Source organism: Copadichromis virginalis, linkage group LG15 (assembly GCF_057382275.1).
Source record: "Copadichromis virginalis isolate Kocher_CV1m ecotype Utaka linkage group LG15, C_Virginalis_male_GT1.1, whole genome shotgun sequence".
NCBI lineage: Eukaryota > Metazoa > Chordata > Actinopteri > Cichliformes > Cichlidae > Copadichromis > Copadichromis virginalis.
This window is the reverse complement of record NC_140632.1, coordinates 27,699,473-27,760,420: the sequence shown is the minus strand read 5'-3', so window position 1 is coordinate 27,760,420 and position 60,948 is coordinate 27,699,473. Positions and strand designations below refer to the sequence as shown.

The 60,948-nt window shown below is 45.3% G+C and overlaps 1 protein-coding gene and 1 long non-coding RNA gene across 3 annotated transcripts; one reads left to right on the top strand and one right to left on the bottom strand.

The window, feature by feature from the left end:
• Positions 1–2,780: 2,780 nt before the first annotated feature.
• On the bottom strand, positions 2,781–29,531 carry cdc42bpb (CDC42 binding protein kinase beta (DMPK-like)). 2 transcript variants are annotated; one of them, XM_085432798.1, is made up of 39 exons: positions 28,856–29,531; positions 25,118–25,209; positions 22,951–23,034; positions 22,764–22,859; positions 22,532–22,680; positions 21,864–21,957; positions 21,449–21,649; positions 20,895–21,143; positions 20,265–20,496; positions 20,031–20,138; positions 19,557–19,690; positions 18,776–19,018; positions 17,156–17,266; positions 16,774–17,018; positions 16,582–16,687; positions 16,370–16,494; positions 16,186–16,291; positions 15,820–15,882; positions 14,266–14,414; positions 14,087–14,184; positions 13,899–13,978; positions 13,313–13,387; positions 13,168–13,233; positions 12,957–13,062; positions 12,749–12,885; positions 12,533–12,672; positions 7,897–7,978; positions 7,594–7,810; positions 5,954–6,016; positions 5,636–5,877; positions 5,194–5,548; positions 5,022–5,119; positions 4,852–4,936; positions 4,644–4,761; positions 4,444–4,561; positions 4,055–4,279; positions 3,696–3,804; positions 3,556–3,614; positions 2,781–3,456 (listed from the first exon to the last, which is right to left on the bottom strand). In XM_085432798.1, exons 1-39 carry the CDS (start codon positions 29,022–29,024, stop codon positions 3,334–3,336), a joined length of 5,352 nt encoding a protein of 1,783 aa, XP_085288924.1. In that variant the 5' UTR covers positions 29,025–29,531; the 3' UTR covers positions 2,781–3,333. The 2 variants fall into 2 exon arrangements, with proteins under 2 accessions (XP_085288924.1, XP_085288925.1); XM_085432799.1 differs by lacking the exon at positions 15,820–15,882.
• A 17,315-nt stretch (positions 29,532–46,846) lies between these two features.
• On the top strand, positions 46,847–47,794 carry LOC146692648 (uncharacterized). Its single transcript, XR_014915020.1, has 2 exons — positions 46,847–47,156; positions 47,635–47,794. It is a non-coding gene; the product is annotated as an uncharacterized LOC146692648 (long non-coding RNA).
• The last annotated feature ends 13,154 nt before the right edge of the window (positions 47,795–60,948 follow it).

The following is a 60,948-nucleotide window of genomic DNA, read 5'->3' as shown; positions in this document are numbered from 1 at the left end:
TAGTGCAGAAGGACTCAAAATCCCTGAAATGTTTCTGTCAATGCATTTCGGGCAGTTTGTCCAAGTAGAGTTACCTTCGCACATGCGCAAATGGGCAGTAGATCTAGTAGTGACAGGTAGCTGAACCAATCAACTCAATTTGGAAGATGATAAATGCACATTGGCCCTCTTGATGGGAAATTTGAGTATTAAAATAATAACAAGAGTTGACCGGCAAAGTATTATGCACATTGTGCAAGAAGGAATTTTCTTTTCACCGAGCTTAAAATATCACATTGATGTGAAGCATACGTTAGCCGGGCATGCTGCTAAGATTTTGGCTAATGCGTCACCCAGCTTGCGACAAATCACTCACGGAGCATCAGGGGGCTCAGTAAGTCTACCTCGGAAATAATGACTGACACAATTGCCAAGTAGATTGCAACAAACTGCAGACCTATTAATATCATTGAGAACATGCGTTTTACATAGCTTTGGTTCCTCATCTCAAGAATGACAGAGAGAGAGTGGATAAATGTTTACAGTTTTTTGTTAAGATAAATGCTCAATAAACATGTTAAGTGCGTATATTTCCCCCCAGCACTTAAAAAAATAAAAATATATTCAATCAAATATTAGTGTATACTTACCTATTATTATTAAAATATAGGTTTTTAAAAAAAACTTGCATTTCACATGTGTTACAAGAAAACTATTCAATTTCTCTTTGATATAAATGTCTGTTACAAGCTTAAATATAAAGTTGAAAAAGTGTAATTGCAGCCAGGCTATTGATCAAATAATTGCTATTAATTACAGAAAATTGTGAGATTAATAAATTTATTTTTTTTAAAATCTATTGACACACTAGTTTGTATGCATGCGTGTGAATGAGACATGTAGTATACAGTGCTCAATAACAACAATTTACCTGGAGCTTTGGTTCAGTTTTTCCTATGGTCGGAAAAAATTACAGTTTTCCACCATCTACTGCAGAAATTTCAGGGTTTTACTGTAAGAAAAAAAAAAAAAAAAAAAAAAAAACTTCCTATGAAGTCACAGACACTTCCTGCATAGCTCATTCTGTGCACATTTCTCGAGCTGACAGGTTTATAGGTTTGTAAGTGAAGGAAGCACACGTGGACGGATTAAACACGCAGCTCGACTGCACTCAGCTTATTTCAGTGAACTTCAAGCTTAAAGGCTTCAGTGGGTGTCCTCAAGATGTCCCCAGAAACACCACAGAAGAAGCAGCTGTCTTTGTCCTGTTTTTAATAAAACAGATTAACCTTTAATGAGTGACAGGAAAGGTGGGATGACCTCCGACCTCCTGCTTCAGAAAAACCTGAGTTTATTTTACTCAGCCCTGAAAATCTTGGAAATAATGTATCTAACCAGATGTCTTGATGCTCGATCATCTAAGGCTACGTTCACACTGCAGGCGAAAGCGCATCAAATCCGATTTTTTTGACCCTATGCGACCCATATCCGATCATGGTATGACAGTGTGAACGGCACAAATCCGATATTTTCAAATCAAATCTGGGTCACTTTTGCATGTGGTACTGAATCCGATACATATCCGATGTTTTAGAAAGCGACTGCTGTTTGAATGGTCAGGTCGCATTAAATCTGTCTTTTACATCACTGACACAAGACAGACGCCAATTATCGGCTCCGGAGAAGCGCCCGATAAGACATTGCGAACGCTTCCTGGCCATCCATGTTAGTGAAACTGTTGGGAAGACAACGTTGGAGAAATGTGAACATTTTATTTGTACTGTATAATCTGCAGATTCTGACAGAAATCTGCAACTATCCTTTGAAGCACCGCTCCTCTAAAACAGCAATAAGGATAATTATTAGGTTATTTACATTATTATGTAAATAACAAAATAACTTCAAGCAAAAATTGGGAAACGTAAAGTCCGAAGTCTTTATATTAAGGGCCATCAGTCAAACAATATTGTTTGCTCTGGGTCTAAACAGAGCGCGTTGTGTGTGACATCTTCTTTTGCGAATGCGGGCCGCTTTGAGGGTTCACACTAGAGCGCGTTTGCGGTTGCATTTTATTTGTAGTGTGAACAAGCAGACAAAAAAAAAAAAAAAAAAAAAAAAAAAAAAATTGGATTTGATCAAAAAATCGGAATTGAGCATTAAGAGTAGTGTGAACGTAGCCCAAGTAAGGAAATCCCAAAAGGTCGATTCTGTTCATCTGGATGTTTTCAGTCATCATCAGGTGACTTCTTCAGTCTCAGCTGACTGTAGGTTTCCAGCTTTATAAAGAGTACATTTGCACAGTGACTGAAACTAGCACCACTGAATGAACAATGGGCTGTGAGGTCAGTTTATGGTCTTCAATCAATGATCATGAGTACCATTCACAGAGATTTGAACAATGGCTGCAGTCAGGTGAGACTGAAGAAGACACCTGATGATGACTGAAAACATCCAGATGAACAGAATCAACCCTTTGGGATATCTAACCAGATTCTTACTCTGGATGGTATTACGTTGGGCTCCAGTAACACCGTCAGGAACCTTGGAGTAATTTGAGACCAGGATATGTCCTTCAGTGTGCATATTAAACAAATATATCGGACTGCTTTGCTTCATTTGTGCAATATCTCTACAATTAGAAATATCCTGACTCAGAGTGATGCTGAAAAACTAGTTCATGCATTTAATACTTCTAGGCTGGACTACTGTAATTTGTTATTATCAGGATGACAGGGACTCTGCTTGTCCTGATTGGTTGCCTGCCGGGCTCACCTGTGCAGGTGTGACTCAGACTCAAAGACTGAATTCAGGTTCGTTTATTGTTTTTGGCCACTAACAGTTTATCGTTACAAAGATCCTTTAAATGTGATTTTGGAAGAAACAAAGCAGTAGTGTTCAGGTGTGACCCTGCCCCCTCTCCTGTCTCCAACTGAGCAGAGGGCGGGGCCAGAGGAAAGATCATAACTGACACAAATTAAAGATTATTTTACCCTAAGCGACAACAAAGATGAAGGTGATGACGATGTGCAACTTCAACAAAATTAATTCAGTGTTTTCGTCAGAGCGAGACCTCCGCCCGCTCCCCGTGTCAGCTTGCACGCCAACAGGAAGTCATTACACATGCACGACAACAGCAGGCGCTGGTCCCATAGAGCCAATCAGAGTAAAGGTCAAAGGTCACACAGCAGCTCTCAGCAGGGAGGGGTTAAAACCAAGGGGTGGGGCTTCCAGCAGGTAAAATCCAACAAAATAAAAACAGTAGGAAGCGCAAACACACCCCGCCACAATAAAATCCTGGAAGTAAATGCTAAGCTCTCAGTCCACAGCCCGACTTGTTCAGGTGGGGGCGGGGCTTCAGGCTTCGGAGTCCAGGCCGTCGAGGGTGAGCTGGCTGCGGTGGGGGGAGTTGGGGCTGGGGGGGCTGCTGGGGTTGGAGCTGTTTGAGGGCGTCGAGTGTTTGGTGGAGTCAGAGTCAGGCTGAGGGATCAATACACAAGCATGATTACTGATCAAGACTGATGAGATATATATGTGAGTGAGTGAGTGAGTGAGTGAGTGAGTGAGTATGTGTGGTACCTCTCGGTCCACCTCCTCCGGGTCACAGATGCTGCGGGACGAAGCGCCTCCCCCAAAATCTAAGCCAATGAAATCACAGAGACAGGTGAGTTAGTGACAGTTCGTGTCGAGACTAGCGACATGAACACTCATGTGTTTACCTGAAGCTGTGCGTGTGATGTGCGTCTTGCTCCTCTGTTGCCGTGAGATACTGGAGAGGGGGCGGGGCTTATCTTTAATGCAGTCGTCCTGAGAAGAGGGCAGCACACTCTGCGGGCACACACACACACACACACACACACACACACACACAGATGAATAGAGTTTATTGATCCTTCTGGCATCCTCAGACTGATCGATCAGCTGGCAGAGGTACACAGCATGACCTGATGACATCATCGCTGACCATTCAGCTGATGAGCGAGTGTGAGGTCATCAAATCAATCAAGTGATTGCTGCATTCAGGTCATGTGACCTGGGCGCAGCCTGAGTGGAGGGGGGGAGACAGAAGCTGGCCTACCCTTCCCACAGAGGAGGTGGAGGGAGAGGAGGAGGAGGAAGGCTGAAGGAGGCTCTGCTGGGAGGAGGAAGAGGAGGCGTCTTTCTGCAAGAAGGCGCCAGCCGATGCCGACGTCATGTGATACACGTGCTCAAAGTTGGAGGGGGGAGAGATGAGGGTGTGACGGGAAGAAGAGGAGGAAGGGGAGGGAGACGGGGAGGAGGAGAGGGAGGCAACATCACCAACCTGAACACCAAGATGCAGACAAAGATGAGAAGGAGCAGGATGAAGTTGAAACAGGGGGAAGAGAGAAGAGAGGAGTCAGTGTGATGAAGGCAGGAGTCAGAGGAGTGGGGGGAGGAGACGGAGGAGAACATGCCGGCAGCAGAAGGAGGAGCAGGAGGAGTTACCAGAGGAAGGTCCATGAGGACCTGCATGCCGTCTCCTGGTCCCATGTGAGCCACGTGGTTAAAGTTGGTGGGGTTAGAAATCATCTTAGAGCGAAGCTCCGGATCCCTCAGCATCTCCCTGAGGAGACAACGACACCAGCACACAAGTGAGCACGCAGGTAAACATAACATGGGAAAACACCAGAAGTGACTAAAATCACCTCCTCTGCTGGAGTCGCTCCTCCTCGGGAACCTTGAAGAGGAACTTTCTCTTGCTGCGAGTTCGAACCATCAACTTCCTGCTGTGATCGGACGTCTCCGGGATGGTGAGATCGCCCTCTGAAAAGACATGGGTACAGAGACAGGTATGCACAGGTTAGCTTCAGCTGTGGGAGCGTTAGCGTCCACGTGATTCAGGTGTGCTCCTACCTGAGGAGGTGTTGCTAAAGTAAATCAGACGAGGAGGTTCTGAGCTCAGCAGGTTTAACGTTCCTTCAGCATTCAGAGGTCGAATCTGTAGATAGGTGCGCACACAGTCTTTCAGCCATCACTGCATTCTGAATGGGTGGTCTGACCTTCACTGAACTGTGATTGGTTACCTTGCGCAGGGAGATGGTTTGGACCCACTCAGTGGTGTGAATATCAAAGACATCAACCCCATACTCGCTGTAGACCGTCAGGTGAGATGAGTTAGAGCCTGTCACACAGAGAGACAGGTGAGAGACTATCCACTGCACCCGTTTCTACAATTACAAGAATCGTGCAACGTACAGAAAGCAAGAGGTGTGGCGGGCCACATGAGCTCCTGGGTCCGGGACCGACGTCCCTGTCCATCCACATAGACACCGAGCTGGCTGAAGCACAGCAGCAGATCGCTGGATCCGACCTCCAGTGCATGTAGAGCGTCCAGTTGCTGTTGCGCCAGGAAGGCCAGCGATGGGTCTGCCGGGCTCACCAGGCTTATAGGGGACGACTCCCCCTGCAAGGCCAGCAGAGCGAAGCCTGACGGGTAACCGATGCACAGCCGGTCCCTGAGCATCCCCAACCACTGAACCACACCTGGGGCCTGCACCTCCCACAGCTTCTTGTGGTGGGGCTTTGTCGGAGTGATCTCGTAGCACTGAACCTGGAAGCGGGACATAGAAACCGCAGCATTAGGATGGGCACCGGAGCAGAACCACAGGTCGCCTCCAGGTGAGCCCATACCACTGACCTGACGTTTGATGGCAGCCAGCAGGCAGGGGGGGCCTCCTGGGCGGAGAACACCGGCGGCCATAGCCTGGCAGCCTTTGGTGTCTGCCAGCTTGGCATCGAAGCTGGACTCCGCTCCCTCCAACACCCCCCAGGGGTGAAGGTGAACTTGACGGTTGCGACCGCAGAGGAGCGCAATGATCTTCTCCTTTGGGATCAATTCAATCTGAGAGATCTTCTTACTGTCTGCGGCTCTCACAATCACTGTAGAAAGAAAGGGAGGAGTTAAAGGAGGTTAGCACAATCAGTCACGTGGACAAAGTCTGTTCACTGGGCTCACCGTCTCTCGTGATTTCAACCACAAACAGTCCGTCTTCTGTTCCCAGGGCGATCCTCTCACGATCTGCACAGATGGGAAATGTTCTTATTAGAGCTGGGCGATAGAACGATAACAATGTATCGCGATATAACTTTTACTCGATAGAGAAATTAAGCTATCGCGATAGACCTCGCCGCTCTTGTCCTCTTAAAAAAAAAAAAAAAAAAAAAAAAAAAAAAGGTCAGCCAATCCAAATTAAGTAGCGCAGAGCCGAACCAATGACAGCCGCAGCGTCATGTCGCGTGACTTGTAACGTACAGCACAAGTGCCAAGCCGCACGTGTGTTTGTTTGGGAAGCAGCCAGCGGGTAATGGAGGAAATGAGTGTGCCGACTAGAAAAATCAACCGAGCGTGGCCGAAGAGAAAACAGATGATGGTTCCAACGCCGGAGAGATTGTCGAACGGAAGAGCCATAGAAGTTCCGTAGTGTGAAGGTATTTCGGCTATTTCAAGTCTGACAAAAAACAGAGTAGCGTGCACTGTAAATTGTGCCGAAAGCAAGTCTGGAAATACAATAAACTGGTGCATGCGTCACACTGTGCGCCACGTTATTGTTTCGGTGAAATGAATTTCTACAATACTGTTAATTCTACTCTCTGCAGTGTTTAAATGCTTACATATACACACAGTTACTGTCCGTCCACACATATGACTCGGTTCTGCTTCTATGCCCCAGCTTTGTTTACTTTTTCCCACCGAGGCTTCTAGACTTCTGATTGGCCAATATTTCTGCACGGTTAGGAATCTAGCGCCACCTGCTGCTTTGGCATGTTCATAGCAGCGTTTTCCTTCATTTCTGCCTTTATGTGTGGACGGGATTATTTTTTAAAACGAAAACGGAAAATCTCAGTTTTCAAAAATACCCGTGTACGTGTGGACGTAGCCTCAGTCTCTGACTGGAAGCGCTAATTCGTCATTCGGCTTTTGTCAGACTAAAGTAACCGTTAAAACTGTTTGAAAAGCTAAGCTATACAACAAGGAGAGATTGAGAATTTCCTTTTAGTTCTCAGTTTATTTGATATTGACAAAAGTTAGTCAGTTTTATCTGTTCTTCTGTAAAACAAACTAAGATTTGTTTTTAGAATTAATATTTTGTTTCTAAGTGGAATTGACAATTTAGTCTGTTTCGTTTGTTCTATTTTGAAACTTAAACGCTTTAGCGGCTGCCTTTTGTGTAGTGTGCAATATTTGCCTTTATTTATCTGAAAAAGTCTCATGTTCCTTAAGTACATCTACCCTGTTGAACTTATTATGGGAAATAAATATTTAAATAAAAACAAGCTGCTGATTATTTCACATTTTACTTGTGAGCAACGGCACATTTAAATCTTACAAATATAGTTATTTGGCTTATATCGTGATAGATATCGTTATCGCCTGAAATGAAAAAAACATATCGTGATATGAAAAAATCTCATATCGCCCAGCTCTAGTTCTTATTAACAAAATAATAAGAGAGATTAAATGGATACAAATCAAGTAATCAATAAGACTGAACATCGACAGGAAACTCAGCACAATCCATCAGTAGACCCTGAAAAAATTTCAGCCTACCATGGTCAACTGTCCTACACTTTTTCAGCAGAGCACTCGTTACTGACCGAGTACAGCGGCGGACAGCGTGGTCTTGATGATGGGTAGTGAGGCATCATAGGCCTCGTGCAGGACGTGGACCTGCTGGCTCTTCAGCAGGTTCTTGGTCAGGATGCTCTGCATACCTTCCAGGATCCGGACCCATTTTCTCTTCTCTACCTCGCTCTCTGCCAGGACAAGCAGAGACACTGAAGACAGCTGCGAGATCAGCTGCGATGATGTCACCTGACCACGACAACAAAAACAATCAGAACAGGACACGCACTGGTGCTCAGACACCAAATGTTTTAACAGTGATGGGGTCCTCCTACTCTGAAGATGCAGGGGATGTCCTTCCTGGTTGCGTGGATCACATCGGAAGCCAAAACCGAACTAACGGACAAATCCTCATCCCTGAAAAAGTGAGATGCAAGAGATAATTGCATATACAAAAATAATACTTGTCAGAAACTCCACACACAAAAAACCCCCCGCCAGCTTCACGCGACTGCCTAAATCTTCTCTAAACCAGCTAAATCTTTTCATTCTATTACAGTCTTCACAAAGGTATCAGAGTCGTCTCTGAACTACATGAACCTTATCAGGACTCACAAGCTGTCCTAACACTTAGGGCTACACAAACTTTCTTCAGACTTCGTCTCAGGACCTGGATTAACATGCCCACACGAACCTTCTCAGAAGTGTTCGCTCTCTGCGGTGTCACTTCCTGTTCCAACACAGTGATGTTTTTGTGTAGCCAATTTAATTAAAAACATATTCTTGTTTCACAGTGCACTTTCACTGCTATGCAGATGACACAGAGCTTTATCTATCCATGAAGCCAGATAATCCACACCAATTAGTTAAACTGCAGGAATGTCTTAAAGACAAAGACCTGGATGACCTCTAATTTTCTGCTTCTAAATTCAGATAAAATTGAGGTTATTGTACTTGGCCATCAAAATCTTAGAAATATGGTATCTAACCAGATTCTTACTCTGGATGACATTACCTTTGCCTCCAGTAATCCCGCCCCTGAGATAGTCAGGGGCGGGACCTCTCTGATTGGCCGTGGTCCAGTTGAAAGTGCAGGTGGAAGTGGGAGGTGAGTAGCTTGAATAAAGCGATATCAATTCATTAAATCCTGAATCGACTTTAAATATAACTGTGTTTTGCCAGAAAAGCCAGATTCTCAGATTAAAGCTCACAAAACCATTTCAACAACAACCAAACAGCAGATGAGAGCAGGTACACGGATTCCACACAAAGACGTAAACACAGAACGGACCGACGCATCAGAATCAACTTTGTCTTTCTCGGCTTTCTCACCCGACGGCCCGTAGACGGACACGCTGTCGGAGCTTAGCGGTTCTGATGCGTCCGGTCCGCGCTGTGATTACGTCTTTTTGCGCTGATTCTGAGCTGCAGGTTTTGTCTCTCTCCAAACAAAATTCACCGAGCCAGCAGCAAAAGAAGCAGCAAACTGCGCTTCACATTTGATCAATGTCGTCGTGAATTTTGCTGTTTTGCTTCCACGACTATTAAAATCAGACTTCATGCACAGCTAGCTCTCTCTCTCTCTCTCTCTGTACTTCAAGAACAGTTTCCCGTCTCCAATCTCTGTTTTCTGTATTATTCATTCACTTATTACCCACCAGTCTACCGTTGTTTACAGCGCTGTCAGCTGCTGTCTTTTTCTTTTCTTTTTTTCACTTAAATGACCTCGGAAAAGAAAGCCTATTTTTTCTGTTGTTCAATACTGAAGAAATTGAAACTTTATATGCAGAACATTGTAGAATATTTTTAAGGTTATCTGCTCTAAAAAGCCAGACCAGGAAAATCTCCTTCATGTTTTTCTGTGTTTTATTCTCAGTTACTTTCACACAAAGGCATCTGCTGTGATGTTCACAATTCTGATGAAGTCAGTACTGATAAATGATCAGAATTATAATATTTCTGACTGTCTGAGGCTAAGTTGAATCGAATCGGGACTTTGAAAACCGGAATCGAATGGATTATAGAAATCAGTGATGATACCCAGCCCTAGTGAGCAGCCTAGGCGCGACAGAAGTGGATGTAGCTGTAATAGGAAAAGAACTATTGCTGACTTTTCTGTTAAGTTAAGGCCTGATCCTTTTGCTTCTGAAATTCATATCCAGTGCTCTGACACGGTGTCAACAATCTTTGAATGCTGAAAAAGCACAGTGTATCCAGAAAAACACATTATATTATATCAATTATTATAAAATTTGTGTGCGCCTAACTTTTGTGCTGGTACGCCTAACTTTTTAAAGTTCGGCGTACCGGTACGCCCATGGCAAAAAGTTAGTCTAGAGCCCTGAGGACATGTCCTTCAATGCACATATTAAACAAAAATGTCAGACTGCTTTCTTCCATTTGCACAATATCTCTAAAATTAGAAATATCCTGTCTCAAGAGTGACACAAAAAAACTAGTTCATAGATTTATCATTTCTAGCATACTTGCTGTTCCTAGATAATTTAAAAGTAGAATGGGAGTCTTCAGTTTTCAGGCCTCTTTTCTGTGGAACCAGCTTCCAGTTTGGATTCGGAAGACAGATACTATCTGTACTTTTAAGATTAGGCTTCAAATTTTCCTTTTTGCTAAAGTTATAGTTAGGGCTGGACCAGGTGACCCTAAACCCTCCCTTAGTTAAGCTGCAATAGGTGTAGGCTGCTGGGGGATTCCCATGATGCACTGGGTGTTTTTTCTTGTCTCACTATGTGTTAATAGACCTCTCTGCACTGAATCATACTTGCTATTAATTTCTGGCTCTCTTCCACAGCATGTCTTGGTCCTGTCTTCCTCCCCTCGGTCAGGGAGGAGCAGGGAGAGGATTTCTTCCTGTTAAAAGGGAGTTTTTCCTTTCCCACTGTTGCCCAACCACTTGTACATACAGTGGGGCAAAAAAGTATTTAGTCAGCCACCGATTGTGCAAGTTCCCCCACTTAAAATGATGACAGAGGTCAGTAATTTGCACCAGAGGTACACTTCAACTGTGAGAGACAGAATGAAAAAAAAATCCATGAATTCACATGGTAGGATTTGTAAAGAATTTATTCATAAATCAGGGTGGAAAATAAGTATTTGGTCACCTCAAACAAGGAAAATCTCTGGCTCTCACAGACCTGTAACGTCTTCTGTAAGAAGCTTTTCTGTCCCCCACTCGTTACCTGTATGAATGGCACCTGTTTGAACTCATCATCTGTATAAAAGACACCTGTCCACAGCCTCAAACAGTCAGACTCCAAACTCCGCCATGGCCAAGACCAAAGAGCTTTCGAAGGACACCAGGAAAAGTATTGTAGACCTGCACCAGACTGGGAAGAGTGAATCTACAACAGGCAAGCAGCTTGGTGTGAAAAAATCAACTGTGGGAGCAATCATCAGAAAATGGAAGATATACAAGACCACTGATAATCTCCCTCAATCTGGGGCTCCACGCAAGATCTCATCCCGTGGGGTCAAAATGATCATGAGAACGGTGAGCAAAGATCCCAGAACCACACGGGGGGACCTGGTGAATGACCTGCAGAGAGCTGGGACCAAAGTAACAAAGGTCACCATCAGTAACACACTACAACGGCAGGGAATCAAATCCTGCAGTGCCAGACGTGTTCCGCTGCTGAAGCCAGTGCATGTCCAGGCCCGTCTGAAGTTTTCCAGAGAGCACATGGATGATACAGCAGAGGATTGTCATGTGGTCAGATGAAACCAAAGTAGAACTTTTTGGTATAAACTCAATTCGTCGTGTTTGGAGGAAGAAGAATACTGAGTTGCATCCCAAGAACACCATACCTACTGTGAAGCATGGGGGAAACATCATGCTATGGGGCTGTTTTTCTGCCAAGGGGACAGGACGACTGATCCGTGTTAAGGACAGAATGAATGGGGCCATGTATCGTGAGATTTTGAGCCAAAACCTCCTTCCATCAGTGAGAACTTTGAAGATGAAACGAGGCTGGGTCTTCCAACATGACAATGATCCAAAACACACCGCCCGGGCAACAAAGGAGTGGCTCCGTAAGAAGCATTTGAAAGTCCTGGAGTGGCCTAGCCAGTCTCCAGACCTCAACCCCATAGAAAATCTGTGGCGGGAGTTGAAAGTCCGTGTTGCTCGGCGACAGCCCCAAAACATCACTGCTCTCGAGAAGATCTGCATGGAGGAATGGGCCAAAATACCAGCTACTGTGTGTGCAAACCTGGTAAAGACCTATAGTAAACGTTTGACCTCTGTTATTGCCAACAAAGGTTATGTTACAAAGTATTGAGTTGTATTTTTGTTATTGACCAAATACTTATTTTCCACCCTGATTTACGAATAAATTCTTTACAAATCCTACCATGTGGATTCATGGATTTTTTTTTTTTTTTTTTCACATTCTGTCTCTCACAGTTGAAGTGTACCTCTGGTGCAAATTACTGACCTCTGTCATCATTTTAAGTGGGGGAACTTGCACAATCGGTGGCTGACTAAATACTTTTTTGCCCCACTGTAGGTGGTCATATGACTGTTGGGGTTTTCACTTATTATTGTAGGGTCTACCTTATAATATAAAGCACCATGAGGCGACCGTTGCTGTGATTTGGCACTGTATAAATAAAACTGAATTGAATTAGAAGAAACAAATTGTCACTAGGTGTGAATGTGCGAATGAAAGTGAGTGCGAATGGTTGTCTGTCCCTGTATGTTGGCCCTGCGACAGACTGGCGACCTGTCCAGGGTGTACCCCGCCTCTCGCCCTATGACAGCTGGGATAGGCTCCAGCGCCCCCCGCGACCCTGAAAAAGGATAAGCGGAAGCGAATGGATGGATGGATGGATGGATGAATTAGAAGAGCTGGAACTTGCTCCAGAGTCCAGGGATTTTTGTCAAAACAAGCAGACTCTTCAAAAGACCTCAAGTAGTGTTTTCATGTCCTGACAGAAGGTGACCAAACCGAATACCTGAGGTCGAGGACGAGACCGGCTGCCACCCCAGGCTGCGTGGACTTTCCCTCTGGGATGTCGTAGAGAAAGAGTTTACAGTCAGAGACCACGGCGAATGCTCGCTGCCAGCCCTTTTTCACCCCACTGGGCTTTGGAATCTGACGGAAACAAACTAGCTTGAGTATGTGGAGCTGCTACACAGTTACATCGTCAGTACCGTGTCAATGGACTCACCCTGACATAGCCCTTATATGCAGTGCCGATTCCCCTCTGGACGTCAATGCCCTGTGGCCTCTTGGCCTGCTCTGCTGGGATCGGGCAGACAAGAGGGGCGTGGTCTTTACAGGAAACGTGACAGATGAAGGAGCACACTGCAGAGACAGAGAGTCAGTCAGACACCTGTGACTGAACCAGAAGCAAAGGTGCTGTTAGCGCTGCGTACCTTCGCAGGCGTATCCCTGCCGGATTAGTCCCACCATCAGGGAGGTGCAGTGTGTGCACTGAGGCGGGCTGGAGAACGTCTTGATGCTCAGCTGGTGAGCTTTGGGCTGAAACACACACACACACACACACACACACAAAAATCTATTACAATTACTACAATCTGAGTGGCCCTGTGGAGTCATAGGACACCTGCGAGAACCTCAGGGTACCTTTGGTGTGGTCAGCGCTGTGCTCTGATAGATAGGCGAGGGGCTCGAAGGGACTGCTTTAATTTCCTGTGGACGCAAACGGGTCAATCAGTTAAACAAACCATAACATACAGGACACCTGTGCAAAGACTCATCTGTGACCAACCTCGTGTTCGGAGCTTGTGGAGGGTGATGGGGGCGTAGTGTCTGATTTTGCAGGGGTGGCATCTATGTCTGAAGGCTGCAGGTAAAAACCGTGACACAAAGATTATCAACACCTGATCAGATGAACTGTGACAACTACAAATGCACTATTGCAGTATTCATACAGCAGACACATGAAGTAGTACTGCAGTAATATGAGATTAAGAGGACTGATACTAAGCGATGCTTTTTTTTGTGTGTCGGCGGAGTTTATTCTGTGGATGGAGGTTTTTATAGTCAGTCGGATCAGCTGTGCAGGGCATTAATTTGACCCGAGTGGTTGTTGATGTCATTAGTACAAAGCTAGCAGCTATACTCGAGGTTGAAGGTGGCAGGTCACTGTCTGAAGAGGGGAGGGTAAACTTACTTCTTCCCAGAGAGCATACAGCAAGGAGGCAGAGCAAGCTGACATCTCAAAGTTACAAAGAGAAAGAAGCAAGATGAAGTTGAGTAAGTCAGCACTACACCTGAATGGCATCACTGTCCTGTGAGCTGCTGTGTGTGGGCTTGTTACTATGAATGGTAGGAAAGTCAGACAGGTAACTCACTCTGAAGGTGAGGTCTGGAGCTAGAGGAGACGTGTTGAAGTATTCAAAGATAGGGTCCTGGAAGTCCGGGAGCTTCAGACCTGCACAGACATATATGGTGAAGACACGCCCACAGACACCACTGGAACCTACCTGTCCTCTCAGACCCTAAAAATCATACACACATGGTCTGAGTAGTTTTGCCTAACCTTTGTCGGAACGTGAACGGGTCTCCTCCATCTCCTTTTTTAGGGTCTCCATCTGCTCCACCATTTCCTTGCTCCTTTCCTCCGTCTCCTTAAGCTTACTGTAGGCAGAGAGACATGGGTCAGATAGGTGAACACAGTACACAGATAAGATGACAGTCTGCCTTGGTATGACCTCTGACCTCTCCAGGTTGATGTTTGAGGCTTTGACTTTGCGCAGCTCCTCCTGGACCAGCTGTTTGGCTCTGATTTCAGCGTCCAGAGCCGACTGCAGCTCGAGGCGAGCAGACATGTCCAACTTCTGACTGCGGCGCACCTTCCACAGGGGGTCCTGGAGGGGGTGGAATCAGAGGGATAGGCACCTGTTTATTGTCACTGTACATCAAAGCTCAGAAAGCAAGAAATGGTGCAGTCGGACGATCAGAGCAGCCAATGAGGCTGTCCCCCAATTCAGGGTCTGCACACTTGAAGTACGCATTTTAAGTGCGGTTACGTCACCGCCACGCGACGGCGGCTGTCCCAATTCGAAGTGTACTTCAAATGCATACTCCAAATGCGCCGTCAATTTCCCCAAATATCAAGCGTGGTCCGGTGCACGCTTCGTGGTCCTATATATCCCACAATTCATAGCGCGACACACACGCACACACACGCACACACGCCATAATAATCTGACAATACTATAATATTGGCCATATTACATTTATATTGCCAGAGTGAGATGATGTTAGTCTCATGAACAACATTAACTAATTGTTATTTACTAACTAATCTTAAATGACTGTTCAGCACAGAAATGAAGCCCAACAATCATGCTTTACAGTCCTGTGGTCTCAGCCTCAGATACTCAACTAATCAGTGATGTCATGACAAAAATGAATGACCAACAAAACATTTTCTCCTTCACTTCTGTCAAACAATGCCGTTTGTAACGTTTCTCGCGGTTAGTATCATGGTTGCTAGGCAACCTGAACAGTGCAACGAAGGCTAGACCGTCCCATTTCACAAGCCTCTCACTTCCACACTTCTCGTACTTATAGTACGCACCGTACGTAGTACGCGTAGTGCGCGTACTTCAAGCATGCAGACCCTGAATTGGGACACAGCCAATGAGTGTTCAATCAGGTGAGGTGATGTCCAGACATGTGATACCACCGATGTAGCTGCTGGAAAATGTGACATTATCATATGACATCAAGATTTGACCATTTAAAGCCCTAAAGGATGCACTGCTTAAATTCCAGATGACTCTAAACCTTCAAAGATAACAGAAGAGTACCTGAAGTGTAGTACCTGACCCCCCAGGTGCCTACTCGAGGTACTCAGTGAGTAAAAACTAATGTGTAGACCGAGTACTGACTCAAGTACAGAGTAAACTACTCCCTGAAGTACAGACTGTGACACCACCTTAGACTAAAGCTTCGTCTCCACTCTGTCCCCACCAGACCTTGAACCCTCACCCTGTCCTGACCCTGGATTCATCTCGAGAGGTCACTGTAGACACCAACTCTCTTTGTAACCTCCTCATCTATGCTTCTGCTTGACCTCTGACCTCTCCAGGCTTCTGTGTGATCCACTCTATGACTTCGTCACAGCTGTCAGGAACCCGCACTGGGAAAGCCTCACTGCGTTCTAATATCAATGGTACACATGCAAGCCAATAGCCATGCAAGCATCTTTAAGCTCGCCCAGAAAGTGATTTTTGACTGGCTGGAAATCGTGACCAGCTCACTCACCCTCCTGTCTCCACCAATGGGAGGCCAGGGCTTCTTAGGGGGAGTGGCCACTCCTGATTCCGTCTAAGACAGCAGGTTTGAAAGGAAAAAAAACCCCCAAACAAAATCAACACACAGATACAGACAGTACTACAGTCTGAAGAAGGTGGAGGACATTCCTGGATTTCTTTCACAATAAAAGCCACTAAGTTAAAACATAACTGAAGGGATAAAACATTTCTGAGTATTTGTAACATAAATTTTAAAAAAAATTTCTGCTATGACTGAGTGATGTCTGAACACACCTGTGACAGGCGGAGGCTTCAACAGGTCGCTTCAGGTGAAGTCCCGTGTGTGTGTGTGTGTTTGTGTGTGTGTTAGTGTTACCAGAGGTCTGGTTCCCAAGCTGGAGCTGCGTAGAGTTTCCAGCTCCTCCGTCATCTTGGTGGCTAGAGCCTGCAGATAACCTCGAGCATCCTTCTCGTCGCTGACCCTGAACACAGTGTACCACATGTCCTTAAAAATGTGTCGCTGAACCCGCGGCGGTGTCCAAGCAGCTCACGTGACTCACCACTGGATGATCTCTGCGATCTGAGCCTCCCAGTGAGCCACGCTCTCCTTCTTGGACGCCAGGTCCTGCAGCTCGTCTTCTAGTTGCCTATTCTGAGCCGTCAGGTTATCCACGAACGAGCACAGCTGGACACAACCACAACGAGAGCAGTATTACACAGCGGTGCTCCTAGTACTACAAAGTGTGCAGTAACAGTACTACAGGAGTATCACCTTGTCGGTCTCTGTCGTCAGTTTTCGGTTTTCTTCTGTCAGCAGGTTCTTCTCTCGCTCATGTTTCTTCTTGAGAGCAGTGAGAGCTTCTTCCATCTCGACTTGCCTGAGAGGGCACACACACACACTGGGTCAGCATGGATCTGGCCATGACTCACCTGTACCTGCCAGTAAACCCAGTTCAGGACTCACCTGTCCCTCTTGGCCTTGTCTAGCTTGTCTCGGAGCTGCAGCAACTCCTTGTTGGCGGTGAGCTGCGCCCCCTCAGACTCCTGCAAGTCTTTGCAGAGGTTTTTTATCTCAGAGGAGTGGGCCGAGTCCCTCCTCAGGAGCTCCTCCTCGTAGAACAGCACCTTCTTGTCCAGCTCTGCCTTTAGATGGGATAGTTCCTGCTGAAACTCCGCCCCTCCTGCTGCTACTCCACGGCCCTGCTGAGACTAGGATCAGAACAACTTCTGCATGACTGTGAGGACCGGTTCAGCCAGGGTTTGGCTTAACCCAGGCTCAAATTGGGATTGTGTGGTCATGATGGGTGTAAAGGGGTGTGTGTGTGTGTGTGTGTGTGACCTCTGACCTTTAGACTCTGCAGCTCCGCCTCCAGCTGTTTGGAGTAAACCTCGCTGTGCTCCCTCAGCTTCCTCTCCTTTGATGCCTCTGTCTGCGCCTCATCCAGCTGAGCCTCCAGCTAACACACAAACAAAAGGCTTTTTGCGGGTCGGTGGAGCTTACTGAGACTCAGACCTACTGAGATGGAAGCTCTGCGGGGGACCTAACATGGTGTGCACGTGGAGTGCACAGCAGAGCTGCGTTACAGCACATAAACATGAACATGTGTCTGCAGTGACGAAGACGCCACACCTCACAGTCCCGTCATAAACATTGAATATCAGAGACATCAATCACTGCTCAGGCTGAGCTGATGGGTGATGATGTCGGACTAGTGCTGCTCAAAATGAGTCTTATTTTCCTGCTTTTGCATTAAATTCTTATCATCCTCATGAGGTTCTTCATAACCACACCTGCAACACAGGTGTGCATGCTGTGGAACCAGCTGTCGACCCACCATCACCTCCCCCTCCACTCAGTGTCAGCAGATGGTTGGTGAATAGGGAAGTCACACAGCTTTTAGGTTTATATGACTTTTACACCCTGCTAACAAGAAGTGATGTCATTAGCAGTGGTTAGTGATTCATTCGCCTCCTTTCCTGTAACCCTGATTCACTCTCTGCAGATTAATTCCTTTGAGCTCATTCGGGTGTTTCCCACGTCACTGAATCTTTCCTGCCATTTTACTGAAGTCTGCACTTTATATGACATGTTTGGCCAATCAGAGCACAGCACCATCACTCAGGGTTGATCTGAACTGTGTATGTATGCTGCCTATGGAATCTGACATTAATATGACCTGAAATAATTTCTGAAAACCCCAAAGCTTCCAGTTCCTGCTGCTCAAGAGAACAAAGAGGAACAGCCTCCAACAGTCAGCGCGAACAGAAGGTGTGGTCAGAACACACCTTCAGACAGCGAGAGCGTCCCTCCATTAACCCAGAACCCGAACACTTTATGAAGGAGCCGTCGTAATTCATCTTATGATCTGACCAAACCTTTTAGACCTGTCTTGTCTCTGACATGTGCTCACGGCGCTTTAAACGCTTGGTTCCTTCTCGTTTTACATAAAAGTGTTCTTTGATTGACCAACGGCTTCCTGCTTATTACAGGAGTCTGTCTCCCTCTGCTGGTGAGCACGAGGAGGTGCACCTCAGGACTGATGGTGCACCTCCCGTTCTTTTCAGTTTGACTCTGGAATTCAACTTAGAAAGTCAGAAAACAAACTCTTAATCTGTAGAGCTGTACTGCTAACCACATAAGAGAACAGTATCATGCTGCACTGTTGGCGATACCCAGACGGCTCTACCTCACTTGTGAACCAAAAACAAATCCTCTTTTTCCTGCTTTGTCTGTCTCTCTCAGGCTCATCTTCAGACCTCTTACACTTCTGTTCCTGACTCCCTGTCATCAGGACATGTGCCCAATCATCATCACTGACAAATTACTTAAAGCGACCAACTGAAAACCCGACAGACGCTCCCTAACCCTCCATAACGAGGGTGAATGCTAACAGAGGAGACTTTCGTCTCTAAGGTTTTAATCACAAAATGGTCATTGCTGATGCTCTGCAGCCATCCTCACTCACCTCCTTACGGCTCTTCTCCATCTTACGGATCTCCTGCCTCGTGCCGTCCATCTTCTGCAGCAGCGCCTCCATCTCCTCTTCCTTGTCACGGAGCTGGCGGGTCAGGCGCTGCTTTGAGGAGCGCAGCTCAGCCATCCTCTCTGACAACTCAGAGAACTCCTGCAGCGCCAGCTTCCTCTGCGAGTGCGCCTCCTTCAACTCCTTCGTCTGACTCCTCAGGCGTTCCAGGGCGTCAGCCAACTGCTGCTCAGAGGGTGTGGGGTTTATTAGCTTGGGAATACATGACTATTAAGCCCCTTTTCATTAGTAACTACTCGGATTGACTTGCCACAGTTTAAAGGGTTTTCTGTAAGGTACCGTTTTAGTACCTGCTCACCCAGGGTTCCAAGCCATTTGAGCAGGTACTAAAATGTGACGTCGTCACACTGCATGCCACTGATTGGCTGGTCGGTAGCGTCACTCGATGAATCATAAGAGCATCTTGTTCACAAAAATCAAAACTGCCATTTTTGAAACCATGGCAATGAGGGAAATGGCTACAAAAACAGTCCGACGAGTTTGACGAAAAGCCACAGGTATGTTGTCACTTGGATGTCCACCTTTGTTGTAGCGTTCTGCATAGCAATTAAGTCGCGGGACGCTCAAACATGTTGCTATGACAACAACCACTCACATCAGTTAGTGCTGGATTGTAATGGAAAACGAGTTGATCAGAGTAGGTACTAATGGAAAAGGGGCTTTATTCTGAAAAACAGCTCCACCTGCGGCCAGATCCGCGTACCTTGTGAACCTCATCCTTCTCCTGTCGCAGGCTTTTCACCTGCTTCTCCATGCTCCTCAGTTTGGAGGCGGAGCTTTCATAGTCCTGTCTGAGAGAGACCGCCTCTTCCAGCTGGTGCTCCAGCCTGTCAGAGTCTGAGATTACAGGGGCAGGGTTTATTTTAATAAATAAAAAGTGTGACATTACTTTAATAACTTTATTTAAACTGATTTTTCTGCAGTACTGTCTCATTGGCTCCAACGTATTAATAAACATGTGTCTGTATGACATTAAACACGAGCTCGGGCGGAGCACAGAAACTTGAAATATTTAAGGTTTTCTGCGAGTGGCGCTGTTAAACAAACCTAACAGGAAATAAAGTTTCAGATGTCATTATTCAGTTCTTTTATTGATGAACTCCGTGCCTGCAGACTGCAGACCATATCAGGTGCTACCACCCCAACTGTGTCTGTTACCACGGAAACATCCTCTGACCTGCCAGCTTCTTCTTGAGTCGTTCAATCTCCTCATTGAGCTTCTTGATCTCTTTGTCTCGACTCAGAGTTCCTCCTCGAGCTGGAGCCTGCAGGGCCTGAGTCGACTCTGTGGGAGGACAGACGCAGTGAGGTCACAGCGAGTACTGCAGGAATACTGATCGAGTCCTACAGAGTACTGCTGGAGTCCAGCAGTGTACTGTGGGAGTACTGCTGGAGTCCGCCTCCTCCTTACCCTGCAGTTTGCGGTTCAGTTCCTGTTTCTCCTGCTCCAGTCGACGAATCCTCTTCTCAAAAACCTCCACCTCCTCCCCTCCTGTTCCACCATCTGTTTCGATCTGGACACGCAACCACGCCCTGCTGACAGAGCTGCGGTCGGAGAAGCAGCTGTCGGTGGTGTAGGTGAAGCCAACGAAGGGGAGGTGCTGCCCTGTAAAACCAGTGTGAGACACTGGAGGTCCAATGTCCTGTAGAGAGAAGACCTGTCAGCATGAAGGACTGTGCGGACAAGAAGGGCCACTGGAAAACCTGTGGTCTCAGAGTCACCTGGAGTCTCGGGGACTCTCAGAGACTCTTAGGCCCCAGACTCAGTCTGACTGCCTTGTGACTCCAGGTGACTCTGAGACTGATGGAGTCTCAGAGCAGTCAAATTGATGGAAGGCCATTTCACACAGGGAGCAGCACATACTGTACTGCCCTCTGCAAAGCACAGTGAAAGCACTCTGGCGGGGAGAAGTCCCACATGCCACGGTCAAAGTTCAACTGGGTTGAATAAAATTTACGTAACTCGCTCCAGCTAGTGGTGATCCCACTACATGCTGCTTCCTATGTAAAACGGTCTTGAGGATAGAAAGACGGTCCTCACCGGGTTCTTCAGGACATCATCATCTACGTCAAAGTTTGAGGTGTCGGTGGGTGAGGACACCTCGGGGATGTAGGGGGCCCCGGTGGACCGGATGTTGTCCCAGTCGATGCCGTTGAAGAAAGGGTGGCTTTTAAAATCAGAGATCCCATTAAGTCCAAGGCGACGATCCCTGGAACAGAGCAAGCCCTGGATCAGATCCTTGGCATCTTCAGACACATCGGTCACATGGGAAGGGAACTGGAAACGCTCCTGGAAACAGCAAAAGAAAAGACAAGGATACGTTCAGAGGAAGAGTCAGGAAACTGGACAAAAAGGCGAGCGTGCGCTGAGGGACGAGCTCTGATTCAAAACAGGAAGTGGGACGAGAGCCTGGAGACAGACTTGTAACCTGGAAACAGCAGCACAGCACGGGCAGGACAAGAGTAATCCAATTACAGAGCACAGTATCATTACCCTGACAGAGTGTAATCTGATTACTGTAACAGCTAGTGTCTTTATTTATTCTGAAAGACAGTCCAAATACTCTGGCAGATAGAACAGTCCATGGTTCTGACCTCATGATTCATGATCTTGCCATAGGTTTCAACCAGCGACTCAGCGTAGAACGGTGTCTCGCCATACAGCATCTCATACATGCACACACCCAGCGACCACCAGTCACACTCTGGGCCGTAGCGGCCCATCCCGTCCTCCATCGCCTGCAGGATCTCTGGGGAGATGTAGTCTGGCGTGCCAACTGCCACCGAGGACTGAACCTATAGTGAAACATTGGGATGGACCGAGGTTACAAAAGGTCATCCAGAAAAGGTCAAAGGTGAACTTAAGCTCAAGTAACAGAACTAAACAAGCTTAATTAAGCTATTGAAGTTCCTGAATTAAGACCAGCACTAAGATTACCAGGGTTAACCTTAAACTAGACTAACGAGAGCACTGTTAGCTTCAAAGAGGCGATGGGAGCGTGACAGTTACCGTGCCGTCCTCCATCATGCGGAGACAGGATCCGAAGTCTGCGAGGCGAATATGGCCGTTGACGTCGAGCAGGACGTTGTCGGGTTTGATGTCTCTGAAAGACGAAAAACATATTCAGCTAGTCATCGTCACCTTCATCCCAGACAGGTAACATGGTCAGCTGATGCCGCAGCAGGATCTGATTAACCACACACAGTATAAAGATGGGTGGCGCTACTGTGCTGTGAACCCATTGGTCCTTTTCAGATGAGTGTTTTTGCTGTCACCATTTTGAGTTTTGAAGCTGGCGGTGACGAGGGGCTGTCTCTGAAATCACACACTCACTGTGACAACCTCCACATGGTCATTTCTAAAACATATGACCAGGCGTACCAAACGGGATGTGCGTCCATGTTTTATCTGACTCCGATCACGTGATGCACCTTAAAGCGCCATCGTTTCACTGTGTGTGAATAAAGATGTGTGAGACTGAACAGCAGCAGGTTAAAGTTCAGCCATCTCAGGAAGGAAAAGACCAGCTGAGCAGGAAGGAACTACATTTCCCAGAGGACACTGCAGCAGGAAAAGCACACTTCCTGGATACAGAGGCACATACCTTTGGTAGGGCCAGTACAACTTAAGAGTACAGTGTGAAGTACAGGCAGTGCAGTTTGCAGTACTCCGAGTACCTGTGTATGTAGTGCTGCTGATGGATGGAGTGGATGGCGAGTACCATCTCAGCCACGTAGAACTTGGCCATATCCTCAGGAAGTCGATCCTCAAACTTACTGAGCAGCGTCAGCAGGTCACCACCCACGTAGTAATCCATCACCAAGTACTGCAGTACAGGTACACACAGAGGAGTTAAAGATAGTACCAGTACCAGTCCCAGTCCCACAGGGGACAGCAGCTAGTACTCACCAAATAGTTGTCATCCTGGAAGGCGTAGTGCAGGTTGGTGATCCACTGACTGTCTCCTTTCACCAGGACGTCACGCTCTTCACGGAAACATGCCGTCTGCACTCACAGCATACCAACACGTCAATAACATGCCCACAGCACACTAAGGTCACAACAGCCCATTACATGATCATGAAGAGGAGCCCACCTCTGCTCGTTTTAGCATCTCCCACTTATTGAGGATCTTCATAGCATAAACTTGCTCCGTGTGCTTCATCTTCACCACGGCAACCTGACAGAGAGAGAGGGGGCGAGAAACATGAACACACAGGTAAACACAAACACCTGCAGCACTATGCGCCAAGGGTCCAGAATGATGCCATGTCAAATTTGTGTGCCTCCCACAGGTGTATCACCTGTGCAGTGTTGCTGCTATGGTCTCCATGGTGACCGGGTGTGTATCTTTAACATCACTTGCTGAGCTGGTCTGAGCACATGACATAGAACCCCACCCACACAGCTCACCTGGACTTACCTGAGGACAGGTGTGTCACAACCATGCCTGCCCGGTGCTTTGGGACATACCTGAGGACAGGTGTGTGTTTATGTCCCGAGGCAGCAGGCAGGTGTGGTAGTGTCACACCTGTCCTCTGGTATGAGAAGAACGCACACACAGAAACAGACACACGCTGACAGCGGCTGCTGAGGACACTCGCTCTGCTTTACACATTACCCAAAAGATCCTAGAGAGGACGCTTAGTGCAGATCTCAAACACCAAAGGACTACAAATACCACAGTACTGTGTGGGTTCTGATATGTGTGCACGTCTTCACTGCATGTCTCATGGGAAACTGCATCCATGCTGTAAAGAACTGAATTGCTCTGTCCCCTCGTACCACGATTATGTCAAACTTCTTGTCTTCATAACAAATAAGACCCCACCAACCCGTCTCTGTTCACATTAAACAGAACTTAAATATTTCAGCCAATTAGGGCTGTGCGATATGACCAAAATCTCATATCCCGATATAATACATCTATCGTCCCGATAACAATATAAATCACAAAACTGTAACATTTTCTGTAAATTCTGTGAATCTCTGGCAGCTTGACTTGCGTGAAGTGTTTCCAGCTGGGCGTTGTGTTTTAACAGATGCCTGAAACTATACATTTTTAGTCATAAGTTGTAACGGCCGCCGTTTTCTTTGTGATTATTTATTTCACAGCGTGCTGCGGGGAAAAGCCTGTTCTAACGTTTGAGTCTGACGGCTCTTTTTTTGCTTCTCATCCGTAAATACTCTGCATACTCTTTCACGTGATTCAGTTTATTTTGAAAAGTCTCAACAGGATCTTGAGCTTTATTGTGAAAGGTTTATGTGGAAAATAAACAAGTGGACGGCGGAGCCACGCGATGGTTTTACCATCATTGTTGCTAACGACAACGCATAAAAACAGGCGCTTGTCCGTCCGTAGTGTGGTTATATTAAATATAAGAGAAAGAGAGAACTTTAAGAAATTAATATAGCCACTACAGTGACCAACAAAACAGTGAAAAAACATTGCCGTAAACAGTTTATTTTGCGACACCACGAAACAAACGACAGCGTAAAATGAAACGATAGACGTTTTTATATCGTCATCTGATATATGTCGTTATATCGAATAGCCCTGCAGACAATCACATCGTGGTGTGCTGCAGGACGTTTAATATGAGATCTCCATCAGCGTCCACGATGATCTTCAGATTATCCTGGATTATCATCTCCACCCTGGATTATTTCTGGGCCACAGGCTCAGGTAAGGAGAGGAGGGCGGGGCTGTATCCAGTTTTAGGACGGAGACGACCTCCAAGCCTACAGTGCGAGGAGCCTTGCGACCAATCAGGTTACAGAAACAGGGTCACAGTTTCTCTCTGCTGACTTGTTTTTTTGCCATTTGTTTGTCAAACCAACAACAAACACATGACATGACTTGTATTTGTTCGGTTACCCTGCCTCTGATGATGTCACAGGTGGTGGAGTTAATGCCTGCGACATTAACTGAAATTGAGTTTTGTTTCAGGGATTGGTCATCGCGCCGTCTCCTCCTCCATCAAGTTTGTGTTCCTAACAGCTTCCCGTTCACTTCCTGTATTTGCCTGGAATCTGAGCCCTTCCCGTTTTCCCTCAGACTGCAGAGGAGGATGGGCGGAGCCTCCTCCAAGCCACTGCGACACAGTGTGGCGTCTCAAACACACAATCAGGACAGGAAATCCCAGTGCTAAGGTGCTTTACAAAGTAAGAGTGTATTTATTCTATCTACACATGAATACATCGTGTTTCCTTTTCGTCACCTTTAGTCGCCTGACAAGTCACAGGTCATCAGGAAGTCTTACCTCTCCAAAAGCTCCTCGTCCAATCACCTTCAGGATCTCGAAGTCGTCTTTGTGCAGCCGCATGTCCTTCACCGTGGTTGTGAATGGCTTCACTGGAACACACAGAAGAGCTGGGGTAATGTCACACGCACGCAGAGGTCCACACTAACCCAATCTCATACAGGTAATGTTCTGTTGTTGACTTCTTACCAGATCAAATCACAATGGTAACAGAGGCTGAAGCCCTCACCTGGTCAAGAGCAGGTTATATTCAGAGTTTAAAGCAGAAGCGGTCCTCTGATTCTTTTATGTGCATCAGTGTGCAGCTTGTTCCTGAGAGCAGTGCATGAACCTAGAGCGGCTCAGACTGAACGTTCATGTGCTGATGCAGCAAATATTTAAATCTTTTTCTACTTGATTCTACTTAACTCTGATCTGCTACAAACACAGGACACCAGGAATGTTCAACCAATCACATTCATCCACTCTGATCTCAGTCATCAGTCTGTGTGACAGGAAATGTTACCGTTTGTGTTTCAGACACGAATGTGCAGTCGTTGCTTTAAAAACAAAGACAAAATCATTAACTGCCATTCAACTTGTATTTTCCTGCTCTGTGCCACAAATGACCAGATTAACCAGTTTCACCTCTCAGATTATTCACAGATTTTTTGGTTCTTTACAGATTTTTACTTGACAGCATCTCTGTAAAAGAGGAGTCACATGAGAGGTGAAATGTCCCTTTAAATTGCTCAGATGCTATCAGCTCTGCCCCTTTCACGTGAACTCGCAGGTTAAACCCTGAGTTAACTCAGCGAGATGATAACCAGGTTTGTGTGACCTCTGACCCTGATTGCTGACGTTAGGTTAAACGCAATATTCCTTCTAATTTTTCACGTGTCTGAGCGAACACACAAAGTAAAAATAACTTGAACTCCAATTTTGAAAACAACTTCTTTTTTTTTGCTCTGACTTGTATTATGAGTCTGTAGTCTGGGAGAGAGTCCTGTAACTCTTTGTCTGCAAAATACAGAATGACCAATGTTGGCAATTAATTCAATAGTTACTTCTTCAAAAAAGTAACTGAGTTTTGCAAACAAAGTTTTTTGCAGCTGTTTACCTAAAAATGCAGCCAAGGCGTTTTTTAAAATAAACATTTAAAACTATTTACAGAACAATCAGGTGTTCTGCATCAAATTTGATGCCACACAAATTATTTGTGCCTCTCCAAAAAATTATTTCTGTCCACTATGAGATAAAGGAGAACAACAGCCTGATATCTGCAGGCCTGACAACAGCAGATGTATCACTCCTGTAACATCTGTAACACTCAGTAGTCGCCTCATTGTTCTGACACACACAACAGAACTATTGACTACACTACACACTAACTACACAAGATTTGCGCTAAACGTCGCAAATCTCTCACATCTCAAAACACCGCCGCAACACCTAAAACTTCCCTCTTCCTAAACAACTAAATGCCATGTTGCCATATCATTTTTTGATTGGTCCACATAGTACATTTGCTCACAGGCGGAGAGCGCTTTCGAGCGTTTTCCCTATAAAATGCCGTTTTTACAGTTTCTTCCCGCAATAAATATAAACAATGATCGTATTAAGGAAAAAACAAACATTGCATATATTTTTATCATAACTCTGGTTTTACGTGACCTATCAACACAATTTAAAAACTGGTATTAAGTCCACATTTTTCCCGTCAATTGTTCCATCTGTCCTGCTCACATCTCCAATGGTTGTACACGTTGTCATTATCGTGGCTTCACTCCACATCAGCCACGCCGCTTTGCTAGCTAAAACACCGGTGTTGGCACATAAGAACGCTGCCATAGTCTGTCAACGACGTTGATTAGCTGCGTATATACGAATGTGAATCGCATCATTGGCTGGACTATGATGCGATTAATCCCATACCGGAGCAGCCAGTCACTTACTGACTAACACTGCATAACAGAATTGTTAAAGTATTTATTTTAATTTCAATTCAGGTTAGATTTTTTTTGTGCGCAGAGACCGTGCCAGCAGTGTGCAATTGCGCATGCGCGCAGTTTAGAGGGAACATTGGTTAAACGTGTCCTGATAACAGAACGACCCGAGTCGTGAGTTAGAGGCATTAGTACCCTGCATGCTGTCAGCTCCTCATCATTTATTCATCTGATCTGAGATCAGATTTATCTGGGTCACTCACATTTACTCTCATAGAAACCAGAATAGAAACACAGCAGAGGAGCTGAGCTGGTTTCAATTCTTCCTCAGAGCCCTGACTTAACGTTTGCAAACACTTTCGGTCTGACTGATGTCACTGCTGTGACATCAAAGGCTGAGGGCTGAGAAAGAGCACAGAATAATTCACCACGTCATGGCGGCATTACGGTTTCCATGTCTACGAGTCTGCTGCCGTCCGACTGATGGAGACATGTCTGCAGAGTGGCCGTGACTGCTGGTCCTGTTTTAGTTCTGCAGCAGGTGGAGAACTTTGTCACTGATCAATAACGGATGGAAGCCAGTTATTGATTAGCGATAAAGTGGTTTGTCATACATTATTAATGGAAGACAAATGAAGTGAGTGCATCCTCTCCTGTCCCCGCCCTCTTAGGTGAGGGCCTGAGTCTAAGAACCTTGTGATTGCTCAGAGACACTGACAGGTGTGAGCGATGCTGTCTGAAGCAATTATGGATTACTTTAAAGCATGGGTGGGGAACTCCAGGCCTTGAGGGCCGGTGTCCTGCAGGTTTTAGATATCACCCTGGGTCAACACACCTGAATCACATGATTAGTTCATTACCAGGCCCCTGGAGAACTTCAAGACATGTTGAGGAGGTAATTTAACCATTTAAAACAGCTGTGTTGGATCAAGGACACATCTAAAACCTGCAGGACACTGGCCCTCAAGGCCTAGAGTTCCCCACCCTGATCTAAAGGAGATGGTATCAGATCAATAACACACCTCAGTCAAGTTATGAAATCATGTTTAGGTGATCACTGCCTTCATAATCTTCATCACCGACTGTCCTGATCAGCTTCCTGCTTATTTGTATCAAACCTTCCTGTAAACATCACCTGAACACCGTCTGTCATTGATCACCCATGACCTGATCGGTCTTACTCATCACTGACATCATCGGCGCATGCAGTTGGCCTTCACAGCGGCTCCAACTCAGAGCAGAATTGCAAATTGAAACCAGGTCACAGAAACCAGGACAGGAACAGGCTGAACCAGGCCAAACTGGGCCAGAGTGTTTCAGCTGCACAGAAGCTGGAAGCTGATTCAAGACCAGCTGATCGATTACACTATCACTGAATGATATTAGCCACATGCAGTCACCATGGAAACACTAACAGTCTACATGGGACCCACAACCAGGGCAGGAAGGCGGAGCCTGAAAAAGCAAGGATTATCCTAGTGTTCATCCTGACTCAACTTTAAACCTAATCACCTCGATTATTGATTGTATATCATGTGACCACGTCAGACCACGAGAGACCCGGAGACGCCGTTTAAGCCTTCAGAATCCTCTTTCAAGGAGCTCCACAAACCTGGAGCTGAGCTCAGGGGAGAGAGCCTTCAGACACCTGTGAGGTGAATCTGTCTCTGACCCCTCAAGCACCCTGGATCGACCCCACGTACACCTGAAACTACCTGAAGCGTGCTACACCTGGATCTCCTTGATTGACCTTTGACCTTCAGTAGGCCAGCTCCAGTCTGCTGAACCTGACCCCCACCCACCCGGGTCTTACCCCACTCCAGGAAGTCGGTGACGTGCTTCTCCCTCTTGAGCGGGGACTGGGAGCACTCTGTGTAGAAGCAGAGCAGCAGGTCTAGCAGCGCCTCCACGTTCAGGCAGCCGGCCGCCCGCTGCTCCAGCAGCAGCTCCTCCAGTCGCTTCAACCGCTCCTGCGCCGACATCCTGCTGTCGGTCCCCGCCGGACTCTCCAGGATGCTCCGCCGGGCCCGCGTCGCTCAGTCCGGGTGTATCCGCCGCCGAGGCTCCGCTTCCTGCCTAGCTGCTAGCCGTTAGCCGTTAGCTCCAGGAGAAGCTTCCCGACATTTTGAGCCGCGGGGTTCGGAGCGTCGCCGAGAGTCCTCCGGTCACCGTGGGTCACCGTCGGTCAGCAGCCTGCGGGCCTGCCTCTGTCCGCCCTCCTCCGGCTCTAATCCGGTAAATCTGCTCTTTCCTCTCAGGATCAGGACGTCGGGCGGACCGTCGACTCTCAGGTCGGCCGCCGCTGCTCCATGTCCGCCGCTCGGTTTGTCGGACCGGGGCTGGCTCCGGGGGCGACTGCGCAGGGGTCAGAATGTCCGAGTTCTCCGTGGGAGTGGGGGAGAGCGTCACGGGATCACGGCCGGTTTGAGGAGAGTTCGAGGCGGCTGCCGGTGTGGCGGAGCGCTGGGAATATGGCTGAATCCAGGACGGAAGATCCCGAGCAAGCGGAGGAGTTGTGTCCCGCTTCCGGTGCCGGGGAGCTTCACAATAAAATATCCGAGCTCAGAAAACCAAGAGTCAGTGACGAGCATCAACAAACCGCAAGAACAGAAGGACTAGACACATGGTAAATGGACTGGTTCTTATATAGCGCTTTTCTTCTCATCTGAGCACTCAAAGCGCTTTACACAACTTGTGCATTCACACAAGCACATTTTCTAAGTTCTTTCTAACTAACATTCACACTCCGATAAATACATCGGAGAGCAATTTGGGGTTTGCTGTCCGTCCAGCCCTCTGCACATGCTCAGAAAACCAAACATTGCATATTTTTTTATCATAACTCTGGTTTTACGTGGCCTATCAACACAATTTAAAAACTGGTATAAAGTCCAGTTTTTCCGTTACTTCTTCCGTCTGTCCTGCTCACATCTCCAAAGGTTGTACACTTAATGTGGCTTCACTCCACATCAGCCACGCCGCTTTGCCAGCTAAAACAGCGGTGTTGGCACATATTTACTTTAATTTCAATTCAGGTTAAAAAAATTTTGTGTGCGCAACGCAGATTTTCTCTGCGCAGAGACCGTGCCAACAGTGCGCAGCTTAGAGTGAACATTGGTCTCCTCCATCGTTTAACCTTCCCTTTCACCCCTGTCTTCAAGAGCATCTGGCTGTGTCCCAATTAAGAGACTGCACGCTTGAAGTACGCGCACTACGCGTACTACGTACGGTGCGTACTATAAGTACGAGAAGTGCGGAAGTGAGAGGCTTGTGAAATGGGACGGTATACGCTTCGTCGCGCTGTTCAGGTTGCCTAGCAACCATGATAGTAACCGCGAGACACGTTACATACAGCTTTGTTTGACAGAAATGAAGGAGAAAAATGTTTTGTTGGTCATTCATTTTTGTCATGACATCACTTTGATTAGTTGAGTATCTGAGGCTGAGACCACGGGACCACATGATTGTTGGGCTTCATTTCTGTGCTGAACAGTCATTTAAGATTAGTTAGTAAATAACAATTAGTTAATGTTGTTCATGAGACTAAAGTCAACTCACTGTGGCAATGTAAATATAATATGTAAATATAATATGGCCAATATTATAGTATTGTCAGATTATTATGGTATATATCTCATAGTAATCTATCATAATAATCTGACAATACTATAATATTGGCCATATTATATTTACATTGTGTGTATATATATATATATATACAGTCTATCTGGGTCAGATATAAACCAGGTTTAGGTGGAGTTTCTATACAGCTGGGTGGGTGCTATGATGTTACTGATAGTGAACTTTATTTTATTCATAAGGTTAGTTAGTAGAGTTGCCAACCGTCCTGTAAAAAGACGGAATCGTCCCGCATTGAGAGAAAACATTACGTGTTTCGTATTGAACTGAAAAGGAGCACAGTTTGTCCTGTACTTCAGCTAGAATGGAAAAAGACACAAAGCTGGATTTATTCTGTCTTTACGCTGCACAGCTGCCTCTTCTCCTGTCATTCTGTCCCCCTCCCTCTCCTGTTGCTACTTCAATCATGAAACTGATCAGTGATCAGCTGATCGGCTTTTCTCTCTTGTTTGTTTATCACTCACTTTGCGCCAGAAAGAAGAAACCAGCGGATGTCACATTAAACAACAGCTGCACGTTTAAGCTTGATCAGCTGTTGTTAGAATTTATTTAATATTAATTTCTAGTATCAGCTGATGTTTGCTGGAGCCACAGCTGTAAAAGCTGCTGGTCATGATATGTTTGTATATGTGGCAAGAGGGAAACATGAAGATGAAACCAGGAGATGTCCTTACTGAATCATCAGAGTTGAACAGGTGATTGAGAAACAGGTTTACCTTTTAGGTGACATGAATGAGTTGAAGGGAAGTTATGAACTGTTTCTGAGAGACAAATAACACCAGGAACCTTTTTTAAGCTGACAGCTGGTAACTGTGGGGGGCCAGGTAGGGCATTAACAGGGAAAGGGGAGCACAAAGAAATATGTTCTTATTCTCATTTAAAATGTCATGCTTTTATTAATTATCTGAAGCTTACAACCAAAGTTGTTATCTGACGTAAAATGTATAGAAATCATACATATACCAACAAGACAGTGTACATCACTGTCACAACAGCGTCTGTTTTCATTCAAAGGCTTTATGGCTTTTCCTATAATACCTGGGGGGGGGGGGGGGCGATCTCTAGTCAAAATGCCCGGCTGATTTTTTTTGTCCCAGTCCAGCCCTGTTGACACCACGTATTTAAACTCATACATCTTCACTACCTTTGCTTCTTCAGTTTGGAGAATTTCATCTAATTTAAGATTGAATAAATTGATCACTCGATTAAATATTTTTTGTCAGTTTATATTTTTGTATATTATTATATTTTATAAATGTTCACAAAAACAATAAAAAATGTTTTATTTTATAGCTGATCTGAGAGATATGATGATCATTTAAATGTTCTGAAATCCCAAACAATCAATCAATAATCAGCTGCTTGTTTAATTATCATTATCAAAAAGGATTTTTGTTATAATTCTTCAGAATTATTTAAATGTGTTTTTCAATAAAAGATGTAATTTCTCATAAATATGAAAAAAGCAAAAATCTGAAAAATATTGAAAAACACTTAAATGTTAGATTAATATATTTATTTATAACCAAAGATAAGCTCCATTGGTTAAAATAAATAAATTAAACAGGATTTAGTTTCTTTTATGTCCAGCAAAAAGTCTCTGCTGGCCCTCTGACAGCAGAAATCAACCCCCGGCAGCTGGACGAGCTTTCCGTCTTCTTTTTTTTAATATAACATTTGAAAAATCTAAATAATTAAAACAGAAAAAAAATCACAAATATGAAAACTGTAAAGCAGCTGTTAGCTGGGATTTTATTCTGAAGGCCTGAGTCCTGCTCTCGGAAGTTAGAACGTGCTGCTGTATGCAGGCGCGACTCACCTGCTCTTCGCTCCCTGAGGAACACCGAGGCCCCGCCTTCCTGCACCGGAAACGCTCCAGATACATGACGTCACGTCATGGTTGAGAGGAGCCGAAAGAGGCTGGTACCATACAGGCATTAATAACGAACAGAAAAACTAAAAACAGATTGAACTCCTAGCATCTACGAGATTTTTGATTAAAAGGAAGAATTTTGCTTTCAAAGTCTGAAGGAATCTGAAACTAGCATCATCTGTAAAATCGAATTAGTTCCCATAAATTAGAAAAGTTAAGTCAAGCCAACTTAAGATAACCACGTTAGGACAACTTATTCACAAGTATTACAAGTACACAGTACTACGAATAACTCGATGTTTCTGAGTGAGCAATATTAATGTTTTCCCACTGACAAACATTTCATGTTCTACTAAATTTTTAGTTTTAAACAAAATCACATTATGTTTTATCAGCCTTGGACTTGAGAGATTTCTAATACAACACTTAATATAAACACTGTATGTGTGATTCAAAGATCATTTAAAAAAAGAGCCCAACTTTTATTTTCAAAAATCAAAAAAAGTAAATTAGCCGACATACTGTTCTGCTGAACAACACACACGTTGTTGTGTTATTTAATTATATTTTAAAAATATTGTCACTTTTAAACTGAATATTTATTTGTTAGACCATTTAAAACTTTAATCTTACAGTGAAACGAAGTCTCAGATTTAATTATTCTAAATTAAGTTTAGGCTTCTTGTAACTTTGTATTGTAGTTACAGTACTGATAAAATCGATATACAGTGGTCCCTCATTTATCGCGGGAGTTGCGTTCCAAAAATAACCCGCGATAGGTGAAATCCGCGAAATAGCCTTTATCTTTTAAAAACAATTATTATAGATGTTTTAAGGCTATAAACCCCCTCACTATATAGCTTATACACTTTTCTCAGATAGGCATGAACATTTTCACACTTTTCTCTCTTGTTTAAACACCCTCAAACTTCAAACCTTTGTAGAAAAATAAGTCCAGTCAGGGGCATTTATAGAATGAAACCAAAGGCACCCGCGGTTGCCTTTGATGGTGCAAAACGTCTCGTCGACATTGTTGTGTTTGTTGGGGAGAAAACTTACAAACATACAGTACAGCACTTCAGAGTCACACTGCCAGCGATTGAAGATTTATGTAAATTTGACAAGCTGAATGTATTCTGTACTGTACAGGAGACACGGCACGAGATTGATTGACAATGGTCTACAGTCAATCAGGATGCACAACACAGGCCTAGACAGGTAAGTGACGGAAGTGACGGACAAGGTAAGCGACTCATGTTGTAACTGACATCAGACGCCGGAGATTTTGGCGGAAAATTAAAGCAAATGGTAGTTTAGATTTGAACAAATTCATTTAAGCTTTAGTATTACCAAATACACTTATCAATTGTCTTATAACTAACAATATTTGTCTAAATAATCTCCAACACCCTGGAGAACAACGGGGAGAGTTTAGAGACTCTCCAAGATTATATTGATCAGTGCTTTCAGGATCTCGTGATGAAGAAGGCCCGGTGTGCAGCTTCCCCAGCCAAATCTGAGACGCCGTCGTCGAAAAGACAACGCCCGGCAGATTCCCCCGGCACAACATCGCCAGCCGGCAAAGATATTGCCGACATACTGGAGTCAATCGACAAGCGATTGTCCAGTTTCGATGCAAGGCTGTCCTTGGTGGAGATTCTTCACCGAGAATTTAAATGCTTGCGAGAATCCCTGGAGTACAGCCAGCAGCAGGTGGAAACGCTTGCTGCTGAAAATGCCACGCTAAGGGAGTCGGTGAAATTTCTCACAGAAAATGTCACCACCCATCTTGAGGAGTTTGCCCCCTCACATATACTAATGTGCCACAAACAGGACTTTAATATCACCAACCATTCCCATTTTATTACGGTGTATCCATATAAATGGCCCACCCTGTATAATGACACTCCCGAAACATCAGTTTCTGTTCTATGGGAAGCAGGGAAAGCTGTGATGAGAGGTAAAATAATTTCTTTCTCATCACATAAAAAGAAAACAAAAATATTCAGGAATTAGAAAAAAAACATCAAATCACTAGAAGAAGCCTACACGTCAGCCTCCCTCTTCCCGCTCCACCACAACCACCCACACATGCAGGGCTTTGGAGTAGGGGTATGTCACCAGGGTGCAGAGGAGGCAACCCCCCCCCGTCCCCTTCTGGCTGCCTCTGCCTCAATTTTATCCCACAACTTAGACATTCACATTACTCACACTCTCATTACACATACATATAGGATCTTGGGGGTGGGCATGCTACACGGAATCCAAATTACCATCAGGGTGTACACCTCACCCCTGGCGTCGTTGCCCACCTCTCAATTTTAAATACACGTAGACATTGAGGGCTAGCAGGAGGGGCTATGCGCTTACCTGCTGCTCTCTGGCAGGTAGCTCCATGCCCTCCTGGGTTTTAAATGCACCTTAGAACACACATGCATCAACACTACAATGAGCGGGTGGAGGGAGGTTTGGAGTCTTCTCTCACCCCCATTCTCTGCGGCCTGCTGGAGCGGGGGGGCTAGGAGGAGGAGTTGGCCGTCCGACTGGGGTCTGGAATGTGGGGCCTCCCTGCTGCTGCGGAGTCGGGGCGGTCTGCCTCCCCCCACCGCAGGGAAAAGGGTAACACCACCTGGGTCTGGGTGCAGTTCCCCCCTCCAGGGGCAAGGGTACCTAGACCTGGTTCGTAGAGTACGCTTGGGGAGTGTGATTGTGTGTACAGCGTCTCTTTATGTCTCCACGTTGGTTGAGTGTGGAGTAAGTGCATATGAGAGCATGAGGGTGGGAATGGATGTTTGTGTCTGTGTGTGCCTGTATGTCTGTGTCTATATGTCAGGTTGGATATCTGTCAGGGGTTAAGACATTTGTTCACAAGTAAGAGAAATAAGACACTGCAGACCGACTCAGAGAGTATTAAGACATGCGCATGGGTGTGTGCCTCTCAGCAAAATCACACACACTCAGCGCAGGCTGGTTGCTTTATTTATAAGGCAAAATGGGTTACATAGTACTTCCTCTTTTAACCGAAAGGGAAAAGGCCAGACATTACCTAAGCTTATCTGACCTCTGCACACAAACTAAGAATAAAAACATAGAAGTATATCACACTTATCTGACATCACACACACTGGGTTAAAGAATACATACTTGTATACTTGTCAAACATCTCAGACACTAAAGTAAGGAATGCATTATGTTCTCTTTAACAATAAACTTGGTTATGTGAAAATATATGAACACTCGATTATAAGGCACACTTGATTATACTTGATTTCATAAAAATCCTCTCACAATATCATACGCCACCTCTCTGGGGACATCTCAGGCCCTCCAAGGTTTGGAGGCCTATCTCCCCCTACCACCACTTCCCCTGCCAGTGGCGGACTCCCTCAGACATCGGTGCGTTGGTGGTTCTTTGTGTCCGGGGATGGGCGTCCAGGTACACACCGGCTCACTCCTTGGCGGCCGCTTATCGGGGCCTGGAGCCTGGGGCTCGCTCGGGCCACTTCGGAGGTGGGGTGCCCCCGGCCTCTCGGCCTGGGGCTCGGTCACTCAGGCACAGCTGGCTGCCGGCGGAGCTCACGGGTGCGTCACTCAGCAACCTGGCTTCTGCTCCGCGGCTGCTGAGTGAGCCCTCATCTGGGACTCTCCTCAGCTCTTTCTGGGACAGTGGCGCGGCTGCCCCTCTGTTGGTCTTCCTTGGTCTCTTGTGTTCTGGGGGCCTCTGGATGTCTGGAGTTTTGATCTCCTCCATACCTGCTTCATGCCCTGGAGGACGGGGCAGTGGCTCCCCACAGCCTCTAGCAGATCATTACATGAAGGAACCTTTTAAAAAAACAAGCGTGTCCATGCTCACAGGTGTACACACGGGTGATCACACACACAAACTACACCCTTTTTGGCTCCTACCTCACTGTATGCTGTCAATCTTACTTGCTGCACAATAATGTTTAATATTTAGTATTTACTGTCATATTCCCATTTATCATTGTGATGTTGTTTATTCTATTACTCTCGTTTTCTTCTGCTTGTTTTCTTTTTTCTTTCTCAACAGGTGATCCAGGTGATCGATATATGCATTTTTTCTTCCTCTGCTTATTCTGTTGGTTTTTGTTTTTTGCCCTTCTCCCCCGTCCCTCTTCTCAGCTGTTTTTCTTTCCCTCTTTCTTTCTCCCCTTCTTTCCCCCAGTCAAATCTGTCCCGTATTCAGCAAGTGAAAATAAAATAAACAATAAAAGGTGAATCAAATGGACCATTACAGCAAGGCAGGGATGGTCAATTTGGTAAAGTAAATCCGTTGGGCATCGTTCTTCGCCTTTAGACAATAATTCTGATCGCAAAAAAAAAAAGGATGCACAACACAATGCCCTGTTAAAAAACACCCCCCCCCCCCCAAAAAAAAACATGAAAAATTGCACACACAAAAAAATTGCTGTCCACTATGAGATAAGGCTGCGAAAGGTGAACCGCATTATAGCAAGGGACCACTGTAAATATATTTATAGTTCAGCCAGGTGCAGTCTCTAACTCAAACAACACATTTGTTTTGCATTCAGACACCTGAGCTGGTGTGTTGTAGTTTTTTAAGGATGGCTTGTTTCCATTACTGCCTGAAGAAAGTCTTTAACATTGTCCCAAGTTTCCTTAAGTACAGTGGCAGTGGATGTGGGTTGGAGAGGCAATGACCTTGAACCTCCAGATGACCATCTTCACTGACCTCTCCACTTGTGACAAAGGGCTCATCTCACCTGGTGTGAGCAAATAATCATATTTTTTAGAAAACCAACCTATTTGCTTTCTTAAAACATTTTTTTTCTGCATTTGCTACAGAATGGACCTCAGGTTAGACAACCCAGCAACAGTTATGCCAAGCGTTAAGTCAGGCCTCTGAGGAAGAATTGAAACCACCAACTGGCTGCTTTCGATGTGGATGAGAAGCAGCTCTACCCTGAGCCTGTCTTGAATGACTCTCCACCACGATAGACTGATACAGCGTCCGCATCACTGCAGCTGTTGATCTCTTGTTCCACTCTTTGCTCACTCGTGAACAGGACCCTGAGATACCCAAAGTCATCCAGAGTGGGCACCCCACTGTTTTCTGTCTGAGGATCGTGGCCACAGATTTGGAGGTGGTGACTCTCATTCCTCCTGCTCTACACTCAGCTGTGAAATTCTCCAGTGAGAGCTGGAGGCCGCCACCTGATGGCTATCCTAGGCCGACAGGATCCCTCTTAAGTTTGATCACGACAGGCACCAACCATCTTGCAGCCGCAGCTCCTTGCAGCAGTCCGGCACGCTCCCCCGCCTCCTGATCCAATTCACCACCAGGTGCTGATTAGTTGAAGATTCAGCTAGGTGACATTCAGTGTCCCGCTTTTCAGTCTCGATAGGCCTGAGCACTACCCAACACACAATAATGTCATGAAAGCATACTAGAAGGGGCTATGCAGACATGGTCACTAACTTTTCATTCTGATGATCTGCAGAATAATTTCACTGTACAACAACCTTGTCTCGCAGAGATTCCTATGAATTTTAGCTGATGATGGTTGTATAGTGTCTAATATGAAGACTAGGGGTGGGTTTTTATAATCGATTCATCGATTAAAATCGATTCTGGCTTGGATAACGTAAAATCCATTCATTAAAATCCTGAATCGATTTTTTTAATATAAATTTATTTTACGCGAAATGCCAGAATCTCTGGTGACATCTGACAAAATTTCAAGAACCACCAAACAGTTAAGACAGTAAATGAGAGCAGGTACACGGATTCTGCACATAGACTTAAACACACAGCGCGACCCACGGATCAGAATCAGTGAGATGTCGCCTTTCTCACCCGACGGCACGGACACGGTCGGGGCTGAAAGCCGACAGCTTGCTGATTCTGATCTGTCGGCGGGTCCGCGCTTTGTGTTCACGCCCTTTATGAGCCGATTCTAAAGCTGTTAGTTTGATCTCTCTCCAAACAATACTGACCGAACCAGCAGCAAAAGAAGATTCACATAAACATCGTCATGAATTCACTCTGACTTTTACTGTTTTGCTTCCACCGCGATGCACAGCTCTCGCTCTCTCTCTCTCTCTCTCTCTCTCTGTACTTCAAGAACAGTTTCCCTTTCTTCATTATTCGCTTGCTTGTTACGCACCAGTCTACTGTTGTTTACAGCGCTGTCAGCCGCTGTTTTTTTTCCCTTTTACATTCTTCAGAAAAGAAAACCTCATTTCTGCTGTTCAATACTGAACAAATTTAAACTTTTTAAAATTATTCAAAAAGCAAAACGCTTAACCCTGTCTCTAATAAAACCGCTGTAACTTCAGAGGTAATGTTCATATGTTGATTAATGGTTTTCTTTCGTTTTTGATGTACTGCAGAATATTTTTATAAAATCCCAGGCCAGGAAAATCACCTTCATGTTTTTCTGTGTTTTATCTTCAGCTACTTTGACACAAAGGCATCTGCTGTGAAGCTTACACCTGTGATAAAGTCTTGCGTGTGTCAGCTTCCTTTTTATTGATACAAAAATATGTAAATGTACTGATCTGAATTATAATATTTCTGACTGTCAAAATTTCCCAGATTTAAATCGAATCGAATCGAATTAAATCGAATCGTGGATCGAATCGATTCGGGACCTTGTGAATCGGAATTGGATCGATTCTAGAAATCAGTGACGATACCCAGCCCTAATGAAGACACCATAAACAGTGTACAGTCTTGGCCAAAATTTTGAGAATGACACAAGTATTGGTTTTCATAAAGTTTGCTGCTTTAGTTTTTATGATAGCAATTTGCATGTACTCCAAAATGTTATGAAGAGTTATCAGATGAGTTGCAAAGTCCTTCTTTGCCATGAAAATGAACTTAATCCCAGAAAATAAATTTCCACTGCATCTCATCATTCAGCATTTCATGCCATAAAAGAACCTGCTGAGATCATTCCAATATTCTTCTTGTTAACTCAGGTAAGAATGTTGACGAGCACAAGGCTGGAGATCATTATTTCATGCTGGCTGAGTTAGAAAAGCAGACTGGATGTGTTAAAAAAAGAGGGTGATGTTAGTAATCATTATTCTTTCTGTTAACCATGGTTACATGCAAAGAAACATATGCAGCCATCATTGCGTTGCATAAAAATGGCTTCACAGGTAGGGATGTTGTTGCTACTAAGATTGCATGTAAATCAACCATTTATCTTCTCATCAAGGAAAGAGATTCAATTGTTGTGAAGAAGGTCTCAGGGTGCTCAAGAAAGTCCAGCAAGCACCAGGACCATCTCCTAAAGACGACTCAGCTGTGGGATCGGAGTGCCACCAGTGCAGAGCTTACTCAGGAATGGCAGCAGCAGGTGTGAGTGCATCTACACACACAGTGAGGCGAAGACTTTTGGAAGATGCCTGGTCTCAAGAAGGGCAGCAAAAAAGCCCCCCCCCCCCCCAAAAAAAAAAGAAACAAAAAAACAAAAACCCATCAGGGACAGACTGATAGTCTGTAAAAAGTACAGTACAGCAAGTGGGCTACTGAGGACTGGGGTAAAGACATTTTCTCTGATGAAGCCCCTTTTCGATTGTTTGGGGCATCTAAAAAAAAATTGTCCATGTCAATATAAAATTGTATTTAGTAGTCAGTATAAGCTTTTTAATGATATAAGTTTGCATGTGATAGAATACTGCATAATAACCTTTTGATGACTTAGACTGTTGTTCACTATAAGACTTGTTCTGTTATTATCAGTTTCTTTCCCACAGCGATAGTAAGAGCTGAACAAGCAGTTTTCACTCCCTACCAGGAAAAGGAGCTGCTTCCCATAAACCGCACACGCACACACATACACAACCACATACGCACATGCTCACGTATCAACATTCCACTAAACAAATGTATTCATTGTTGTATTACTCTTCTTGTGTATAAATAAAGACAAGTGCAAGAACAGAGCGCGCACATCACAGGGCCCCCACTTTGGTGTGAGCACTCTGTGACCGCCCTTGCAAGGAAAAACTGCAGCATGTGTGTTTCTACTCTCTGACTCTCAGCTGAAGAAGTGTCTTTAGAATAAATCTCTTGACAATCCAGAAAAGATTATGGTAATATAGATTACCTTACATACATATTACATACATATAGATTTCAGTAATATAGAAGAAGGTTCAGTTAGCTTTGCACAAAAACAGCTGGTAGAAATGTCCTTCAAAGAGCTGCTTTTACTTTCTTACTGTGAGTACATTTCTCAACCAGTACTTTTTCACTCTTACTTGAGTAAAGAAGTAGAATCAGTACTTCAACTTATACTGCAGTATTTTTAGCACAACACAGTACAGTATTTTTGCCTTTGGGTGCGATGTCGCACCTCACCTGCATGGCATCTACAATGCTCTGCTTGCGTTGTTGTTGGTGGTGGTGATGTGTACCGCAAAATTACAATTAAAATTCTCAACAAAAAAACTGGTGAAAATATAAATAATATGTAAAAAACTTAACCCCCAAAATGTCTAAGGCTACGTTCACATTGCAGGTGTTAATGCTCAATTCCGATTTTTTGATCAAATCAGATTTTTTTGTCTGCTTGTTCCCACTACAAATAAAATGCGACAGCAAACACGCTCTAGTGTGAACGCTCAAAGCGGCCCGCATGCGCAAAAGATGTCACACACAACGCGCTTTGTTTAGACCCAGAGCAAACAATATTGTTTGACTGATGGCCCTTAATATAAAGACTTCGGACTTTACGTTTCCCAATTTTTGCTTGAAGTTATTTTGTTATTTACATAATAATGTAGATAACCTAATAATTATCCTTATTGCTGTTTTAGAGGAGCGGTGCTTCAAAGGATAGTTGCAGATTTCTGTCAGAATCTGCAGATTACACAGTACAAATAAAATGTTCACGTTTCTCCAACGTTGTCTTCCCAACAGTTTCACTGACATCTACACTGGATGGCCAGGAAGCGTTCGCAATGTCTTATCGGGCGCTTCTCCGGCGCTGATAATTGGCGTCTGTCTTGTGTCAGTGATGTAAAAGACGGATTTAATGCGACATGACCGTTCAAACAGCAGTCGCTTGACCATTCAAACAGCAGTCGCTTTCTAAAACATCGGATATGTATCGGATTCAGTACCACATAGGAAAGTGACCCAGATCGGATTTGAAAATATCAGATTTGCGCGGTTCACACTGTCATACCATGATTGGATATGGGTCGCATAGGGTCAAAAAAATCGGATTTGATGCGCTTTCGCCTGCAGTGTGAACGTAGCCTAAGTCACATCACATGACAGTGCAACATCTAAGCACAAGAGGTGGGAGGGGTAGCAAAGTGTGCCTGCTCTGCGCAGACACAGGAGCGACAAGTCCGGCGACCTGGCTGTTTCGTCTTTGCCAAAAGCACAGCATTGCAAACAAGAGCGGAACTTAAAGTAAAGAACCGATCTCACCAGGCTAGTATCGATCTAATGCCAATGTCGACTTGGTATCGATACAATCAATATTTGGATCGATCTGCCCATCACTAGTATCACTTCCTGTTCCTGTTCCAACACACAATGGTTTGTTTGAGTAGCATATGTGCATAGCAATTAATTAAAAACTTTTAGATAACTTCTTTTTTGATAGTATGATCTTCACTAGCTTCCTCTGAAGCACACTCTCTGTGTACTCACTCCTTAATTTATTACGATTACGTTGGCACTTTGTTAGCGTTACAACAACTGTCGTACTTTTGACACCTCTGGTTAGGATTTAGTGGTCAGTTTCGGACGTATTTGATTTTTGCTTGTTATTGAACAAATTTACTTCACTGCTTTTCACTATCTGACATCAATGCACATTGTTCCATTTACTGCATATTGCGCTTTATTCATGTCTCTCATTCCACCTGCATCAACATTGTAAAGTTTGTCACAAAGAGATTTATACATTTATAAATACTAATATTCTCTATTCCATTCTGTTCTGCTTTTTTATTGCCCAGATTTTAGTTAGCTTTTGTTAAATTGTCTGTTATATGTAAATAGATATGTATGTCACAAATAAAAGTGTCTTGTAAATTATGTTTTTATAAAGAATTTTCTCCCAAATCTCTTACATGCTAACTGTAACGTGTTATTTCTGCTAAAACCTGAACTTAAATGTGTATATGGTGTTTATCTGTTTTTCTCTCTGTTTTAGATGCACATATCCATTTGGAATTCTGCCTCCAAGTTAGAATTGCAGGAATGCAACACGTGTTATAAAAGACCCTTTCACTGCCCTCTGTGCCCCACTTTCAGCCCTACTGTCAGGGCAAAGATTGAGGAGCATATAAATGGATACATTAAAAATGCTTTACCTTTCAAAGGTATGTTGGTATTAAATCCTGCTCCTCACATACAAGGTCTTAAATAATCAGGCCCCATCTTATCTTAATGACCTTGTAGTACCATATCACCCTATTAGAGCAGACCTCTCTGCATTGAATCATATCTGTTATTCAATTCAATTCAATTCAATTTTATTTATATAGCGCCAAATCACAACATAAGTCGCCTCAAGGCGCTTCATAGATACAGTGAAAAACCCAACAATCATATGACCCCCTATGAGCAAGCACTTTGGCAACAGTGGGAAGGAAAAACTCCCTTTTAACAGGAAGAAACCTCCGGCAGAACCAGGCTCAGGGAGGGGCGGCCATCTGCTGCGACCGGTTGGGGTGAGAGAAGGAAGACAGGATAAAAGACATGCTGTGGAAGAGAGACAGAGGTTAATATGATTCAATGCAGAGAGGTCTGTTAATACATAGTGAGCGAGAAAGGTGACTGGAAAGGAAAAACTCAATGCATCATGGGAATCCCCCGGCAGCCTATGTCTATTGCAGCATAACTAAGGGAGGATTCAGGGTCACCTGGTCCAGCCCTAGCTATATGCTTTAGCAAAAAGGAAAGTTTTAAGCCTAATCTTGAAAGTAGAGATAGTGTCTGTCTCCTGAATCCAAACTGGAAGCTGGTTCCACAGAAGAGGGGCCTGAAAACTGAAGGCTCTCCCTCCCATTCTACTTTTAAATACTCTAGGAACAACAAGTAGGCCTGCAGAGCGAGAGCGAAGTGCTCTAATAGGGTGATATGGTACTACAAGGTCATTAAGATAAGATGGGGCCTGATTATTTAAGACCTTGTATGTGAGGAGCAGGATTTTGAATTCAATTCTGGATTTAACAGGAAGCCAATGAAGGGAAGCCAAAACGGAAGAAATATGCTCTCTCTTTCTAGTCCCTGTCAGTACTCTTGCTGCAGCATTTTGGATTAGCTGAAGGCTTTTCAGTGAGTTTTTTGGACATCCTGATAATAATGAATTACAGTAGTCCAGCCTGGAAGTAATAAATGCATGAACTAGTTTTTCAGCGTCACTCTGAGACCGGATATTTCTAATTTTAGAGATGTTGCGCAAATGGAAGAATGCAGTCTCACATATTTGTTTAATATGTGCATTGAAGGACATGTCCTGGTCAAAAATGACTCCAAGGTTCCTCACAGCGTTACTGGAGGCCAAGGTAATGCCATCCAGAGTAAGAATCTGGTTAGATACCATATTTCTAGGCTTTTCAGGGCCGAGTACAATAACCTCAGTTTTATCTGAATTAAGAAGCAGAAAGTTAGCGGCCATCCAGGTCTTTATGTCTTTAAGACATTCCTGCAGTTTAACTAATTGGTGTGTGTTATCTGGCTTCATGGACAGGTAGAGCTGGGTGTCATCTGCATAGCAGTGAAAATGTATGCTATGTCTTCTAATGATACTGCCTAAGGGAAGCATGTATAATGTAAACAGAATTGGTCCTAGCACTGAACCCTGTGGAACTCCATAATTAACCTCAGTGTGTGAAGAGGACTCTCCATTTACATGAACAAATTGGAGTCTATTAGATAGATATGATACAAACCACTGCAGTGCAGTACCTGTAATATCTACAGCATGTTCTAATCGCTCTAATAGGATATTATGGTCGACAGTATCGAATGCTGCACTGAGGTCTAGCAGGACAAGCACAGAGATGAGTCCACTGTCAGAGGCCATAAGAAGATCATTTGTAACCTTCACTAAAGCTGTTTCTGTGCTGTGATGAGCTCTGAAACCTGACTGAAACTCTTCAAATAAACCATTCCTCTGCAGATGATCTGTTAGCTGTTTGACAACTACTCTTTCAAGGATTTTTGATATGAAAGGAAGGTTGGAGATTGGCCTATAATTAGCTAAGACTGCTGGGTCTAGAGATGGCTTTTTGAGTAAAGGTTTAACTACAGCTAGCTTGAATGCCTGTGGTACACAGCCGATTATTAGAGATAGGTTGATCATATTTAAGATCGAAGAATTAATTAATGGCAGGACTTCTTTGAGCAGTTTTGTAGGAATGGGGTCTAAAAGACACGTTGATGGCTTGGAGGAAGTAATTGTTGAAGTTAACTCAGAAAGATCAATTAGAGAAAAAGAGTCTAACTTAACATCAATGGTACTAAGAGTAGCTGTAGATAATATTACATCTGTGGGATGATTACTGGTAATTTTTTCTCTAATGATAAAAATTTTATTTGTGAAGAAGTTCATGAAGTCATTACTAGTTAACGTTAAAGGGATTGTTAGCTCAAAAGAGCTCTGACTTTTTGTCAGCCTGGCTACAGTGCTGAAGAGAAACCTGGGGTTGTTCTTATTTTCTTCAATCAGTGATGAATAGTAAGATGTTCTGGCTTTGCGGAGGGCTTTCTTATAAAGCAGCAAACTATTTCTCCAGGCTAAATGATGATCCTCTAAATTTGTGACACGCCATTTCCTCTCCAGATTACGAGTCATCTGCTTTAGGCTACGTGTTTGAGAATTATACCACGGAGTCAGGTACTTCTGATTAGAGACCTTAGTTTTCACAGGAGCTACAGTATCCAGAGTCGTACGTAGTGAGGAGGTGAAATTATTAACAAGATAATCGACCTCTGTTTGAGTAGCGTTCAGATAGCTGCTCTCCTCTATGTTGGTACAGGGCATTGAAGATGATAACAGTGGGTGGATTATATTCTTAAACTTAGTTACAGCGCTTTCAGAAAGACATCTACTTTGATAAAGTCTACTCTCCACCGCTGTGTAATCAATTATTGTAAATGTAAATGTTATCAGGAAATGATCAGACAGGAGAGGGTTTTTAAGGAAACACTGTTAAATATTCAGTTTCTATGCCATATGTTAAAACAAGATCTAGAGTGTGATTAAAGTGGTGGGTGGGTTCTTTTACATTTTGAGAGAAACCAATTGAGTCTAATAACAGATTAAATGCCATGTTGAGGCTGTCATTTTTAGCATCTACATGGATGTTAAAATCACCCACAATAATTATTTTATCTGAGCTCAGAACTAAATTAGATATAAAGTCTGAGAAATCAGACAGAAACTCTGTGTAAGGCCCAGGTGGACGATAGATGATAACAAGTAAGACTGGTTTCTGAGTTTTACAGCTGGGGTGGACGAGGCTAAGCATCAGGCTTTCAAATGAATTAAAAGTCTGTCTTGGTCTTTCATTAATTAATAGGCTGGTGTGAAAAATTGCTGCCACACCGCCCCCTCGGCCTGTGCTTCGAGATTTCTGGTAGTTAGAATGACTCGGGGGTGTTGATTCATTTAAACTAACATAATCATCCTGCTGCAACCAGGTTTCTGTAAGGCAGAGTAAATCAATTTGTTGATCAATTATTAAGTCATGTACTAACAGAGACTTGGAGGAGAGAGACCTAATATTTAATAATCCACATTTCACTGTTTTACTCTTTGGTTCAGATGTGGATACTTTATTGTTCTTTCTTTGTAATTGTTTATGTTTAAGTTGTTTGTTGCTGGTTTTTAGTTTGTTTTTTGTCTGTTTGGGAGCTGACACAGTCTCTATGGAGATGGGTTTTTGGGGGGGTAGCAGGAGGAGAGAAGCTGCAGAGAGGCGTGTAAGACTGCAACTCTGCTTCCTGGTCCCAACTCTGGATAGTCATATTTTGGGGGGTTTAATAAATTTGTCCATATTTCTAGAAATGAGAGCTGCTCCATCCAAAGTGGGATGGATGCCGTCTCTTCTAACAAGACCAGGTTTCCTCCAGAAGGTTTGCCAATTATCTATGAAGCCCACATCGTTTCTGGGACACCACTCAGACAGCCAGCAATTTAAGGAGAACAAGCGGCTAAACATGTCACTCCTGGTCTGATTGGGGAGGGGACCAGAGAAAAAAAATTTAACCTCTGTCTCTCTTCCACAGCATGTCTTTTATCCTGTCTTCCTTCTTAAGGGGCTGAGCTGTCAACTGATCACCACCTGGTGGTGAGTTGGATCAGGTGGCGGGGGAGGACGCTGGACAGACTTGGTGCATGTCAAGTCAAACCGAGTAGGAGGTGGAGAGCCCTGAGGGAAAAAGTAAACGTGACAGACTGGAGGGCGGAACTAATCTTGTGTCTGGGTTTCTGTCGGGAAGAAAAAGAAAGGCGAACTGGGAAGCAATAGGAAGGTGCCACTTTCGGGAAAAGCCCAGCATAATTCCTTCAATAAGTTGTCGCCAACATGAATATTGTGTGGAACTGAAGTATCTTTAAAGCCAGGGAGGCAGCCGGTAAGGGAATGGTTGCTGACTATGGTAAAAGACTTTGAAGCGAGTTGCTAAAGAATCGCGGCTGCCGCTAGCTTACGTAGCATTAGCACTGTGCCGTGAGTTGGTTGCCTGTTTACGAGCGGCACCATTGTTTATTGTTGGTCTGCATATGGAAGACTGTTAATGCTTGCATATGGTTAAGAGAAGCTGGTTATAAATACTATTGTTACTGCTCAAGTTCTAATGCAGATTGATTATTTAATTTAGCACTTTAATAGAAAGCAGTATTTCTCAAGGTGTATGTACAATTGTTAGTGAATTACGTAATTTGAGCATTTAAAAATACTCAAGCAAATATTGTACTACAAAGCTTATGCACTGCATTGATGTGTTTAAAAAAAAAAAAGAAAAAAAAATGTGTTTGGGATTGTTTACAATATTTGCAGATGTGTGATAACAAACATAATTTGTATTTGGGTTTTTTGGTTTGTATTTAAAGGTTTTTCACCTATGGCTGACTGTGGCCGAAAAGAAGATTAAAGAAAAGGAAAACAAAAGATCTGCCTGGTCATTGAGTGAAACCCAGTTAAACACCTGTGGTAGATGCATCAATCCCTTTCAAGCGGGGAAGCTGCACAAACTTAGAGAGCTTGACAGTGCACCTAAACGCGTAGTGAGGGTGTGCTGGGAACGTCTAGCAGAGGCCCCAGTCCGCGAGATCTTCAACGCACACCTCCGGCAGAGCTTCAACAGCATTCCGAGGGAGACTGGGGACATTGAGTCCGAATGGACCATATTCTGCCGAAGCTGCTGCATTGAGCTGCGGCCGCAAGGTGGTTGGTGCCTGCTGTGGTGGTAATCCCTGAACCAATTGGTGGACACCAGAGGTGAAGGGAGCCACCAGGCTGAAGAAGGAGTCCTATCGGGCTTGGTTAGCCTGTGGGACTCCGGAGGCAGCCGACAGGTATCGACAGGCCAAGCGGAATGCGGCACGGGCAGTGGCTGAAGCAAAAACTCGGGTGTGGGAGGAGTTTGGAGAGGCCATGGAAAAAGACTTTCGGACTGCCTTGAAGAGATTCTGGCAAACCGTCAGGCGTCTCAGGAGGGGAAAGCGGTGCTCTACCTGCACTGTGTATAGTGCTGGCGGAGTGCTGCTGACGTCGACTGAGAAAATTGTCAGGCGGTGGAAGGAATACTTCGAGGACCTCCTTAATCCCACTGACACGTCTTCCGAGGAGGAAGCAGAGTCTGGGGATGAGGGGAATGACCCGCCAATTTCCGGGGGCGAGGTCACTGAGGCAGTTAAACAACTGATGAGGTCCGCCCCGAGTTCCTGAAGGCTCTGGACATTGTAGGGCTGTCCTGGTTGACACGCCTCTGCAATGTTGCGTGGAGATCAGGGGCAGTACCTGTGGACTGGCAGACCGGGGTGGTGGTCCCCATCTTTAAGAAGGGGGACCGGAGGGTGTGTTCCAACTACAGGGGGATCACACTCCTCAGCCTCCCTGGGAAAGTCTATGCCAGGGTGCTGGAAAGGAGAGTTCGTCCGCTAGTCGAACCTCGGATACAGGAGGAACAATGCGGTTTTCGTCCTGGTCGCGGAACACTGGACCAGCTCTTTATCCTCTCGAGGATACTTGAGGGTGCATGGGAGTTTGCCCAACCAGTCTACATGTGTTTGTAGACTGGTTGGGCGTGTTTGGGATTGTTTACAATATTTGCAGATGTGTGATAGCAAACATAATTTGTATTTGGGTTTTTTGGTTTGTATTTAAAGGTTTTTCACCTATGGCTGACTGTGGCCGAAAAGAAGATTAAAGAAAAGGAAAACAAAAGATCTGCCTGGTCATTGAGTGAAACCCAGTTAAACACCTGTGGTAGATGCATCAATCCCTTTCAAGCGGGGAAGCTGCACAAACTTAGAGAGCTTGACAGTGAAAAACCGGGAAATCAAATCTGGGAAAAATGACCTTTAGTCCTGGGATAAGGGAATAATTAGTGCAAAGAGGAAATTCGGAGAATCCCTCAAGTTGCATGTGCCATTCCCATTAGTAAATAAACCCCAGTTCAAGCTGAGCACACAAAAATGGCAGACCAAGCTGCTGGAAAGTCAGTTGAACAACTCAAAGGAGTGAGGGCAACAGCCAAGAGATCATTCTCTCGTCTGGTTAATAGCATTACGAGGACGCATGAGGATATGACTGAAGAAGAACTCAAAGACAGTTTCAATAGACTGACAATGGAAGCAGAGAAAGTCATGGAGGCCAATGATGATCTAGAGGCCGGTTTCATCACGGAGCTAGAGGCAAAGCCTGACACAAGTGAAGCAGCTGTGCTGACAGAACAGCAGAGAGCCGACTTAGCAAAGACTGCAAGTGAATGTGAGTTAAAACTGAAGGAAATAAAAACCCTAGTCAGAGAGGCTCTCTGGGCCAACTTTGGAAGTGCAGAATTGTCCACAGCACTACAGGCAGCAGAGGCTGAGTGTGATCATGTTGCTGCCATTACGCCTGACGGTAATTATGAAGTGTATGATTTCGTTCTTGGCCACCTGAAAGAATTGGTGGGAATGGCAAAGGAGAGGTATAGCAAGTGGAAGCATTGGATCCCATCAGGTATTCGGAGAGATCTTCAAAGCAACATACAGAGGCTGGAACTCGGCGTCCCCAGGCTGGTTTCCAGAAAAGCTGACTTTCTGGAAATGAGAATAAAGGAGGATGCCGATCACCTGTCATCATTGCCAGTTACCTCCAGCTGCCCCATGCCAATCATCAAGCTGAAACCAACAGCACTTCCTAAGTTTCTTGGAAATAAACTAGACTTCCACAGATGGAAGAAGGAATGGGAGGTTCTTCAGGGGCAGGCGGAGCCATCTGGTTCGAAAGAGATCAAAAAGTTTCAGCTACTTGATAGTGTGGATGAGAAAATAACGAAAGAACTTCGACTCACCACTTACAACACTGCAGACGACATCTTTCGTGTTTTGGAGAATCGGTTCGGCAATCAAACATCAATTGCTATTGAAATAGTGGAGGAGTTACAGAGGATGCCAGCTGTTAAGAGCCACCAGCCAAGAAAAATAGTGGAATTAATTCAAGCTGTGGAGAAAGCGCTTCAAGACCTGGTTGACCTTGGTGACACGGGGGCCATAAAAAACCCACTGGTGACAAAGTCAATCGAAAGTAAACTTCCGGAAACACTCAAAAAGGAGTGGCTTATTTGTGTTGCTGACAGTAGAAACACGGTCACCCCAGAAAAACGATTTGATAGTCTTCTGGAATTCCTCAAAGAGCAAGAAACCATATATGAACAGCTTGATCATCTGAGAGAGGAAGAGCCAAGTAAGCGAGAAAGAGTGGAGCTGAAACATTCCAGAACCAAATTCACCAAATCAGGTAGTGATGAAGGGTGTGTGGTCTGCGGTGATGGAAAGCATAAAAAGAAACTCTACTTCTGCAGGCAATTTAAGACATTAAAGCTTGCAGAAAAGAAGGCCGCAATTAAGAAACTAGGCGCATGCTGGAGTTGTCTCGAGGTTCATGACAATGGGTCATACTGCAAACCCGCTTATCTGTGCAAAAACCCAGGCTGCAAAGAAGCACGCGCTGCGGAGCACCATTACTACGTATGCCCTAATGCTGAGGTGAGGAAGGGGAGTGCAGCAGGGAGGCAAAACAGATCTGATCCAGAGGGAGGAAAGGTCAGCAGGAAATGTACGGAGGATCAGGAGGAGTTCCTCAGAAAACTGTCACCTGAACTGGCAAGAAAATGCAGGGATGCGTTTTCAAACACTGCATCTAGGGCATGCAGCACCACCAAGGAGAAGCCAAGCCTCCTGTTTGAAGGTGGGCTTCGAGAGCTGCCAGTAATCATGATGCTCCTTGAGGTCACAGCTAATGCTGGGCAAAAGATTGGGACATTAATTGACCTGGCTTCTGACACCAACTATATAACCCACAGAGCTGCAAGCAGTCTTAACCTAAGAAGTGAAGAAATCACTCTGGTTGTTCATGGAGTAGGGGAAATGAAAACGCACGTGAGAACAAGGCGGTATCTTTTGAAGATCCGAGTCAGAACGCCTAGAGGCACCCTTAGGTCACACCAACTGGTCTGCTATGGACTCGACAGCATAGCAGAAGTCCACAAACATGTCACACCGAGTCAGCTACAAAGGTTCTTTCCGGATATACCACTCAACAATCTTGTAAGACCGAAAGACATTCATCTGCTTATAAGTCATAAAGAAGGTCGGCTAGCGCCTCAGAGGAGCAGAGTCATCGGTGACCTTGTGTTATGGGATGGGCCACTTGGAAAGACAGTTGGGGGAACTCACCCTGAGCTCTTCGAGGAGCTTACTGTCTCTGCCCACATGTCCAAGACACACTTTGCCAGGTCAATGAGAGCAGCAGCTGTCAAGTATGAGGAGCTCATTGGCGAGGCCTCAGACCAGTCTTCAACAAGGAAGCACGTTCCCGCTAAGCTTCAGAGGTCAAGTACCTCAACCACCAGTCGAGGATTCTTAGAGTGGTGGAAGTGGGATAGTATTGGTGCTGCATGTGAGCCAAAGTGTGGGGGTTGTCGTTGCGGAAATTGCCAGCCAGGTGGGAAAGAAATGACACTGGCCGAGGAGAGAGAGCTTGAAATAATAAGAGAAGGACTCACCTATGTCACGGGTGATGGCCACAGCGACGAGCCACACTGGCATACCAGATACCCTTGGGCTGAAGATCCAGTATCCTTATCAGATAACAAAAAAGGAGTTGAGAGCACATTCCTCCGGACAGAGAAACAATTGGCCAAGGAGCCTGAATGGAAAGCTGCTTATGCCGCTCAGGTGCATGACATGGTGGAGCGTGGAGCCGCAGTCAAGTTGTCCAAGGACATGATCAGTAACTGGGATGGGCCAGTGTGGTACGTGAGCCACCTCATTGCTCCGAATCCCCACTCTGTTACAACTCCAGTGAGGCTTGTGTGGAATAGCAGCCAGAGGTTTAGAGGTGTGAGCTTGAACGACCTGCTAATAAAGGGTCCAGATGTCCTCAACCAGATTCGAGCAGTTCTCCTCAGATTCAGGGGCGGAGTGTACGGAGCCCTTGGTGACATAAAAAAGATGTACAATTCAGTTTGGTTGGAAGACAAAGAGATGCACCTGCATAGGTTCCTCTGGCGGGACTCTGTGGATGACGAGCTAGAGGAATATGCCATCACAAGGGTGAACATTGGAGATAAACCGGCAGGATGCATTGCACAGCTGGCAATGCGTGAAACTGCCAGCCTTTCTACCTTTTCCCACCTCAAGGAGGAACGTCGTGTACTCCAGCAAGACAGCTATGTCGACGACATCCTTACCTCTCACAATGACATGAACCAACTAGAAGTCATTACGGAGAACATTGGGCGGATCCTAAAGGCTGGAGGATTTGAGCTGAAACCTTGGGTCTTGTCTGGTCAAAGTGGGAGGAGGAAGCGCAATGACGAGGGTGAGAAAACAAGAATGAAAACCATTGTCCTACCAAACCAAATGCGTGACGAAGAAAACAAAGCTCTTGGTCTGGGTTACATAGTGGAAGAAGACAAGCTTCATGTCATGGTAGCAATCAACTTCTCCAAGAGGAAGAAAAAGATGCGAGTTGGCCAAGACCTTGCCCAGGAGCAGATTAAGACCCACACGCCAAACCCACTGACGCGAAGAGAGCTTCTCAGCCAAGTGTCAGGGTTGTATGACCCAGTCGGTTTGGTCACTCCTGCAAAGCAAAAAGGAGCAATCTTAGTTCGCAGGGCATTCCAAGAGACAAAAGTAGAAAGCTGCTTGGTCAAGGACACTTGGGATATGGCGCTCTCAGATGCCCTGAGGGAGGACGCCATTAGGCTTTTTGAGGAGTATGCCCAGCTCAGCAAAGTCACATTTGCAAGGGCGCTAACTCCCCCGTGCTTCACCGAAGAACCCTGGGCAATTACTTTCTCCGATGGAAGTGAGCAAGCCTATGGGGCAGTGTTGTACTTAAGGTGGAATTCAGATCAGGGCACAATCATCAGGTTGGTGGAGTCCAAAGCTAAGTTAACTCCATTGGACCACAAAGGGGATGTTGTCAAAGCAGAGCTGTGTGGGGCAGTGTTTGGCTCACGCCTAAAGAAATACTTTGAGGCGCAAAGCCGGATTCAGGTTGAGAGGTATCACTTTGTCGATAGCCAAACCGTCATTGGGGCAATACAGCGGGAGAGCTATGGGTACCAGACCTTTTTTGCAAATAGGATTGGAGAAATACAGAGCAGCACAAGGATTCAAGATTGGTGGTGGGTTCCTGGCCCTCAGAACATTGCGGATGTAGTCACAAGAGGAGCTAGTCCCAGGGATCTAGATGAAGACTCAGAATGGCAAAATGGTCCAAAGTTCTTGAGTTTGCCGGTGTGCGAGTGGCCAGTCAGGTCAGCTAAAGAGTTAGCCGCCACTGCCAAAGAAAACGTCAATAAGCTGCAAAGAAAGGCGTTTGTCGCTGCCTTGACAAGGGCCGAGATAAAAGGGCAAGAAGAAAAGCGAAGTCGGGCTGCTGAGGCCCAGGGAGAGCAGCGAAGACCACCTGCAGGGTCGGTCATCAAGAACCTTTTAGATGTCAAGCGGTTCAGTGACCTAACTCGATTAGTTAGATCAGTTGCTTGGACTTGGAGAGCAGCTAGAAAGTTTCTTGGGGGACATCCATCTGCAAATGACCCAAAGTGGGAGGCAGTCCCGTTGGCAGGAGTAATTTCGGTGAAGGAACGTGAAGATGCCCTAAGAGACATCTTCCTTGCAGCACAAGACAGCGCTGTCTTCCCAAGCACTACTACAGATAGACTGGTTGTATACAAAGACCCAAGCTCTGGGCTCTTTGTTTGTGGCGGCCGATTGCAAGCTTTTAAGAAAGACCAGGTTAGTGTTCCCATCTTGGCTTATGATGCTTGGATCTCTACACTGTTGGCTCGGGAGGCCCACAATGAGAGTCATGAGGGAGTTGCTGGGACCCTGCTCAGAATGAGGAAGAAAGCGTGGGTCATAAGAGGGAGAAGGATTGCTCAAAAAGTTGTGGATGGTTGTGTGGTTTGCCGGAAAGCAAAAGCACAGAGTTGCCGGCAAATAATGGGCGACTTACCTCCGGAAAGAACTCAACCTGCTTTACCTTTTGAGTTCACAACAGTGGATCTCTTTGGACCCTACCAAGTGAAGGATGACATCAAGAAAAGACTCATGATAAAGGTTTGGGGGGTTGTATTCTGCTGTATGGCCAGCAGGGCGATTCACACGGAGTTAGTAAACGCCTTGTCGACTGAAGGCTTCTTAATGGCTTACCAGAGATTTACAGCAATTAGAGGACATCCAAGAAAGATCTGGTCAGACCCAGGTACTAATTTCATAGGAGCAAAGTCTGTCTTGAAGGAACTTTACGGATTCTTGGAAAGTCAGAATAAGTTTGTCTTGGAGGAGACTGCGACAAAGAATGGAACAGAGTGGATGTGGAAAGTAAATCCGACTGATTCCCCACATAGAAATGGAGCTGCTGAGGCTGCCGTGCGCATTGTGAAGAGAGCACTCCAGAGTCTTGGAAGGGAGTCTGGGCTAAGTTACAGTGAGTTCCAGACAGCTCTTCATGTGGCAGCTAACCTTGCAAATGAGCGCCCGATTGATGCCAGAGTAGAGAGTCGGGAAGGTTGCATTCATTATGTCACACCCAACAGTCTTTTTCTTGGTCGAGCATCTCAAAGTGGGGACTTCAAGATGTTTGACTTTTCCGTTTACCCCTATAAGAGACTTCAAGCAATCCAGGCAGAAGTGAGCAAGTTTTGGAGGTCCTGGAGCCAACTTGCTGGCCCTAATTTGTTTGTAAGGAGCAAGTGGCACACTGCACACAGAAATGTCACTGTTGGAGATGTCGTCTGGTTAAGTGATCAGAATGCACTGAGAGGGCACTTCAAAATGGGCATGGTTGTCAGCACTAATCCTGACAAAAAGGGTATTGTGAGGGACGTCAATGTCCGGGTATGCCCAAGTTACAGTGGTTCTGTGGCTAGGTCCTTGAGGGCGGAGGACTTAAGCTCTGGTTCAAGGGGAGCGACTCCGGTGGCTCAAGCTACCATCCTTCATAGAGACGTCAGACGTCTAGTTGTTCTGTTACCTGTGGAGGAGCAAAATGGGACCAAGTCGTCAGTGTCATGCTTAAATGGGATGAGTTAAACTGCGGTTTGCTTGTGTACTTGGCGATCTCCTGTGTTCCAAGGGAAGATCGAGTGGGAGGTGTCAAGTCAAACCGAGTAGGAGGTGGAGAGCCCTGAGGGAAAAAGTAAACGTGACAGACTGGAGGGCGGAACTAATCTTGTGTCTGGGTTTCTGTCGGGAAGAAAAAGAAAGGCGAACTGGGAAGCAATAGGAAGGTGCCACTTTCGGGAAAAGCCCAGCATAATTCCTTCAATAAGTTGTCGCCAACATGAATATTGTGTGGAACTGAAGTATCTACAAAGCCAGGGAGGCAGCCGGTAAGGGAATGGTTGCTGACTATGGTAAAAGACTTTGAAGCGAGTTGCTAAAGAATCGCGGCTGCCGCTAGCTTACGTAGCATTAGCACTGTGCCGTGAGTTGGTTGCCTGTTTACGAGCGGCACCATTGTTTATTGTTGGTCTGCATATGGAAGACTGTTAATGCTTGCATATGGTTAAGAGAAGCTGGTTATAAATACTATTGTTACTGCTCAAGTTCTAATGCAGATTGATTATTTAATTTAGCACTTTAATAGAAAGCAGTATTTCTCAAGGTGTATGTACAATTGTTAGTGAATTACGTAATTTGAGCATTTAAAAATACTCAAGCAAATATTGTACTACAAAGCTTATGCACTGCATTGATGTGTTTAAAAAAAAAAAGAAAAAAAAATGTGTTTGGGATTGTTTACAATATTTGCAGATGTGTGATAACAAACATAATTTGTATTTGGGTTTTTTGGTTTGTATTTAAAGGTTTTTCACCTATGGCTGACTGTGGCCGAAAAGAAGATTAAAGAAAAGGAAAACAAAAGATCTGCCTGGTCATTGAGTGAAACCCAGTTAAACACCTGTGGTAGATGCATCAATCCCTTTCAAGCGGGGAAGCTGCACAAACTTAGAGAGCTTGACAGTGCACCTAAACGCGTAGTGAGGGTGTGCTGGGAACGTCTAGCAGAGGCCCCAGTCCGCGAGATCTTCAACGCACACCTCCGGCAGAGCTTCAACAGCATTCCGAGGGAGACTGGGGACATTGAGTCCGAATGGACCATATTCTGCCGAAGCTGCTGCATTGAGCTGCGGCCGCAAGGTGGTTGGTGCCTGCTGTGGTGGTAATCCCTGAACCAATTGGTGGACACCAGAGGTGAAGGGAGCCACCAGGCTGAAGAAGGAGTCCTATCGGGCTTGGTTAGCCTGTGGGACTCCGGAGGCAGCCGACAGGTATCGACAGGCCAAGCGGAATGCGGCACGGGCAGTGGCTGAAGCAAAAACTCGGGTGTGGGAGGAGTTTGGAGAGGCCATGGAAAAAGACTTTCGGACTGCCTTGAAGAGATTCTGGCAAACCGTCAGGCGTCTCAGGAGGGGAAAGCGGTGCTCTACCTGCACTGTGTATAGTGCTGGCGGAGTGCTGCTGACGTCGACTGAGAAAATTGTCAGGCGGTGGAAGGAATACTTCGAGGACCTCCTTAATCCCACTGACACGTCTTCCGAGGAGGAAGCAGAGTCTGGGGATGAGGGGAATGACCCGCCAATTTCCGGGGGCGAGGTCACTGAGGCAGTTAAACAACTGATGAGGTCCGCCCCGAGTTCCTGAAGGCTCTGGACATTGTAGGGCTGTCCTGGTTGACACGCCTCTGCAATGTTGCGTGGAGATCAGGGGCAGTACCTGTGGACTGGCAGACCGGGGTGGTGGTCCCCATCTTTAAGAAGGGGGACCGGAGGGTGTGTTCCAACTACAGGGGGATCACACTCCTCAGCCTCCCTGGGAAAGTCTATGCCAGGGTGCTGGAAAGGAGAGTTCGTCCGCTAGTCGAACCTCGGATACAGGAGGAACAATGCGGTTTTCGTCCTGGTCGCGGAACACTGGACCAGCTCTTTATCCTCTCGAGGATACTTGAGGGTGCATGGGAGTTTGCCCAACCAGTCTACATGTGTTTTTTGTCCCTCGGGGTGTCCTGTGGGAGGTGTTGCGGGAGTATGGGGTGTCTGGCCCATTGCTACGGGCCATTCGATCCCTATACAACCGTTGCAAGAGCTTGGTTCGCATTGCCGGCAATAAGTCGGACTCGTTCCCGGTGGGTGATGGGCTCCGCCAGGGCTGCCCTTTGCCTTCGGTTCTGTTCATAATTTTTATGGACAGGATTTCTAGGCGCAGCCAAGTGGCGGAGGGCTTTCGCTTTGGTGGCCTCAGAATCTCATCTCTGATTTTTGCGGATGATGTGGTTCTGTTGGCTTCATCGGGTGAGGGCCTCCAGCTCGCACTGGACCGGTTCGCAGCCGAGTGTGAAGCAGCGGGAATGAGGATCAGCACCTCCAAATCTGAGGCCATGGTTCTCAGCCGGAAAAGGGTGGAGTGCCCACTCCGGGTCGGGGATGAGTTCCTGCCCCAAGTGGAGGAGTTCAAGTATCTCGGGGTCTTGTTCGCGAGTGATGGGAGAAGGGAGCCGGAGATCGACAGACGGATTGGGGCTGCAGCTGCAGTAATGCAGACGCTGCACCGGTCCGTCGTGGTGAAGAGGGAGCTGAGTGTAAAAGCGAAGCTCTCAATTTACCAGTCGATCTACGTCCCTACCCTCACCTATGGCCACGAGCTGTGGGTAGTGACCGAAAGAACGAGATCGCGGATACAAGCGGCAGAAATGAGCTTCCTCCGAAGGGTGGCTGGCCTCTCCCTTAGAAATAGGGTGAGAAGTTTGGCCATCCGGGAGGGGCTCAGAGTAGAGCTGTTGCTGCTCCACATCGAAAGGAGCCAGCTGAGGTGATTCGGGCATCTGACAAGGATGCCCCCTGGGCGCCTCCTGGGTGAAGTGTTCCAGGCATGTCCCACCGGGAGGAGGCCCCGGGGCAGACCCAGGACATGCTGGAGAGATTATATCTCTCGGCTGGCCTGGGAACACCGTGGTGTTCCCCCGGATAAGCTGGAGGAGGTGGCTGGGGAGAGGGAGGTCTGGGCCTCTTTGCTTAGGCTGCTGCCCCCGCGACCCGGCCTCGGATAAAGCGGATGAAGATGGATGGATGGATGGAATATAGACTGGAAGAAATTATGACGCATCAAATATTACACAGGCTGCAGTGAATTGTTGTTGATACAGACTATTGAGCTTTGAGTTTCCCAGTCAAACTTAGCTTTGAAGCACATGCTAACACTTTTACTCTTGTACATTTCATAACAAGACACCATAGCCAATATATTAACAAAATATATATTAATAAAAGATTCAAAGCTGCAGCACATACAGCAACACATACTGTTAGTAAATGTGTCCTGGACTTAATGCAGCTGCAGAAAGTGCTGCTGCTGTAAGTAAGCGTAACAGCTTCCAGATCACTTATTTTTCTGGAAAGATGGTAAGAAGGACATTACTGCTCATTTCTACAATCTCCCAGATCTTGGCATACAAGCCTTTGTCCCATGAAAACCACTTCACAGTACTAAGAGTCCACTAAAACCTACAAATGAAGAGTGATCCTGGAAGAAATAGGACGCACACTAGTGAACCTCAACAATTGCAAGACAGCCTTGCCCCCGATGCTTATATGAAAAAAATAAATAAATAGGAAGATTTATGAAACCATTAGGACTTTATCACCTTTTTATCTGAAACGTTACTGGTACTATATATAACCTAACTGGCATTTAAAGAGTAAAAAAAAAAGAATGTAGATAAAATGGTTTTGATGAAAAGGACTGGTGCTAATTTAAAGGGTCAAGTCGGTGAAAGTAGATAAATGTTTTAATAAATATATATTTTACAGCATTTTGTGAACATACACAAAAGTGGCCATTTTTGCTGAGAGAGAGTTTTATAGTTTTTGCTCTCCTTGAACAAAAATAATAGTGCATGATAATCAATGTGGATGTTAATCAATTAGATGTCCCAGACTCTACTATTAATAATACAGCAGTCCCTCGTTTATCGCATTTTCTCTTTTGTTTAAACACTTAAAGTTCAACCCATCATAAAAACATAAGTCCAGTATTATAAAATGAAACCGTGCAAAACGTTTCGTGGGCAGATTTATATAAATTCGACAAGCTAAACGCATTCTGTAGTGTACAGCAGTGGTCCCCAACCTTTTTTGCACCACGGACCAGTTTAATGTGAGACAATATTTTCACGCACGGGCTTTTAAGGTGTTGCAGATAAATACAACAAAATAAAATGATACAAACAAAGACAAAAACGGTGGTATTTTGTAAATATCATAATAAATGTGAATTCGGCTGTGTACTTGTGTAACTTTATGAGCAGTGTCTTGTTGCGCCAACAACATTGAGAGTAACATCCTCCTCTCTGCTTCTTGATTCTCTCTGGTCGCTATGGTAACGCGTAAATAGTTCTTTCAAAATAAGACACACGACCACAACACGGGAAAAGACCCAGGGAAACAGACTCAACGGACCGGTACTGGTCCGTGGCTCTGTTGGCGACCGCTGGTGTACAGGAGACACTGTACTAGGTTGATTGACAATGTTCCACAGCAATCAGAACGCACAACACAATGTACTGTAATAAAAAAAAAATCTATAAAAAAAAAAATCAGCGAAACAGTCCGCAAAAGTAGAACCGCGTTATTGTGAGGGATGACTTTACAATAATTTCCAGTAGCACTGCTGATATATGAAATGGTGAGTTTTGAGTAGGGATGGGTATCGTTTAGGTTTTATCCGATACCGGTGCCAAATCGGTACTTTTGAAACGGCGCCGGTGCTCAAACGGTGCTCAAACCGGTGCTTAAAGAATGGAGAACACAAAATTGGTCCAAAAACCTCTCATGTTCAGCTGTTTTTTGTAAAAATATAACAATGTTAGCCTTTTCTGCAGCTATGGGGCATATATGGTATCACTCTTGGCTGGAAGCAGTGCTTAAACAATGGAAAAAACACAAACTTTGTCCTAAACCTCTCATGTTTAACTGTTTTCCACTTTTTCTTTGGTCATTTTAGCCTTTTTAGCCAGGGTGAAGGGAGTATCTGCCATCAAACAAGAGGACAGCCGCATGTAGCTATGATGATGTTTGCTAGTTCACCTTACATGCATTAATGTAATAACGTGGTTAGCCTACTCAACGTAAATTAGCTACTCACGCAGAGAAGAACGGCTGCTGCCACCATCATCCGTCATCATTTCTGCTACACTGGCAGGGCTAGGGGCCAGGACTCTCCTCTTCGTGTTTTTGGGGGATGTTGCATAACAGGCAACCCACCCGCAGTAGATGTGCTCGGTGTGAGGTCTCGCAGCAAGCTATCAAATACGGCGCATTTCTGGGCTTTTTAAAAAAACGCTATGCGTCGCCAGGTGTTTCATCGGATTTGAGGTGTTACCTCCTTTGACAGTATCACAGTATCAGCTTAAAGCACTTGTTGCTGCTGAGTTTGCATATTTTGCTGTGAAGTACAGCCAGACTTTTAACCGCTTCGCCTTGGGCATTTTTAATCTGTAGCTCTGCTCTAACAGAACGTACGTACCTGGCCCCGCCTACTATCCTCGGAAACGTAAAATGATTGGCTAGAATCTAAAGTGTATCACAGCTCAGGAAAAAAAAGCACCGAAATAAAGCACCGAAATGTGCGCTGCTTTTCGGT

What these genes read in the sequence shown, in the direction of transcription:
- cdc42bpb (XM_085432798.1), bottom strand. Translation starts at nt 29,024, where the DNA reads ATGTCGGCGCAGGAGCGGTTGAAGCGACTGGAGGAGCTGCTGCTGGAG. An exon ending in CTCCAGACCTCACCTTCAGA is followed by an intron (nt 13,388 to 13,898) that starts GTGAGTTACCTG and finishes TTTTACCTGCAG; the next exon opens with CCTTCAGACATAGATGCCAC. An exon ending in GCAGGGATACGCCTGCGAAG is followed by an intron (nt 12,886 to 12,956) that starts GTACGCAGCGCT and finishes CTGTCTCTGCAG; the next exon opens with TGTGCTCCTTCATCTGTCAC.